Source organism: Vicia villosa, linkage group LG2 (assembly GCF_029867415.1).
Source record: "Vicia villosa cultivar HV-30 ecotype Madison, WI linkage group LG2, Vvil1.0, whole genome shotgun sequence".
In the NCBI taxonomy this organism is placed as follows: Eukaryota; Viridiplantae; Streptophyta; class Magnoliopsida; order Fabales; family Fabaceae; genus Vicia; species Vicia villosa.
In genome coordinates, this window is record NC_081181.1 from 17475355 (window position 1) to 17547443 (window position 72089).

Sequence of the window (72089 nt, forward strand, 5' to 3'; positions counted from 1 at the left end):
CCAAACGCGTGTGGGGATGCGTTTTGGCAGCTGATTGCATTTTTCTTCTTCCACACGCGTCTGGGAACGCGTTTTGCCAGTTTATTCACTTTTCTTCAATTTTTCACTTTTCCGCCTCGATTTCTCCCATTTCATTTACCTGAGCCTACAAACACTATAACACACAACCAAAGCATAAAATGACGAATAACGAAATAAAACACTAAATAAAATAACTTAAAGATCACTAAAAACAACGGTAAAAATACGTGTGAAAACCACTGATCAAACTCCCCCAAACTTAAACCGTTGCTTGACCTCAAGCGACAATTACAAGAGTCGATGACCTTCAAAGCACACCGGTGTTCATACGTGAGATATCCGTTTGTATTGATCAAGAAACAGTTGGTCCGGCATTCACATGACGCGACGAGTTTCTGCTACCACTTTAAACCTTAAGCTCCCCTTTTGGATACCTCTCCAACTATGCTTTGCACTTAAGTCTCTTTCCGATTTTTCTCCTCTTTCATTCGGACAATTACATTAAGGCACTGTATTTCTTATAATAATCATCACATGCATGAAACAAATCAAGGCTTTTTATTTTTTTTTTCCTGACACCAAACGAGCAGCATTTGCTACCTTTTTATTACCGATGAAATTTTCAAACTTTGCAGTTATATATTGTCCTTTTGGACGACGTTTGGGGATCAACCTCCTTTGGGCTGAATAACCGGGTGAGGGTTACCCAACTTAGCGAGCCGGTTGCCTTTTACCGCCTTTTCATCATCTGGTGCCAACTTATATATTTTTTCTCAACTAGTCATCATGCACGTGAATCTGACTTATGCCCGACTGTATCAATAAACTACTCGAGGAGTACTTCTCAAGATACAAGTACTATGGTGCAAATCTACACGTTGGACTCGTATTTCTTTTAGGGAACCAAGGGTGTTTAAACAAACCTCTTCTTGTCACATTATTCCGAACTTCCTGTCCTCAAACAATCCTCCCTTCATCTCTATATACTCTTCCCGGTGACTTTTTAAGATCAAAACTCTTCAAAAATAAAAATTTCGGTCAAAATTTGGTACAAATATGATTCTGTAAGTCTTACACATATTATAGCAGCAATATAAATTAAAATGCAAAGAGTAAAACCTCCCCCAAACTTGAACGAAACATTGACCTCAATGTTTTAGAACAAGCCCGAGAGGGGTGACTCACAGAGGGTCATGCACTCCATAGCCTCCACTTGAAATGCCCCTCTTATTTCCCGAAAATAAAACAAACAAACAAACAGAGAAATTAATTATTAAAACTGTGGGTTGCCTCCCACGAAGCGCTTCGTTTAACGTCGCATGGCTCGACGGTCCATTACCATTTATTATGGAGGGTATTTTCTATTCCACACCTGGTTGCTTTTCACCTCCGCAACAAAGAACTCATGAAGATGAAAGGCATGGACAACTTTTCTCTTCAATTCACTTCCCACATTCTTCTTGACTTTCTTAGCCTTCTTCGGACTTTTGATAGCTTTATGAGTTGTTTCAACCCGAGATGCTATGCTTGAAACTTTTTCTTGGAGATGTTTAGGCTTCTTGTCTTTTTCATCACTTTCTGTCATACCACTAGAAGTTTGATCATTTATAACCGCCCTATTTTTCCTAACTCCTAACATCTTCAAGGTTACTTCTTCATCAAAAGATCTCAGCGTTAGTGTCCCTTTTTCAATGTCGAGGTTGCAGCGGCCTGTCGACAAAAATGGCCTCCCAAGAAGGATAGGAGTTTCTTCGTCTTCCGGAATGTCCATGATGTGGAAGTCAACAGGGAATACAAACTTATCAACTTCCACTAGTACATCTTCAGCTACCCCATATGATTTCTTAATGGTGTGATCAGCAAACCTTAACTGTGTCTTACTCTCACTAATCTTTTCCAATTCAAGCTTTTTGAAAATGGACAGAGGCATTAAACTCACACTAGAACCAGAATCGAGGAGTACCTTTTTAAATGTTATATTATTGATAGTGCATGGTATCGCCACCGCTCCAGGGTCTTTCCTCTTTATTGGGATCTTTCTTGCTAACGAGACTATTCCACACTTCTCAGTTGCAAGTTTTGATTCTCCTTCCACTGATCTCTTCTTTGTCATTACCTCCTTCAGAAATTTCTTATACAATGGCATGTGCTCAAGTGCTTCGAAGAAGGGTAAATTCACCTCTAGCCTTTTGAACAATGCAGTAAACTTCTTAAAGTCTTTCTCTTTTGAATTCTTCTTTATCACTCTGGAAGGGAAAGGTAGTTTGATCACCGGTTCAACATCTTTCTTATTTTTCTCTTCAACTGGTTTAACCGGTTGTATCACAACTTCTGGTTCTTTAAGATTCTCTCTTATTTCCAAATCCACCTCTATTACCATAGGGTCATCTATTTCCTCTTTCTCTTTTTCAGATTCAGCCACTCTTTTGCTCCTTGTTGTAACTGCATTAATCTTCTCTTGGTTTTTCGGATTTTTCACAGTTGAACTCGGAAAGTTACCTTGTGCCTGTAGAGTGAGGTGTTGTGCTATTTGACCCACCTGAACTTCTAGATATTTGATTGAAGCTGTGGTGTTCCTATGGTTGTTTCTTGTCTCTTCTTGAAACTGAGAGCATTGTCCAGCCAATCTCTCGATAGCTACTTCCCACTCCGCTTTCTGAGGGCCTTGTTGTTGTTGTTGATCTTTCCAAGCGAAGTTGGGATGATTCTTCCACCCAGGATTATAGGTGTTAGAATAAGGATTATTTTGCCTCAAGAATTTGATTTCTTCAATTTGCTTGGGAGTCGCAACACAACAAACAGTTTGATGAGGACCATTGCAAATTTCACAGATTACCGGTTGAGCTTGTTGCACTTGAGCCACCTGTTGTTACCTATATTCATAGCCTTCAATCTTTTCTCAACTTCAGCCGCTATCGCATCTTCAACTCGGATTTTTGAGGTTTCCAGCTTGAGATCAATGATTCCTTCTGGTTTGCTGGCACACCTATCATACAGCTCCAAATGCTCATTTGCAGCTATTGATTCAATGATTTTTGTGATGCCGGAGGCTGTTGTGAAATTTGTTGAGCCTCCAGCTGCTGTATCAATCAACTGCTTTATTTTCATTCTGAGTCCATTAACAAAAACTTGCATTTGTTCAGTCTTGTCCATATTATGAGTGGGACATGCTACGAGAATTCTTTTGAATCTTTTGTAAGCATCTCCTAAGGGCTCACCCTCCTTCTGCTTGAAGTTCAAAATGTCATACCTCTTTCTTATAAAGACCGAGGCGGGGAAATACTCATTCAAGAAAGCCTTCTCCATCTCTTCCCATGATGTGATACTGCCTGCTGGGAGAGAATAGAACCACTCTTCTGCTTCTTCGGCTAAGGTGAACGGGAACATTCTCAGCTTCTTCGCTTCTTCTGTATGCCCTTCAATTTTTAGAGTAGTGCTCATGGTCTGAAATCTCTGTAGGTGCTTGTTTGCATCTTCATCAACCTTTCCGGTGAAAGGTTTTCTTTCCAGCTGATTTATTGTGCTCGGATGCAATTGAAAATTTGCCGCATTTACCGGTTGGTTGACAATTGTGAGTCTTCCTCCCGGGTTGTTTGCAACACCGTAGTCACCAAGGAGCCTCTCAGGAGGAGGGGGATTTTCACCCATGGTTTCTTCTTCACTTTCTGACTCTGAATCGGAATGAACTGACACAATTTCCTCTTCAGGTTCCAGATTAGCCAACCGAGCTTGTCTACGCCTTGCGTGCAAAGTTCTTTAAATTTCTGCGTCAAAAAGAAATTCAGCTGAGGCCTTACCTCGCATACACAGATTAGATAAATATGAGAATTAGGAAAAATAAATAGTGCAGAAAATAAAATTTTAGTCGCAGAGCAACAAAATTCTAATTGAAATAAATCTAGAACTCTATAATCTTCGGCAGTCCCCGGCAACGGCGCCAAAAACTTGATATGAAAATAGCAAGTGTACTATTTTTGCCTATGTAGTAGTAATGGGAAAATCCCAAGTATCGAATCTCAAGGACTGCTTGACGATACAGAGTTTCACAGCGATTTCAATTAAACAAAAAGTAATAAGGGTTTTTGTTGGTTTTGCAAATAATGTAAATACGCAGAATGTTAAAATGATGAACAGAGATGAGTAGGTTGCTAGGGGTCGGTGAATGATTCTTCCTGTAACAACTATCCTTCTCAATGCAATAACATAGTTTCACAATTGATTACCGGTTCTCAAGAATATCTAATCCTAAGGCCTTAGTGAAAAGATCTTTGACGTCACAACCTAATTACTATGTCCATAGATAATTATAATTATGATCAAGCATTCCAATACCAAGAATTTCCGATTAAGATAAAATATCCCTAGTCCTAGGTGATAATTATTATCCTATGTTCTTACTCATGTCAATGAACAATTGCTGTCCAGCTAAATTTATTCATACAAATTCATTATCCATTTTTCCGACGGTTAAGGCATAAAGAACAGATGTAAAACAAACCAATAGTATGAAAACCAAATTGTTATTGCATCAAAGAAATAAAGTTATCACATTCAGAATCAAGATCACCCCCCTACCAATGGGGGGTTTAGCTACTCATAAAAATAACAAAAACCACAGTGTAAATTGTAGACATTACAGATAAATGAAGGAAATCCAATATTCAATGGCAAAAGCTCATAGAATTCTTCAATCCTTGCATAAAATCTGAGTTCTCCAGCCTTCTACAGTGTATTTTCGCTCCCAAATTCGTCGAACCCTTGTCCCAACGTGTTTCCGTCCTTTTATTCCAGCGTTTTTGGGCTTTTCAGACCAAAAGGCCCATGGCAGTAAGTGCACACGCGTGTGGGGACGCGTTTGGGACAGTGGGACGCGTCCCGGGACGCGTTTGGGCTGACGGGACGCGTGTGGGGACGCGTTTGGGCAGACAGGCATTTTTCCTTTGTATTTCTTTCTCCTGGGACGCGTCCCGGAACGCGTCTGGGCCAGTGGGACGCGTGTGGGGACACGTGTGGCATGCATGAACATCCTGGGACGCGTGTGGGAACGCGTTTGGGCAAACGGGACGCGTCCCGGGACGCGTTTGGGCAGCAGATGGCACTTTTCATTCCAAACGCGTGTGGGGACGCGTTTTGGCAGCTGATTGCATTTTTCTTCTTCCACACGCGTCTGGGAACGCGTTTTGCCAGTTTATTCACTTTTCTTCAATTTTTCACTTTTCCGCCTCGATTTCTCCCATTTCATTTACCTGAGCCTACAAACACTATAACACACAACCAAAGCATAAAATGACGAATAACAAAATAAAACACTAAATAAAATAACTTAAAGATCACTAAAAACAACGGTAAAAATACGTGTGAAAACCACTGATCAGGATGGTATGGTTCTATTTCGTTAGCTTCCAACTGAGCGATGAGTCTTTCGTAAGGGAAATCATCATCGATTGGTACTTGTTCGGGTTTCAGATTTTCGAGTCGAGAGAGATGATCTGCTACGACATTTTCGGTTCCCTGTTTATCTTTAATTTCTAAATCGAATTCTTGTAATAAAAGGATCCATCTTAACAATATAGGCTTGGCGTCTGTCTTAGTTAGAAGGTACCTAATAGCAGCGTGATCAGTGTATATGATGATTTTGGCTCCTACAAGGTAGGAACGGAATTTATCTAACGCGAATACGACAACTAATAGTTCCTTTTCTGTCGTGGCGTAGTTCATTTGAGCTTCGTCTAGGGTTCTACTCGCATAGTATATGACATGGAGTTTCTTATCTTTTCGTTGGCCTAGAACAGCTCCTACAGCATAATCGCTTGCGTCACACATTATTTCGAAAGGTTCACTCCAGTCGGGAGGTTGCATAATCGGCGCAGATATTAATGCTTGTTTAAGTGTTCGAAATGCTTCAGCGCATTTGTCGTCAAAGATGAATTCGGCATCTTTCATCAGTAATTCAGTTAAGGGCTTGGTTATTTTGGAGAAATCTTTAATAAAACGTCGGTAAAAACCGGCGTGTCCTAGAAAGCTTCTTATTTCTCTAACTGTTTTGGGAGGTTGAAGGTTTTCAATGATTTCAATTTTCGCTTTATCCACTTCGATTCCTCTATCGGATACGATGTGTCCAAGTACGATTCCTTGTCGAACCATGAAATGGCATTTTTCCCAATTGAGTACAAGGTTAACGCTTACACATCGTTTGAGCACTAATTCAAGGTTCTCTAAGCATGTTTCAAAACTTCCTCCACAGAAAGAGAAGTCGTCCATAAATACTTCCATTTTCCCATACAGGAAATCGGCAAATATTGCCATCATGCATCTCTGGAAGGTTGCGGGTGCATTGCAAAGTCCGAAAGGCATTCGTCTATAAGCGAACGTACCATAAGGACATGTAAATGTGGTCTTTTCTTGGTCGTCAGGGTGAATAGGAATTTGGAAGAATCCAGAGTATCCATCTAGATAACAGAAATGTGAGTGTTTGGCCAAGCGTTCGAGCATTTGATCTATGAATGGCAAAGGGAAATGATCCTTGCGAGTGGCTTTGTTTAGCTTCCTATAGTCAATGCACATTCTCCATCCAGTTTGGGTACGTTGTGCTATAGATTCGCCTTTTGCGTTAGTGATTACGGTAACTCCTCCTTTCTTAGGTACGACATGAACAGGACTAACCCATTTACTATCAGATATTGGATATATGATTTCGGCTTCTAATAGTTTTTGAATTTCCTTTTTAACAACATCGCTCATGATGGGGTTGATTCTTCTTTGATGCTCCCTAGAGGTTTTGCAATCTTCTTCGAGCATAATTCGATGCATACAGAGGGAAGGACTTATTCCTTTCAAATCTGATATGTTATATCCTAGAGCGGTTGGGTATTTTCTTAGGATAATGAGTAGTTTTTCGGTTTCGGTTCGTCCTAAATCGACATTAACTATGACAGGTCGGTTAAGTTCTTCGTCTAGGAATTCGTACCTTAGGTCAGTAGGTAGTGTTTTAAGTTCTATAGCAGGTTTCTTAGGTCCAGGTATAGGATCAGGAGTTAATGCTAGGCATTCACTTAGGTGGTTATTTTGATATTCCCCACGCCAGTTTTCATCTTCAAAAATAGGCGGTATAAGAATTCATAGGATCTCGGTTTCCTTATGTGGTTCGGATTTTATTTCATCCACACATTCATCGATGATGTCAGCAGAGCAGCATGTGTCAACTATAGAAGGTGCTTTCAGGAATTGAGAAAGAATGAATTCAATCTTCTCTTCTCCGACTTCGAAGGTAACCTTTCCTCATTTAACGTCTATAATTGCACCAGCGGTTGCTAAGAATGGTCTTCGTAATATGATTGGGATGTTAGAATCTTCTTGGATATCCATTATGATGAAGTAAGTTGGGATGTAGAATTGGCCTACACGCACAGGGATATTTTCTAACATTCCTACAGGGTATTTAACTGAACGGTCAGCTAGTTGAAGAGACATTCTCGTTGTTTTAAGCTCACCCAGATTTAGTTTCTTACAGGTTGAAAGAGGCATCAAACTAACACTGGCTCCTAAGTCGCACAAGGCTTTTTCAATAATAGTCTTTCCTATTACACAGGGTATGGAAAAACTACCAGGATCTTTTAATTTGGGAGGCATGTTGTTTTGAATGATAGCACTACATTCAGCGGTAAGCGTTACAGTTTCGTTATCCTCGAGTTTCTTTTTGTTTGATAGAATTTCTTTTAAGAATTTAGCATACGAAGGCATTTGAGTTATAGCTTCTATGAAAGGTATGGTTATGTTTAATTGTTTTAGAAGTTCTACAAATTTTTTAAATTGCGCTTCGGTTTTAGATTTAGCTAATCTCTGAGGGTAAGGAATTGGTGGCTTATAAGGTGGTGGTGAAACGTAAGGTTTTTCTTTTTCAGGTTCCACTTCGGTGTTGTTCTCATTTGTTTTAGCAGTTTGATCATCAGTCGATGTCTTTTTGGTTTCCTTTGGCTCTTGTTGTGACATGGGTGCGTTTTGAGTTCTAGGATCGATAGGTCCATCGTAGTTCGTTCCACTTTGCAGTGTAATCGCGTTTGCATGTCCCTTAGGATTAGATTGTGGTTAAGCAGGAAACGTGCCAGCAGGGGTAGCAGTAGGTGCTTGTTGTTGAGCTACTTGTGAGATTTGTGTTTCTAACATTTTGTTATGTGTAGCTAAAGCATCTACTTTGTTTGATAATTGTTTTAGTTGCTCACTATTATGGATGTTTTGATTTAGGAAGTCTTTGTTGGTTTATTGTTGGGAAGCTATAAAGTTTTCCATCATGATTTCTATATTCGACTTCCTAGGGGCGTTTTGAGCAGCTACAGGCGCTTTTTGATAGCCAGGTGGGACAGTAGGTGCTTGTCCAGGCGCTAACGCATTGTTGTTCTTATATGAAAAGTTCGGGTGGTTCTTCCATCCAGGGTTGTACGTGTTAGAATAAGGGTTTCCTTGAGCGTAGTTTACTTGATCAGATGGGATACCAGTCAAGAGTTGACATTCGGCAACGACGTGTCCAGTCAACCCACAAATTTCGCAGTTAGGTGCTACAGCAGCCGCGGTGGCTGAAGGAGTGATGGTTAAGTTTTCGATCTTTTGAGTTAAAGCGTCTACTCTAGCGTTAACGCGGTCTATACCACTTACTTCGTACATTCCTCCTTTGGTTTTGGTTTTCTCTAGAGCAGCTCGCTCTCCTCCCCATTGATAATGGTTTTGTGCCATGTTCTCTATGAGGTTGTATGCTTCATCATGGGGTTTGTCCATTAATGCTCCGCCAGCAGCGGCATCTATAGTCATTTTAGTGTTATAAAGTAGACCACCATAGAAAGTATGGATGATCAGCCATGGTTCGAGTCCATGATGAGGGCATAGTCTAAGCATGTCCTTGTATCGTTCCCAAGCTTCGAAGAGTGATTCGTTATCTTTTTGGGTAAATCCGTTGATTTGACCTCTTAGCATAGCAGATTTGCTAGGCGGAAAATATCTAGCTAAGAATACTCTCTTCAGTTCGTCCCATGTAGTTATGGAATTAGAGGGCAGGGATTGAAGCCACGCTCTAGCTCTATCTCTCAAGGAGAAGGGAAAAAGGCGTAATCGAATAGCTTCGGAACTAACGTTGTTAGCTTTCACAGTGTCGGCATATTGCACGAACACGGATAAATGGAGGTTAGGATCGTCTGTAGGGCTTCCAGAGAATTGGTTCTGTTGAACAGCTTGTACCAGCAAAGGTTTCAGTTCGAAATTGTTTGCTTCAATTGCAGGTGGTGCGATACTTGAGTGCGGTTCAGCGCGTGAAGGAGCGGCATAGTCTCTAAGAGGACGAATAGCAGCCATCTCTAACTTCGGGGTAATTTGATTAATTTGATCAGTAAAGACCAATTCCTGATTAATCGGAATTGGTGCTACTTCGGGAAGATTGCGAGCTCGACGTTTGACGTTAATAAAATGTTCGATCTCGTTAATTTGTTGTATTAAATCTCCTACTTGTGAACGAGTATTTGGCATACAATCGTTCAAAAAGAAAGGAAAGAATTGCCCTAGTCTCTACGGTGTAACAATGAGTTACGATATCGACTTAAATAGTCCCCGGCAACGGCGCCAAAAACTTGATCGCGACTTTACGTATCTATAAATCTGATGACTGCAAGTGCACAGTCGTGTCGTGTAGTTTTAAAAGATATCAAATCCACAGGGACTATGAATCGATCTACCGTTATCTAAGGTTACTATGCAAAGCTAAGGCTACTATAATTTTTTTGTTTGTTTCTAAGGGAAATTGATTGTGAATTCTAAGAAATATAATAATAGACGGATATCAGTATGTATTTCGTTTAACTTAGGTGATCCGAAGGTCCATTGGCTAATGCATTAATTCGATTAAAAATATTTATTAATTCTATTGATTAAAAGTCCTCCTCTCAAACTCTCGCTCTGTTGATTTAGACTACTCTCCTAACTCGTAATGTACGCTCTCGCCATCCCATTAGATTTAGAAAAGCTCTTTGAAAACAACATAGTTAATAAAATGCTTGTTTTATGAAGTCGTTATCTACTTAAATCTCCTAATCTCAAACTCTCGCTCTGTTGACTCGGATCATGCTAATATCCCTAACGTACGCTTTCGCCACCCCGTGTCGGGTTTAAAAACACTTTTTGAAAATAAATAAGTTCTAATTAGTTTTAATACGCTTTCGCCATCCTTAAAACTAATGTCCCATGTCTACTATCCAGTTAAAGATCTCAAACTTTCGCTCTGTTGATTTCAACTTTTGACCGTCTTAAGACCTCAAACTTTCGCTCTATTGATTTTAAGACTCACTAATTAAATTAGACATACAAACCAAAAACAAGTGATATTTAATAAAACATAATTAAGCCAATTTATTTCGGATCCCACGGTTAACTTACTTTACATACCGATATCTTAATTAATTAGCCAGACATATTAATACGGTTAAACATGCATAAATTAATTTGGTTCATAATAAAAGGCATGTTAAATGGCATACAATATATCATGCAATAATAATAATAATAATAAAAGCGGTAAATAATAAACCTGAATTAAATAAATCTGAAATAAATTGAATCTTGAAGTACTCAAACTTCCACCACAGGTTGGCTGGATCGTTCTTCGGAAATTATTTGGCAGGAATTAAAACAAGGAAGGTAAAAATAAATCTAACGTAAGGCTAGATCTATAAAAGGTTCACTACAATTTCCGGTGTAGAAATTGTTGTGAGAAAATGAAAGCAGTTAAATGAAAGGCAGGAAAATAAATGCTTGAAGAATAAATTCGGCAGCACTTCGTTAGCAGAAATTCGGACCCTTTACACTGAAGTATCAGCCTCCTTTTATAGGGGAGGCTTTGCAGTTACGATACGTGAAAAGAGGGAGTTCTTGACTTGGAATTGGAGACGTGCGTCTCCATTTTTTGGGGAAGACTTGTTGAACGACTTGAGACGTGCGTCTCAAGTGGAGAGGATCTAGGGGCAGTTGGAGACGGGCGTCTCCTCTTGGTGACGTGGCAGAGAGACGTTGGAGACGTGCGTCTCCACGTGCTGGAACGAGTTGGGCCACGCGCAAATGGTTCCTTCGTGGGCAGGACTTGCACTTTGCAGAATTGGGTCTTCTTTGCACCCCTTTCTTACTTCAGCACCCTTTTTTTTCATCTTTTAGGCATAAATAGCAATGAATTTAGCTCCATTTCTTTCCTTTTCACGAATAGTCTCAATATGAGCGTAAAACCTGAAACATCGCAAATACCCGCATAATATCACAATAAAACAATATAATTAAAGAAAAATGCTAATAATACTTATGGATTTTAAGCTAAATATACGATATAAAATCGTGTTATCATCAAGTCAAATTTCAAGGAAATATGAATGATGGATAAGTTTAATCAAAATGGATTCATGAAAATCAAGAAAATTTGGAAAATTGGTCATTTTGAAGCAACTTAGAATTTTTCTAAGTACCAAAATATCATGTTCATGGAGGTGACTTTTCAAGGTTGCAACTTCCTCCTCAAGTATCTATTTTGAGAAAACAAGGGCTACAATTCAAGATTTCATATGATACTACATCATGGTGAAGAGCTTGGATTCAAAATCATTCCTCAATTTCTTATAGTAACGGGGCAAGATGAGATGCCACATTGTGAAAATTGTCAAAACACTTAGAATTTTTCTAAGTGTCAAATATCATGTTCATCTAGCCTACTTTACAAGCTTGTAACTCCTTCCTCAAGCAACCATTTATCATGCCCAAGGGATGTACTTAAATATGGCATTTCATACTTCAATATTATGGAAATAGTGAATTAAAAAGCTCATAAGAATTTGAAGTTATGAATTGATCAAGTTGATGTCTCAAATTTTTGAAATATTCAAATACTTAGAAATATTTCTAAGTGTCAAACAGTTGCCAAATCCAATTTTGTTGGCCAATTTTCTCCATGATCCAAGATGATTCAATCCAAGTGATCAACATCAAAGTTGTAGAGGAATATGTCCTCTTTCCAAAGAATCCAAGAGCATGAACTTATGTTGCTTGAGCTAGGAGTTTCAAAGAGATGAAGTTGGCATGTTAGAGCTATTTTGAAGGTCCATTTTTCATGTCCAAACATAAACGATGTGATCTTTCTTGTAGGCATATGTTGCTTCTAAATCTCAGCAAAATAAGTGTTTTACACAAACCCTTGATGCATTACACAAGTGTTTGAAGCATTGTCCAAATAGCATTCCATTCATGGATCATTTTGATGAAAAGCTTCATTTCCATTTTAATAAAGATCACTTTTATCCAACAACTATTGCATTGAGCTACCAAATTGTTTCTTCTGATCACACTCCATCTCAAAGCTAAGAAGCAACATCCTAAACTCAGAAAAAGCCTCCTTACTGTCTCATGAATCACTCCATCTTTCATGGGAACCATAATTCTTTTGAAACACTTTTTGTAACTTGGAAGGCAAACCAGCATTGAGATACAATCAAAACCAATTTGATTCATTTATGAGTCTCATTTCCAACCTCTATAAAAGGCCTTCAAAGCTCAGAACTCAAACACACCAAGAAATCTCACAAAAACTCCATTTTTACACCTTAAAATCCTTAACTTTGAAACTTGCAAATCCATCAAGTTTCCTTCATTTTTTCCATTGAAACATCGTCAATATAACATATAGAAACTATTGTATGCATTAGTTTGTAACTGAAACACCTTCATCACAATTTCCCAACTCTCATTTTTTCACTTTGCAAGTGGACTTGGTTGGAATACTTCAAGCAATTTCAAAACAAAGTAAGAATACCAATAGTTTCATGGAGGTTCAAGGAAGCTCGGTGTATCATCACTTCACTTCTGTAAGTGCAAAAAAGGGGCATTGAACCTTGCTCCAATAGGTAAATTTTCGTGACTTCGAACTCTGTCATATGAGCATCATTTTAAACATCTTTTGACATGATTGTGTTTGTTTTTATATGAGGATTGAAATCCCTATGCATTTGGGTTTCGATTATGCTTGGTTACAATTTAATTTAAATTTGAATTTTTAGGGTGTAGGCTTTAATATAAAAAATTAAGATTAATGAATGAGAATTACAAAAATGTTTAAATTTATATAACTTAAAAATTGGGTTTTCTTGATTTTAAATAACCAAAATTGTCAAAAATAATTTCCAATTCATTCTCACCACACAAAGATATCCCCAAAAATACTTTGATGATTTATTTATAAGTTAAATGACTTTTACCCCTATCATTATAGCGAGTTTTGATTTACGCCCCCTTAATAAAAAAAATTGAAATTCTCCCCTCGTAATACGCGGATTCCATAGAAATTTAGTAACAGGTGGGTAGCGAAGGGCGCTACCACTAGACCAATTAGTTTATTGTTTTTATTGTTAGAACTGAAATTATATATTATATATATATTCTAACTTTGTTTTATTATCTCTTTGATATATTTTGATATATATTATGTTAACAATATGTTAAATGTATATAGTATGTTAACAGTAAGTATTATATTATATATAGTATGTTAATAGTAAATATATGGTATGTTACGGTAAGTATTATATTTATTAAAACATTAAAACGAATTATATATATATATATATATATATATATATATATATATATATATATATATATATATATATATATATATATATATATATATATATATATATATATATATATATATATATATATATATATATATATATTAGTACAAAAAATATATATCTCTTATAATGAGTGTGTGTTTAAATGAATGTATGTTATTCAAAATATTTTGAGAAATAATTTTAAATTTATAAAATATTTTTAAATTACAAAGAACATTATTTATAATTTATGTGTTTAAATGAATATATGTTATTCAAAATAAATTTTAATGTTATTAAAAATTAATTTAAATTATAGTTTATATGTTTAAACATGAATATATGCTATCCAAAAAATATATACAATTTCAGTTTTAATATATAATATACCAATTCATTTCAATGAAAATATCACATTGAGGACGTGGATTACCCACATGTTACAAAATTTTGAGAAAAAAAACAACTTACTAAATTTTACAAAACTTAAAATAATAATAAATAAAATGCCAAATCATAATTAAAATAAATAAAAAAATTTAAAAAATGGAATGCCACCAGAATTAAAATAAATAAAAATTATTAAAAAAAAGCTACATGGGACGCCACCTATACAGATTCTAATGTACAATCAGCACTATAGTGACAAAGGGGGGTCTGCAAATAGAATCTGTGTATTATGAGGGGGGAATCTCAAATTTTTTCTTAAGGGGGCGTAAATCAGAACTCGCTATAATGGCAGGGGGTAAAAGTCATTTAACATTTTATTTATGAGAATTTCTTTATCCACCTTCCTATCTTCTTAGTGACCCTCAGCGAAATTCCGTAATTGCCCCTTTACTTCGGAAATGCATTTCCAAAGTTGAAAAAAAGACTGATTTCGGAAATGCATTTCCGAAATCACCTTTTTTTTACGTAAAAAAAAAATTCGGAAATGCATTTCCGAAATAATGCGCGTTCTGCTGTTTAAACAAAACAGCCTCCCCCCCCCCCCCCAAAGAAAATTCAAAGACGATCAAAGGCTACTCCAAAGGCTCTTAAACTACTTCTAAAGCACCTCCAATAACATCTCAAATCTGTAAGTTTTCTAAACTTTCAATGTAGGATTGAAATTGATATTTGGGGTGTTATAGTGTAGTTCATTTAAGTTATTACATGTCACTGGTGTTGTTTAGATAGGAAAATTGAGGTTTTTATGCACTTAGGGCAAGATTTTGGGTTTTCTGCAAAAATGGTGTCGCAGGTGTTTTCGGAAGTGCATTTCCGAAAACACCTCCCTGACTAGTTTCAGAAATGCACTTCCAAAGTTGACCCAAATGTTTTTTTTCTTAATTTTGTTGATTGTTTAGCCTTCTAACCTGTTTGCTTATGGATTTCAATTATTTCAGGAAAATGGAAGGCAACCCAGCTAGAATTAGACAGGGGGAGAGACACAGACAGCGTCGGCTAGACGCGAGCGGGCGGCGCAGCTTGCATCGACGCGGGGACGGGGTGGAGTACGAGCACCCGTCCAGACAGATGAGCCTGGTTCCTCGTCTGCATCGAGGAGTCGGCTGGCTCGGATATCTTCTTCCCGTCAGGAGGAGGTACGGGTGGAGGAGGAGGTGAGATACCAGGAGGCGGAGGAGGAGATACCTGATGCTGATCCTCCACACGGAGAGGAGGACTACCCGGAGTGCCTAGGGACATGTCCGTGCTGATTTTCTACCACGAGCACGTCGCTCGACGTGTTTGGGAGGGAAAGGTATTTTTTATAATTTATCCGACTTTATTATTTAACCGTTTTTTATTTAGCTTTTTATTCTATATTTTCTTAACGGTCTAATTAACAATGTTTTCTGTTTTTGTTGTAACAAGAAAGGCCGACTTTAAAAATGGTGAACCTCGCGCGGAAGATTTTTGGTCTCTTTAAACCAGAGGCGCAATGGTTTAATGATGCGGTGACTGCTTCTGGGCTAGGTGGGTTGTGCATGACCGGGTATACCACCATTAGCCACGGCATGCAGGGGGTTTTGTGGAGCGGTGGCATAGGGAGACGTCTTCTTTCCACTTACTGGTTGGGGAGATGACTATCACCTTGCACGATGTGCATTGTCTTCTCCACTTACCGATTAGGGGGATGCTGCTGAACCATTCCCGAATCCAGAGGGTCGATGCGATCGAGTGGATGGCGATCTATCTGGGTATGGACCCTTATATGGTTGATTATGAGTGTCGGACGACAAATGGGCCTCATATCTGGTTCTCCACATTGAGCGATCAGTATGAGCACCACTTGGTGGCGGCGGCCAATTCCGAGGATGCGGGTAACGACCTATTTATGGAGTATCACCGTGCCTGCGCTCTCCGGTGCTGGTTCATGTTTTTGGTAGGCACTGCACTCTTTGTGGACAAGAGTGCAAGATATGTCGACGTGACCTACCTCCGCTACTTCATGGACGTGACTACCATTCACCAGTGGAACTAGGGGTCAGCTATTCTGGTATACCTATACCAGAAGCTGAATGAAGCCTCCAACTGGAGAACCAGGAAGATGACCGGATCCGCCACACTCCTGAAGGTACGTTTCATTTTAATTGTTTCACATTTATTTATGGTTCGTATTTATTTTTAATACATTATCGTGTTTCTGTTTCAGAGCTGGATCATCTCCTACTTTCCCCGCATCCACGGCTTCGCCATTGATCCTGCGTACGAGGACGCCATGTCCAGGACCGCCCGATACGTTCTCCAAAGGGTGAACAATGCAGTGGGATCATATCGCAGGTACCTCGACCGCACAGCTCACGATGACATTCGTTGAAGGCCATTCAGTGACTACACTGTTGTTGTCCCCTTTGACTGCATCGCGTTATACTCTGGTTGGTTGGCATGCGAGACCAACACCATGGTGAGGTATCTCCCTGAGCGGTGCATGCGGCAGTTTGGACATGTGCAGATGATACCGAAGTCACCGTTTGAGGCTGCTCCCGACACAATTACCCGAGTGGAGCTCACTGCCATATTTGAGGACTGGGAGCATCATTTGGTCCCGGAGGAGTATCGTCGCATGCAGGCCACCCAGGAGTGACATTGTGTAGAGGGGTACGTCACATGGTTCTGTCGGGTGTCACATCTTCTAATGACAGTCGACGCTCTCGGCGCTCCTAGGCCAGCATACGAGGAGATACTGGAGAACCAGCAGGCCGAGGATGACCATGCCATTGATCTCCTACCGATATGTCAGCGGATAGAGATGCTTGGATGGGACGCGTTGGAGCGAGATATCATTGATCAGGGCGGTCCAGAGGCAGACGCCGTGGTGGAGAGGATGGTCGGTGATGCGGGCGGTGCAACGGCACATAGGAGGCAGAGGAGGTCCCAGAGAGTTAGGATTAGGCATACACAGTAGGGGTTCCGGATTATTTTTCTTGGATTTTATTGTATTTGGGTTGTATTTCGCACACTATTACTATTTTATTCGGCTTGAATATATTATTCGGCTTGTATTTATTATATTAGTATTTTATATTAATATGTCGTTTATTTTATTCGGCGTTTTCGTTTAATTAAAAATACGGGACTGTTAAGAAAAACATTAAAAAAAAACACAATTTCTGCATAATTCGGAAGTGCACTTCCGAAAACCCCCAAAAATGTGAAAAAGGTGTTTTCGGAAGTGCATCTCTGAAAACACCCTCCATTTGGCGTTTTCGAAAGTGCATTTCCGAAGTCTGGAAAAATCTAAAAAAAAAAAAAAGTACTTCGGAGATACATCTCCGAAGCAGGGGCAATTTGGAAATTTTACTAGGGGTCACCCCATATAGAGGTCAATAAAAAAATTCCCTTATTTATTTGCTTTAGTACCTTTATTTTATTATTTTGTTACTTAAAAGAAACCTTAAAAATACCTTTGATTTTGATCATTCCCCTTTGATATTCTTTACCAATTTTCTTGATAATACCTTTTTGCCATACCCTTGATGCCTTTTATCTTCATGGGTGATAAAAAGTTTGATAGGTCGGAATGCTAAGTTTTCAAGTCAAATTTTCATATTTATTAAAGCATATTTTATTTTATATTTTGACACCATCAAAGGATAGCCTATATTTAAAAAAAAAAAAAAAAAAACTTATTAAACAAACAACTTACTCAAGGGAGATGAATATAACAGATTCAAATACATGGCATTATATGATACAAGGCAAAGAAGCAGGCCAGCTATGGAAGATCGACAAACAGGTCAAACCTTAGCTTATCCTGAAGCTATTCTATTAACCAAACCAATTAATCCTCAATATAGAGGAGAGGTAAAGTGAAACAACTTTTTTTAATTTAGCTTTTATACTTTTGGCAAATGAAATTGGTTATGTAATGATTTTGCTATGATCAGGTGGATGATAAATATTAGTACTCATGTGAGAACAATGTTCATGGATTGATTAGTTTGGACTCGGATGAGCCCATAGGTTTTTGGATGATAACACCAAATAATGAGTTTCGCAATGGTGGACCCATTAAGCAAGATCTTACTTCTTATGTTGGGCCCATCACTCTTTTCCTATGTCCCAACTTCTATTTTATTTATTTTTTGTTAGTAAATGAAATAATAATAACCATTAGAAATTCACACACACAATCGTAAGTAATAGGGTTCAACCCCTAATGATGACATCCAACAAGATAATATCAATTTCTATTAACTGAGTTATGATTTGCGGAGAACTTTTATTCTTTCTCTTTATATTATATTTATTTTGTTGAAATATAAAATTTGATTTGCATATTTCGTTTGTGTATAGATGTTTGTGAGTACACATTATGCTGGAAAGGAAGTGGCAATGACATTTGAAGAAGGTGAAACTTATAAAAAAGTTTTTGGTCCTGTTTTTGTTTATCTTAACACTAATTCAAGTGAAAATGACAATTCAAACCTTTGGTCAGATGCTGTTCAACAGGTACTATAGTTAATCCAACCACATTGTTTAATTGCTTATGTTAATGACAAATAATATTTAATTAGTTTCTTTAAACATTTGATTAGTTATCCAAAGAAGTTCAAAGTTGACCTTATGATTTTCCTCAATCAAAAGATTATTTCCCACCTAATCAAAGGGGAACAGTGCTTGGAAGGTTACTAGTTCAAGATAGGTACATTTTTTTTATTTATTTATTTATTTGATTTCATAAAAGAAAGAAATATAAAAATTGATTTAATGTTTCTTCATTTCATTGCTTGAATAGATACTTCAAAGGAGGGAGATTTCAATATACAAATGCTTATGTTGGTCTAGCTTTGCCTGGAGATGCAGGATCATGGCAGAGAGAAAGCAAGGTATCAATTTATATAACATTTTTCGAATTTATGTAAGAGTCTTTTATGTGAAAATTTGAATTTAATTTTCGAATTCTACACTAAATATCTTTGATTAAATCACTAGAATGAAATAACTAGTATAAAACTATTGAACATCGTGTTTTCCTGATTTTTGATTCTGATGCATCTAAAATAATTTTACGCAATTCATAGGGTTATCAATTCTGGACTCGAGTTAATCCGAAGGAATACTTCAAAATAAGTAATATTGCGCCAGGTGACTATAATTTGTATGGTTGGGTCCCTGGATTCATTGGTGATTACAAATTTAATTCTACAATTACCATCACCCCAGGTAAAATATTTTTTTTATTCTTGCCGATTAATTTAGCACAAAAACCAGTTATAACTTGGATAATTTAACAATTACCTGTTTGAACTTATAGGAGGAGTCATAAACTTAAATTCACTTGTATATAATCCTCCAAGAAATGGACCAACGATTTGGGAAATCGGAATCCCAGATCGTTTGGCTTCAGAATTTCATGTACCAGACCCTTATCCTACGCTTGTGAACAAATCATACACCAAACAAAACAAAGACAAGTTAGTCCAAAGCTCATTATTTATTTAAAACTATGCTTTGTAATATGAAATACTTTTATACTTAAGTTATTCAAAAGATAAAATTTTACAGGTTCAGGCAATATGGATTGTGGGAACGCTACAATGATTTATATCCAACTGATGATCTTGTTTACACTGTTGGTGTTGACAAGAATAGAGATTGGTTTTATGCTCAAGTTACAAGGTAGTAATAATAAAAATAAAGTTTTTGTGTAGAATTATATTGTTACTAAATTTTAAAGAATTTTGACTCATAATTGTATTGTAAACAGAAAAACAGAAAACAAAACATATTAACCAACAACATGGCAGATTATATTTGAACATCAAAATGACATTATCAGTGGAAACTACACACTTCAACTGGCTTTGGCTAGTGCTGCTGATGCTGATCTACAGGTACATCTTTGCACAACAATATCTTATGATGAGATTAAAGTAACTATATAACAATTGAAGATAACAATTTGATTGGATTAAATGTTCAGGTTCGGTTCAACGACGCTGGCGTAGATCCACCTCACTTTGCGACAGGGCGCATTGGAGGAGACAGTGCCATAGCAAGACATGGAATTCATGGATTGTATTGGTTGTTTAGCATTGATGTTCCAAGTAATCTTCTTGTGAAAGGAAAAAATTTCATCTATTTGAAGCAGTCAAGAGCCTATAATCCTTTCCAAGGAGTTATGTATGATTATATTCGTTTAGAACGACCACCAATAACTTGATTACGCTCTTATAATGCATTTCCTTATCTTTCAATAAATAACATGAACATTTTCTTTCATTTACAATTGGGTTCCTATGAGCATGCAATGATTTTCCGCACTATCTGATATATCATATGGCATTGGCTATGATAAGCTCATCAAGACTTGTATTAGTCATGAGTAATGAGTTTAGGGAATGTTTCCTAATCTAGTGTGTCCTTATGTGGATATTTCTTTATTCTACACTTCAATTTCATACCCAAAACTGCTTTAAAATGCAACAAAAGCTAACCACCAGGACAAGAAAATGCAAGATCCTCTGAATACAATAGTGAACTAAGTCCACAAGAACACAGATGCAATACCTCCTTGATTACTGAAAGACTTTCTTCTGCAACATGCAACTTTGCATCTTTTTCCCATGTAAGTTTCCTGGCTTTGCTTATTTCTTCCTACACCTTGGTTTGCCAGACTGAACCATAAGAAACATTATTTTTTATCAATCATGCGATAATAAGATTCACAAATAATTCGGCTACTTTTTAGCAAGCTAAGATATTGTTAACTCAACACATAAAAACAAAATATGTATAATGCTATTAGTTCAATGCAATGATTGTACAATATTATTTCTGCATCCTGGGTCTACAAAAGCATTCTCAATACTAGAGCACACATTGCAGAGATACAAGAACAGTGGGATAGAAGTCTGCTGGCTAAGAAGTTTCACATGAGTAAGATGTATAAAGGATTATTGCAACAGGAGCCTAATGTTGACTGGCATACTCTACTGGTGGGCAACATAGTTAGGCCTCGAGCTCTGTTCTACCTTTGGCTTACATGTCATCAAAAGTTTGCTACAAAAACTAGGCTGAAGAAGATTGGTGTGGACATTGATACTAAATGTTGCTTTTGCCAGGAAGAGGAAACATTGGAGCACCTCCTTTTCTGTTGTGACCCAATGACAGTTATTTGGCAGGAGATTTTACTTTGGCTTGGGGTTACCCGCACACCTTTACAATGGCATAGGGAATTAGCTTGGATCATTCGATATTGTAGTGGGAAAGGGGAAAAGTGTGGACTTATGAAGCTGGCTGCAGCAGAAACAATATACTATTGTTGGAAGTATAGAAATGACACATGCTTTGGGCATTCATATGATAGGAACATAGTTGTAGATAATATAAAAGATACCATCATACATAGAGGATGGAGAATTAGAAAATATAGAAACATAGTGGCTCAACTATTGATGTAAGTACTAGTGTAAGGTTGGATCCTTTATGATCACCTTGGTTTGTAACTGTTTTTTGAATTAATCCAATATTTTATTGATTCAAAAAAATGATTGTACAGTATTCCTACTCAGTCATTCTAACAAGTACTTTGGCCATACAGCCAATGCGGGATAACAATAAACGTATACACTCATTTTGTAACGCCGATTTTCAGAAATTAATCATCTACCTTTTCCTTCTCAGTCTGTTCCTTCAGCCGATCAACTCCAACTACTTCTGGTATTATGCATCAAATAGCATTTGCTAAAGAAGAGAAAAAAACAGAGAGAATGATAACAGGTTATATTTGTAACTATTCTAAATAAGTTGACCGTTCCAAATTACTTTGATTCCAGTGTCAAGTGTCAAAGTCAGGATCATCAAATGAAATGTTCGAATGGCTTCCCAAGGAAGGAACTGCCAATGGAAAGCTTATATCTCAAACCATTTTCCCATTTAAGCGCCCCGAACTGACACTCTGTCTCAAGTGATGATTCACCAGAAATTTCTGTTGGCATGGAACTTTGGCAATCAATGTGGAATGTCTTTATATAGGATTACTTGTCACATAGGAAGATCAGAGGGCATCACATGTCCCAATCTTCCTTTTATTATTCAGAGTTCAGTCCTAAATTAATTTCCCCAAGCACCACCTCAGCAGTTTTGGCTTCTGTGTGAGACTTATCGCCTGCCACAAACTTGTGAAGAGTTCCATTCAGTTCCATATAGCTCAAACCGGACGGCTTCTGTATAGCAACATTGTCTATTGCTTTTCTCAAACCAGCAGCTTCATCATGCTGATCCATGTCAGCTAGCATGTTAGATAGCATCACATAGCTGGCACCGTGATCGCGCTCCAACTCAAGAAGCTCATAGCTGGCAAGTCTAGCAAATGCAACATCTCCGTGTACTTTACAAGCACTTAACAGTGCTCTCCAAATGACAGCATTGGCCTTAAATGGCATCTTTAGAACTAAACGATGTGCTTCGTCCAGACGGCCGGCCCTTCCAAGAAGGTCAACTATACAGCCATAATGCTCCATTTCAGGATTAACACCATACACAGTTAACATGGATTCAAACAGTTTTTTTCCAACATCAACCAAACCACAATGTCCACAAGCACTTAAAACTGCTATAAAAGTGATTTTGTCCGGTTTTAATCCTAATAACCCCATTTCTTCAAATAAAGTTAAAGCATGTTCACCGAGACCATGATGAGCAAGACCAGAGATAATAGAATTATACAGAATAGTTGTTTTCACATCATCACTTATTTTACGGAACACATCCAAAGCAGCGTCAATGCTACCGCATTTGGCATACATATCAACAACAGCAGAAATAAACCCGCCATTCAGACCACATGTCCAATTCTCACCAGCATATTGATGGTGAATCCTTCTTCCCAACTCAAGAGAACCTAGCCTCGCACACGCGGAAAGAGCAGCAACCACAGCAACCTCGTCCGGTTTCAACCCAAAACCTTCCATCTTCACAAACAATTCCAATGCTTCTCGAAAACATCCAGCATGAGAGTAACCACTAATCATAGCAGTCCAAGAAACCACGTCTCTTTCACCCATTCGGTCAAACAATCTTCTAGCAACCTCAACTTCTCTCCGCAAAGCATAAGCACTCACCAAAGAAGTCCAAGCCGGAACAACACCCATCCCAATTTTCATTCCACTCACAGTCACAACCCTCTCAGCCATAACCAAACACCCACATTTCGCATACATATCAACAAGCTTATTCACCAACAAAACACTACCACCAAAACACCCCAATTCTCTATAAACCAAACCATGCACTTCCCTCCCAATCCTATAATTCTCCAACAAAGAACAACACGACAACAAACCAACAAAAGTATACTCATCCGGCTTAACACAAGCCCCCCTCATCTCCTCAAAAACCCGAAAACAACATTTTACAAAACCAGCACGCACAAACCCATTAATCATCGTATTAAACGAAACACAGTTTCTCACAGGAATTTCTCCAAACACCTTGTAAGCATCATCAACACCCCCAAAAGCACAATAGAAATTCAACATACCATTGTTAACATAAACATCTGAACCATACCCATTTCTCACAACATGGCAATGAACCTGAAGACCCATTTTAGGACTATTATCAGTTACCAACAAATTAGCACATGATTTAAAGAGATAAGGGAAGGTAAACGAATCAGGTGATATAGAACAGGAGAGCATTGATTTGAAGAGGGAAAAAGGGTGTTTTGGTGGAGAGTGAAGGGTGAGGGAGTATGCTTTGATGATGGCGTTCCATAGGAAGAGATCGGGGTTGGTGATTTGGGAGAAGAGGGTGTGGGAATGGTGTAGGGATTGTGAGGAGGTGGATGTGGCGTAAAAGGTGAAGAGAGTGGTGGAGAGGAAGAGATTGTTGTGGTGGCCAGTTACTATCATGTGAGCATGGATTTGGAGAGCTTGTTGCAGGGATTTGCATGATGATAGCAATGATTTTATGCATTGGTTGGTTTGAGTTCGTAATGATAGTGTGTGTTTTGCTGCCATTGTAGCATAACTGTTTGTAATGGTTATTATGATAGTTAAGTTTTCTTCAAAACACATAACACTGAACATTTCCGCAACATCTCATCTCACTTAAATTTCTGTTCATTATACTTAGACCAAAAAAAGTGTTGAATTAATTTTCTTACTAAAATAGCTTTTATTTAAACTATGGTCCGTGCGTTGCACGGATTTAATTAGAATTTTTATATTAATAATTTATATATATAAATTATATCATATGTTTACACTTATTTTAAAGTTATATTAAATATAAACAAAATTTTAAAAATATGAGAATTACTAATAATTTATATATGATAAAATTTCAATTATGTTATTTAAATTTGAAAGATTTGTCATATTTATATGAATAATACAATATTATATTAAATTATTTATAGATAATATTTGTGATTAATCATTAAATTCATAATACATATAAGAGTAGATCAATCTAAATTTCAATTATTCTTTTAGTGTTTAGTCTATAATTTACAAAACCTAAGAATTTTTTTATTCAATGTCAAGTCCAAAAAACGGTTTATACCATATATTCTCTAGATTTTTTTTTCAAATCATATTATATTTTAATATATTGATTTTTCTTCGGTGTTACTATGTTAATCAAATAACCTCATTAATATTTTCCTGGGGTATGGGAAACGATTATTTATTATGGGTTAATCATCTTAATAAATTAATTATTTTCACTTCAATAATTAAATTAAAGAAAAAATGATTTTGAAAATTAAAATGAAACTTTAAAGTTATTTTTTTCAATTTCATAGGCATTAATGATTCTAAATTTTTTTAAATTAAGTTATTAATATTTTAACGAAGCTATTTTAATTTTTTATTAAATAGTGATATTTTGATTATTAAATTTACTTTTATCATAAAAAAATTGCAGATTAGTTGATTAGTTTGTTAGAATATTTAAGAATATGTTAAATTTTAAAGAATTTTAGAATATATTAGAATGTTAGTTTGAGTCTTAATTATATGAGTTTATTAGAATATTTAAGAATATGTTAAATTTTAAAGACTAATAAAAAAATCGATGTAACTGGAAACAATATAGGAATCATATTAAGTTTTATCAATTAGTTTGTATCTTAGGATTTTAATGAACGAATAATTTGTAAGACAACAATTTCATAGCTGTCATTTATAATTCAATAATAATTGTAATAAAATATAATTAAAAAAATAGTTTCAAAATGTTCAATATTACATTAATTGTTGAGTTAGGGTGTGTTTGGTTCGGGGTACATGGAGGGGAGGGGAGGGGAGGGAATATTTTTAATTAAATGTGTCTGGTTCAAATTTTATGAGGGGAGCAAAACCCCTCCAAAACACACTTTTTGCGTTCCTCCAAATCGGAGGAATTTGGAGGGGAGGGGAGGGAATATCAACTTTAATATTTTTAAAATTATTATAATTACCATAGTATCCTCAGTTTAATTTTAATATTTTAAAATTATTCATTTTCTTTTGTATTATTGCTCTCTTCTGTGTGATTTTTCTCGATTGCTTCTATCAACTTATTATAATCATTTTCCACCTTCAAATTATTTTGAAATTTTTGTCCTTAATATAAATCATAATCATTTCACTTTTTTGATTTTTTTTTATAACTCTTTTATGTTTATTTATGTTTTTTTCTAATTTTGTTATGTATCCTATCATATTTTCTTTTATATCAAATTTTAAAATTTTCATTTTAATTAATTAATTTATTTTATTAAAAAATTTAAACCATTTATATTTAATACTAAATTATTTTATGTGTTAAATAATTCATTACGATTTCAAAGTTGTTATCAACATATAGTTTAATTTGTTTTTGAACATTTTATTCGAATTAAGTGAACTCAAATTTTTAACGTTATGTAGTAAATTATAACTTTTTAGTCGCTCAATATTAGAAATTTTACTAACAAAAAAATATGTATAGATTTTTCACATTTGAATATCATATTGTATCACTTATATAAGATAATAAGGATAAAAATGTAAATTATTAATAAAACCCCTCCCCTCCTGAACCAAACATATTTTTAATTAAAATCCCTCACTTCCCCTCCCCTCCCCTCGTTTGAACCAAACACTTATCTGATTAAAAAAATCCCCTCACCTCCCTTCCCCTTCTCTCCCCTCCATTAAAATCCCTCATCTCCCCTCCCACTCATTTGAACCAAACACACCCTTAAAAATTGGAACGATAGGTAAATATTATAAGTTCATATTAAGAAATATAATTATTTACTCAAATTAGTAAGCAATATAATTTCAGAATTTCTAATAGTCATCAATTATAAATTTAAGATTTAGATTGATAGATAATTAGTAAATAATGAAAAATTGAGATTCAATTTTATTTTTTTAATATGATAGCAACGACAAAGTTAATATTTTAATTGGTAGATAATGTCACTAATATTAAAAAGCAGAGTTTAGATTTTTTTTTTTTGAGTAAGAATTTGGAAATAAAAAAAACTTCGTAACAATTAAAATAAAAATTAAATATTATTGTTATGTACTAATAAAAAAATAATGTAATTGATATGATTAGATCTGGACGAATGCAATTGCAAGAGTCGTATGTGCATATTTATTACAAAAACAATAAATAACTTATTTTAAAATAATTATGAGTATATATATATATATATATAGGGAATGTATCAAGTAGGAGGGTTTTTAAATAAGAGATAAGAGCATTCAATGCTAACCATTAGATTAATCAAGAGAGAGAAATAATAATTATATTAATATTTTAATTAATAATTTAATTTCTCTCTCTTGATTAATCCAATAGTTAGGATTGAATGCTCTTATCTCTTATTTAAAAATTCCTCCTACTTGATACATCTCATATATATATATATATATATATATATATATATATATATATATATATATATATATATATATATATATATATATATATATATATATATGATTAAAATAATAATTGTAATTTATAATAAAGTAAGAAATAATAATTTATATTCGAAAGAATGCATAAGTACTACTATTATAAGAATTTGAAGAAAGAGGAAGAAAATTAAACCCAAAAAAATAAAAAATAAATATCAAAATGAAAGCATATGTATTGCAATTTCTAAAATTGTGATGCTCCAAATTACTGAAAGATACTAATGGTTCATTATTCGTTCTAAGATTGTTGTATGTAGGAGTTAGGCTTATTAGACTCATTCAAATTGCAAAACCTGCAAAATAAAATTACAAATTATATTATAAAATATGAATATGATCAAAACAATATTTATGAAATGAATAGGAATATGATCAAAACAATAAAATTAAAATTTATACAAAAAATATGAACGTGAAATTGATTTGAATTGAATAGATATAAAAAAAACATGAAACCTTACCGAATTAGATAAAAATAGAAAAATCAATTCTCTTTTTGAATCGGTGTTGAATAATTCACTCATTCATCTCATGCTTTGTCAAGTTCTAAAACATTTATGTGATGAAGAAAAAGAGAGGAATTTATCTATTTAAGGAGGAAAGTGAGACAATTTGACCATTTAAGAATAATAAAAGGATATTATGTTATGTTTCCGATACTAACCATTGTTAGCCATTTTAGATAAGATAATTGTTTGAAAAATGATCGTGTGATGAAAAGACCAAATAGATATTTATAAAGAATGACAAAAGTATTAATATAAATATGAATTAATATATATCTATATGGGAGTTACAAAATACTTATGAATATATTAATTTATATTTATATTATATTAATTTATATGAATTGATTAATGAGTGGGTGAAGAATTTGAAAAGAAATATAGAGATAGGAATGAGTTATAAGGTTGAGTAAATGAAATAATTAATGGAATTATATGGGAGTTACAAAATTAATAGAATTGAATATTTATATTTGCAGTTACGTAAAAATTGGGTCACTATGAAAATCATAAATAAGGGTTGCCATCATGATTTAGGATTGTATATTAGAATATTTATATTTTATATTTTTCATGTTTTAATTCGAATATCAAAAATTAAAAATTCAAATTATAAAGTAGATTCCTACTAACATTGTCCAAAATACCAAGTGATACCTTATGATATTTTAATTAAAATTATCATAATTATAAAGTAGATTTAAATATGAAATTGATAAATCAATAAGTGAATATTTTTTTTATCATAATTAGGTGTTAAAATACATTTTATATTTGTGATATATGATTTGTATTTATTATTTTAAAAAACTAAGTAATTCAAAATTTAAATGAAAATATTAATAATATAATTATTATTCTTATTTGACTTTTTTTAATTTTAATTTTTAAATTTTTTTGTGATATTGTAATTATTAATGGAGTTTTTTATTATATTATTATTGTAGTATATTATTTATAATTTTAGAAATTATGAAAATAAATTTTATTTTTAATTATTATTTAATTAAAGTTAAAAGAATGAAGAGTTTTATAACTAAAATACCCTTTATAAATAAAATACCCTTTATATTTGTAATAGAAATGTAAATGATTTTTAATAAATTAATTTATAATTGGAATTGGAATAGAAATATGAAGAATAATAATATTTTTATTTTTATTATTACTTATTATTAGGATTTTATTATTATTATTATTATTATTATTATTATTATTATTATTATTATTGTTATAAAGATGCCACACAAGATTATTATTATTAAGTTTTATTTAGGATTGCTCTAAAGATGCCACTTAGGAATTAAGCTTTCTATATAATGCCATATAAGATTTAGGGTTAGGTTTGTGTCCAAAGTTGTCATTATGACAACCTTGAATTTATATTAAGTAGATTTTAAAATCATAAAAATAATTTTCTTTATAATTATATTTCGATGAACAAAAGAATCGTCATTTGGTTGAAACTGCACGAACTTTTTTATTTCACCACAATGTCCCTTCTTGTTTTTGGGTGGTGCTCTTCTCACTGATTGTCACCTCCGCAATATAGTATATGTCCCTTCCTCTCACTGATTGATTGACAAATTTTCTGTCAAATCTCTCAAATCCTAGTTTCATAGTTTTGATAAGAAACTTTCTATCAATTGATGCTTTCATTTCGATCTCATTCCTGCTCAAAGGAGTTCTTGTGGAATTTTTATGGGGTAAAAAAATCATATTGATAAATCCTTTTTATTAAAAAATATTTTAGAGCCAACAATATTGTGGAGGATGAAGATAGTTGCAATGCAAATGAGAAGTTGTGCTCTTAAATGAGAAGTTGTAATGGTTATGAAGGATTCAATCTCTTCCATCAATGTCTTGAAATATTTTCATAGAAATATTTCTTTGGCATTTCAAACCCAAATGGAGACATCTTTCTTGGAATTAGACAAGGAAATAGGTTCAAATTCTATCATCCTATCATATTAAATAATAAAAGCCAAATGAAATTAAATTCAACTTCTATCTCAAATATTTAGATCGACTAAAATTACTTCTATAGTCCTATCAATAGTTTATCACAAATTAAAGAAAACAAGTGAAGAATCAACGAGTCAAATAATAATATTTATAATATACAAGTGGTATCATTTTGTGTTTGAGTTAGATTTGATTGGCTTTGTCACAATCCTTAGGGAAAAAAACCTTAGCATAAGCAAATAGAGTAATAATTATCCAGACTATCTCAATTACCTCAACAATCCTGAATCTTCTCAAGACACTACCAAATTTGAAACATTGAGAACTATTTTATTTGTTGCTTGTCATGAGTTAAGGATTTGGAGAAACCAAAAAATTTATTAAAAGATGCATCAAGATCAACCATTGAATTTATTCTATAAATCAACTTTTTCTACCTAATTATGTTGTCTTATAATTACATAGTACCAACAAGAAGTTGAACATAATCAAGTTATCGGGGGCCGTTCTAACCGAATATAATCATACATAACTCCTTGAAAAGGATTAATCGCTCTCGACTGCATCAAATAGATGACATTTTGTCCTTTCACAAGAACATTACTCGGAACATCAATGCTAAACAACCAATACAATCCATGAATTCCGTGTCTCGCTATCGCATTGTCTCCTCCAATGCGCCCTGTCGCAAAATGAGGCGGATCTACGCTAGCGTCGTTGAATCGAACCTGAAAATTTAATCCAATCAAAACAACTTCACACATATAGAATCATTTTAATCCGAAATCAACACAAATCAAAATTATGTACCTGTAGATTTGCATCAGCAGCACTGGCTAAGGCTAGTTGTAATGTATAGTTTCCGATGATAATGTCATTTTGATGTTCAAATATAATTTGCCATGTTGTTGGTTCATATGTTTTGTTTTCTGTTATTCTGTTTACAATAAAATTAAAACTCAAAATTCTTTAAAATTTAGTAACAATATAGTTATAAACAAAATCATAATTATTATTGTTAATTTATTACTTTGTAACATGAGCATAAAACCAATCATCATTCTTGTCAATACCAACAGTGTAAACAAGATCACCATTCGAATATATATCACTGTAACGTTCCCACAATCCATATTGTCGAAACCTGTAAAATGTTAAGATATTTGAATTGAATTAGATATAAAATTTAAGTTTTAGATATATTTTTAGTCTCGGCAAAATTCACGATTTTTGAACTAACTTGTTTTTACGCTGTTCGGAGTATAACTTGTTCAAGAGAGTAGGGTAAGGGTCTGGAACATGAAATTCTGAAGCCAATCGATCTGGGAACCCGATTTCCCAAATGGTTGGTCCGTTTCTTGGAGGATTGTATACAAGTGTATTCAAGTTTACGACTCCTCCTCCTACAAATTCAAACAAGTAGTTGCTTAATTATCGAAATAAAAACTAATTTTTGTGCTAAATTAATCTAAGAGAGTAAAAAAAAATTACCTGAGGTGATGGCGATTGTAGAATTGAACTTGTAATCACCAATGAATCCAGAGACCCAACCATACAAACTATAGTTGCCTGGCACAATATTATTTATTTTGAAGTATCCCTTCGTGTTAGCTCGCGTCCAGAACTGATAACCCTGTGAATTGCATAAAATTATTTTAGATGCATCAGAATCCAAAATCAAGAAAACCCGAGTTTTATTAGTTTTAGTCGAAGATATTTAATGTGAAATTCGAAAATTAAATCAAAATTTCACATAAAATACTCTTACATAAATTTGAAAAAAAATCTTTTACAAATATATATACCTTGCTTTCTCTCTGCCATGATCCTGCATCTCCAGGCAAAGCTAGACCAACATAAGCATTTGTATATTGAAATCTCCCTCCTTTGAAGTATCTATTCAAGCAATGAAATGAAGGAACATTAAATCAAAATTTTATATTTCTTTCTATTAAGAAATCAAATAAATAAATAAATAAATTGTACCTATCTTGAACTAGTAATCTTCCAAGCACTGTTCCTCTTTGATTGGAGGGAAAATAATCTTGTGATTGAGGAAAATCATAAGGCCAACTTTGAACTTGTGTGGATAACTAATTAAATATTTAAAGAAATTAATTAAAAAATATATATCATAATTAACATAAGGAATTATATTAAATATGTGGTTGGATTAATTATAGTACCTGTTGCACAGCATCTGACCAAAGGGTTGAATTGTCATTTGCACTTGAATCAGTGTTGAGATAAACAAAAACAGGACCAAACACCTTTTTATAAGTTTCACCTTCTTCAAATGCCATTGTCACTTCCTTTCCAGCATAGTGTGTGCTCACAAACATCTATATAAAAATAAAATATGAAAGTTAAATTTGTCTGCAAATCATAGTTCAGGTGACACAACCGTGAGAGTTTCTAATGATTAATATTGCTCTGTCAATTGACAAAAAAAATATAGAAGTTGGGACATACCGAGAGAGTAATGGGCCCAACATGAGAAGTAAGATCTTGTTTAATGGGACCACCATTACGAAACTCGTTACTTGGTGTTATCATCCAAAAGCCCATGGGCTTATCAGAATCAAAACTAGCCCATCCGTGAACATTGTTATCTGTGTTCTCACATGAGTATTGATATTTATCGTCCACCTGATCACAACAAAATCATTATACATTTATTCACGTGCATTGCATCAATAAAAAAAGCCAAATTAAAAAAAACAAAAATTTCGCTTACTTCTCCTCTAAATTGTGGATCAATTGGTTTAGTTAATAGAACAGCTTCTGGATAAGCTAACGTTTGACCTGTTAGTCGATCTTTCATCGATGGCATGCTTCTTTGCCTTGTATGAGATAATGCCATATACTTAAACCTGCATCATTCATTTTCCATTAGTAAATTTTATATAAACTCAATTTTATAAGTTTAGTGAAATTTATATTAATTTTAATCGATAGAAAATTTTATAAAAAATATATCTTAAAAAACAATTTCACTTACATGTCTTTATTGAGTTTGTAAACATATCTAATTTGATCAACTTCAACTGCTGGCATTCCTTCGGGTCGATCAAATATCACATATGAATAAAACCCCGAATCACCGCTTCTGAAAACGTATCTGCATATATAAATTTGTTTCACGCACCATTAATTAACTTACATATATATTTTCTAACAAAATTTGTTCTAAAATTGTAACATGAAATTAAATAATCTAACCTTTTGTCTATGTTTATAGGAACATCTGTGTCAATCATAGAAGGTGTCCATACTCTTAAAAATGAAATCTCCACCTTATTCTCATCAGCTGAAATAATTGAAAAGTTTGTTCCATGGATTCTGCAGAATGGTTACAATTAACAATTAATCTTTTTTTTTTCTATTGGCTAATTGACAATTATTATATTGAATATAAACTTAGGAGCCAAAATCATACTTTTGATCAATAAATTTATATATATATTTGGTACAAATTAAATGTAAAAATATTATACCTCGAAGAATTACCCATTTTTCCGGGTCTATTCCAATAAACGTCAAAGTATCTACAACATAAAATTAAATAACACGTTAAATTCGGATAGTTAAATAATCATTTATATATTATAATTAAATAAATATCGTTTTTAAAGGTATGCAAGATGATTTTTATCATAAGTTTAAAATTTTTTGACGGATAATATAATACGATAATGTGTGTATATATATATATATATATATATATATATATATATATATATATATATATATATATATATATATATATATATATATATATATATATATATATATATATATATATATATATATATATATATATATATATTAATTTTGAAATGAAGTAGGAAAATACCCTCTATCTTCTTCTTCATTTTCCGTTTCAAGAATATTGTCAACTCCATTATATGATATTTGAATGATGTACCCCTCAGGTCGTGACAAAGTCACAGAAACAATACCATTATCAACAACCAACTGAAAAACAAAATTCAAACTCAAAGAAAGATTCTTAAAAGCTAAAATACCAAACACTAAATTCATACCAAAAATAGAAAAAAAAATCTAATTAATCAATTATTTTACTCTAATATTTAATTTTTGAATAATTAAACTATTGCAAAACAAAAGACTGTTGTCTCACCTGTTGTTGGTCATCTGTATTTAACTTAACTATAGATGTTGTTGATTCAAGGCCATTGATATTCTTTGAAGCTCCTCTGAATAATGAAAATAAAAATGCAATAATGATTATTTAATTTGCTATAAAAGGTACATGACGGTGAGTCTTGAAAAAAAGTAGGGTGAGTAAAAAAGTTAATTTGTGGTTGGAATGAGAAATGACTTATTCAACACCATGTGTCAACATATAAAGTAAGTATACCTATGCAAGTTTTATACATCATGCTTTTCTAAAATGAGAAATCAAATTTGAAATTTTAATATTCTTTATATGCAATTATTCCTCAATCAGAAGAAAATTAAAAACTAATATTTTTATTTTATATTGATTTACATAAACTTGGAGAGGATATAAAAAATTAATTAAAAATTATCAACTTATAATATATACACTTGCATAACATTATTCAGATGAGTGGTGCAATCTAATTGATATTTGTTTGATGAATTAGATAAATATAAAAGGAGTAACATTAACTTGTGTCATTGGACACATGTTAAATAACCCACAATTTTGTTTTGAAAAAAACAAAATTATTAATTATAAATTTCTATTAAATTTAATATATAATTTTCAAAAACTTTTTATTATATTTATCTCTTATAAAATATTGACTTAAGGTTAAATTTTTAATTATTTTTTCAAGAAATTTTAGAAGCAGTATTTTTATATAATTTTCAAAATGTTTACATAAATATATCTGATTTTCTTACTTTTTTATAGCATTTTATATGCATAAATAGAAAATATGACACTTTTATAAAATCAACATTATTAGTAATTTGTAGTGTGTTTTCAAAATCTAGTATAATGTTTTGATAGGAGCGCACATGGGAATAATTAATACAAATACAAGTCAATTCCAAATTTATATAGGAAATCACAAATATGTAAATGACATATATTTAGATACATGGATGATTAGAGTAAATCATCAGTTAAAATAAATTTTTTTTATATCCATTTCGTTTAGAGCTGTCTCGTAAAAATCATAAAAAAATAAAAATAAGAGTAAATATATTAAAGAGCGCAGACTTAAAATTTTGTTCCTTCACGCAAAAAAAAAAAAAAGTGAAAGTAGAAATTTCTATTAATATTTGTGCTTGAATAAAATAGAACAGACGGACAGAAATATTAGAAGTGTGAACAAATCAGACATGTCGACAATTTTGCCTACCCTTAACTTTGAAGTAAAAAAGCACTTAAACTTAGTGCACAAAAAGATCTAAATTTGAGTGGGTATGATCATAGATGATACAAGTGCATAAGGTTAAAACCATTTTGCAAGTAAACATGATTCAAGAGAAAGAGGAAGACATGTGAAACTAGTAGTGTCAGAAAATGATGGATGCAAGAATAAATTCCTTTCACCACAACAATGGCTAACTTGCAAAATGTCTTTTCATTTCCCATAAAGTAAACCTCCACACAATTCAACAAAACAACAATAACTTCAAAAATCAACCAAACAGAAACACCTACATAAAAAAGATAATAGTAAATTATTAAAGACATGAAATTCTTAAGTTCTCATGTGAGAAAAAAAACACAAAGGACAACCAAACCGTGACTCTTTTTGTTTTTACTTAAAAACCCTTTTTTCACTTTTCATGAAAAGAATAAAAACAAACATAGAATGTTAATCTTTTTAATGTATCATGCTTCTTTTTCCTTTCTTTTCCTTAATATTTTCTCTGACACACAAAAAGATAAACACAAATACAAGAACAAGAAGAAGAAGAACCTTAACAATGTCTTCTCAGAACAAGCACATAGCAAGAAACATAGTTGCAACAACACTCCAAGCTGCTTCTTCTTCTTACTCAACACATTCATCATCTTCATCATTTCTTAATCTACAAAATAAATAAATAATTGAACCAGAAATTAATTAAACAATGATAAAATGAAATGTGATAAAAAAAATTATGAAAAACATGGAAGAACCTTATGAAACCATGGGAGATGAAAAAGACCAGGAGACTATTTTTTGATTCTATTCTGTCTCTGTCTTTGTTAATATATTGTGTTGTGTTTGGAACCTTAAATGTGGACCTTATTATATTGTAAAAACTTTCCTAGTACATAATGGTGAGTTAATGACCTTTATATATATAACAGAAACTCAATGGCCAAGTCTAATTAACTTCACTTTCATGTTACAAAACTTTTTCAACTTTTTTTATTTATTTATTTGATCTAAATGTGTTTGGCAAACCCCTGCCCATCAATTTCTACCATTTCAAGTTAAGGAAAATCTTTCCTTTAAGGTAGAACATGGTCCACTTTTGAAGGGTATATCATTTTAGATTAAATAATAATAATAATAATAATAATAATAATAATAATAATAATAATAATAATAATAATAATAATAATAATAATAATAATAATAATAATAATAATAATAATAATAATAATAATAATAATAATAGGGAAATGTTAACTATTCAGGGAAACTTCTTAATAGTTCAAAAAATATATGTTTTTTAGAAATACTTATATTTTATACATTAAAAATTGAATTAATTGACAATTTTTTTTGGAATAAAAAGATATGCCAAAAAAACTATGTTTTTAAAAAATACTTGTATTTATTAAATTTGAAATAAAAATAATTAATTTATTTAAAAAATTTATTAGAAATCTTTAATGAATGTGTCGTGGAACATTGTTAGCATGACCTATAGTAATAATTAATTTTATAATATAGATTAGCCTAATTTTGTGCTAAACAAACATAATCAAATAATTAAATATGAGAAAAGAAAAAAGCATCGACAATAATTTTATACTTATCAATCAATAACGATCATATATCTCAATAAGTCAGACTAAAATTTTTAAATTAATTGTTTATTTTCATTTAAGGATAATATAAAACTTTTTTACAATATCCATCTCCATTAAACTCATAAAATATTAAAAATATCTTAAGAAAGAGTTGTGGTTAGTATAAATTGTGTTTACTGAAATGGAATTCAAATAATATATAGTTATAATATATAGTTATGAAAATGTTCTAAAAAGTTATTATAAAGTTACTTTTAATAATTTTAAGAAAAATTTCTTAAATTATATTTTTATTCTTAAAATAAAATTTTTTTTATAAAGAACTTTTTATAAATATTGTTTGGTCCTAGTTCTCTTTTAAATTAGAAGATAAGTCAACGTCAGGTCAAATACCTTAGTGATCTAAAGCTAATGTTTAAATAAGACATTTTATATAACAAAAATATATAATTTCACTATAAAAAATACTTGAAAGAAATATATTGGAATAAAATATTTTTGAAAAGGGAAAATATCTTTATATATAAATTAATCATTCATTTTTTTTCAAAATAAAAAAATCATAAGAAATATTATTTTTTAAACATAATTAACAATTAAATATATTAATTGATTAAATTCTTTTATTTTTTTAATATATATAAATCATGAGAAATAAACTACTTTGTTAAAACACAATTAACTATAGAGTATAATAATTGATTATATATTTTTTCAATGTTGTATTCTCATTTCTCAATGATTCTCTTTTCTGATGTATAATGCCAGGATTGGAATATTCTCCATCTATACTTCTCTCAATCTTCCTCAATCTTATCTCTTAACCATTTAATTTCTAAGATAAGATTTTTAAAAAGGGAAAATATCTTATATATATAAATTAATTAATTAAATATTATATTTTTCTAAATATATAAATCATAATAAATAGTATATTTTTTTAGCATAATTAACAAATATTAATTGATTAAAAAATTGATTTTTTTCAATATATAAAGCACACTAAAAATTCTATTTTTTATTTAAAAAAATTAACAATACTAACTCATTTAAAGTTTGATTATTTTTTCAATATATATAAATCATAAGAAATAAAATATTTTTATAAAAAAAATTAAGCATAAAGTTTAATAATTGATTAAAAAATTTAATTAATAAAACATATCCAAAGATTTATTTTTTTCTTCAAAATATTAACCATACTTATTTATTAAAAATTGGATTAATTGATTAAATTTTCTATTTTTTAATATATGAATTATATGAAATAATCATTTTTTAAATATAATCAATAACTAAATGTACTAATATATTAAAAATTAGATTTTTCAATATATAAAAGATACTCTTAGATATATTTTTACAAATTACAATATTGATTGATTTAAGATTTGATTCTTTTTCAAAATATATTAGTCATGAGAAGTAATCTATTTTTTATACAAAATTAACAATTAATTTTATTAATTGATTAAAAATTTTGATTTTTTTTCAATATATAAAACATATGAAAATTGCTTTCACTAATGTGAAAAAAAAATTCAACAAGAAAAATTATTGTCTTCAATACTCTCTGTTTCTTTGATATTTCTTTTAATCAGTTAGTGTTCTTAATTGTCTTTCAGGGAGGTTGTGCGTCTTCACGGTGTTCCTACGTCAATTACTTCAAACCAGAACACCAAATTTTTCAATTATTTTTGGATTACTCTTTGAAAATTGTTTGAAACCGTGTTGGACAAGAGTTCTACAACTCATCCTCAAACATGTGGAAAAATTGAGATAATCAAACAAAACTTTGAGGAATATGATTCGGAGTGTTTGTAGGGACAATCCAAACCAAAACATTGGGATTTAGTTTTGCCTCTGGTTGAAATTGCTTACAACAGCGATGTGCACTCAGCTACAGGGAAATAATCATTTTCTCTAGTTTATACTTTTGTTCCTAAACATGTGATTAACTTGGTTAAGTTGCCTAAGGCGTTTGGAGTTAGTGCAGCTGCTGAAAAGTGAAAATATGGTTGAGGATGGTAGTGCTTAAAGAAGCTGTCAGTGCTAAGTTAGTGGCTATTAGGTGAGATGGTGTTTTTGTGTAATGATGGATTCCTAGTTGGTACTTACAGCAAACTACAACCACGCAAGTATGGTCCATTCAAAGTGACCCGAAAGATCAATGATAATGCTTATGTGGTAGCTCTCCCGGATTCCATAAATATATCTAATACTTTCAATGTTGCTGACATTCATGAATATCAAGAAGATGAGGTTTTTATCAAGAATACAAATACAGGTGGAAGTGGAGGAGACTGATGTAGGAAGGTTGGCTGGGCGTAGAAAGATTCGCCATGATTTGTGCAAGTTTGACGTTCGATGTCAGAATGACTATTATTATGCTTTTCAGGTCCAAAAACAATATTTTGATATTTTACGTAATTTTCTATTTTATTTCTGTTTTGGATTAAAAGCTCATAAGGATTTTTTTTTATATTTAAAATCTTTTGGAAGTGACCGTCAAGTTTATATTTTATCATAATAATATTCAATACTTTTTTCTATTTGGTGAATTTCAAAGTTTGATATAACAGGTTTGTCGCTTGTATATCTATGCTTTCATTCTAGACTTAATGCTTGTTAATTTATAGTGCTTTCGACGGTGTCTATATAAAATATCGCAAAATAGAAGGACTTTAAGATTCTAGCCACTAAATTATTTATAAAAAAGTTTATTTTCCAAAAAAAATAAATTATAAAAGAGTTTATACATAGGCAGGATTCGTTGACATCAGGTATAAGTCTAAAATACTTACACCAAATCTCAATCGTTAAAAGAATTGATCAAACAGTCATATTAAATGAAATTAAAAAATTTAAAAAAATATATGGTCTATTCTTTCTCCTAAAAAATAGGCTATTTATAAGACCGTTTGATCGAATGCTATTAACGGTTGAGATTTAGGGCTCTCCAATTTCTCTCGCGTTCTACGACATCAATGGGTCGAGATTCTGTCAGGGCTCTCCAAATTTCCTACGTCTAGAACCTACAAGGTCTTATAACTTCAACAGACCGAGATCCCACCCGAGCTCTCCGACTTCCCTATGTCTAGAACCTGCCAGGTTCTATGAATTCAATAGATTGAGATCCCACTAGGGCTCTTCAAATTCTCTACATCTAGAACCTACCAGGTTATATGACTTCAACATATCGAGATCCCACTAGGGATCACCGACTTCTCTATGTATAGAACCTACCGGGTTCTACGATGTCAACGATCCGAGATCCTGTCGGGACTCTCCGACTTCCCTACGTCAAGAACCTATCAAGTTCTCTGACTTCAACAGGTCGAGATGCCACAAGGACTCTCCGACTTCCCTATGTCTAGAACCTACCATGTTCTATGACTTCAACAGACCGAGATTCTACTTGGGCTCTCCGACTTCTCTATGTCTAGAACCTATCGAATTTTACGATGTCAACAGGTCAAGATTCCAATCGGGCTCTCTGAGTTCCCTATGTCTAGAACCTACTGGGTTCTATGACTTCAACAGGTCGAGATCCCACTGTGGCTCTCCGACTTTCATATGTCTAGAATGTACCGAGTTCTATGATTTTAACGAGTCGAGATCCCACCTAGGCTCTCTAATTTCTTTACGTCACAAATCCACCAGAGTTCTTCGGCTTCTCCATTAAAGTCTTAGTTTTTTCTGACTTCATTAAAGACGTAAATCTTTCCAATATGCGCCAGGGTGAACCCCTTAAGAATTGATCCATCATCAAGTCCACAAATTACGGAGAGCCTACTCGACCAAAATGCGTGAAGCTAAAATAAATTTATGTCAGCTTTGTGTGATCTGGGATAAGCTCAAAACACTTTAACCTTACAGGTCTCGTGCTTTAGGAGCATATGTACATCCCAGAATTTTTTTCTTAGACCGGGATGGGTTGAATAGCCGGGATGATCTTCCCATCTCGGACTCTGGCCGTTACAGGATCCAAAGGGTCTTTTCACCCGTTAGATATTATTTCGTTATGCTGATGAGCGTTACAATCTTTATTCATAAAAATGGCGGCCGGATTCTTTATCTGACTTATGACCATTAAGCGTGATTAAATTGTGTCTCTCTGATTCTAGATGTAATAACTATAAATATTAATCCTTGACAAACGGAAAAGGGGGCGGAAGCTGCACAAAAATGGCAGCCTATAAATAACATAGAAAAGAAGAGACATGCGAAAACTTTGAACCACCAACAATGATGGCCATTCATCCAGTGGTGAATCTTGCCTAAAATCTTAGGGGGAGCCGTATGTACCCATTAGGAAAAAAAATTATTCAAATATAAAATTAAATGAAATTTTATAATTCATAAATATCTTATTATAAGAAAAGCTTTACGATTATGGTCGATTGTCTTTCTAAGACTTATTGTAGTGTCTGATCTAGCAAGCAATGGTGATAGCTCATATAATGTATTAGAGATGTCAATTTGTCTTTGCTAATACATATTCTCGTAGGGACGGAGAAATGGAATATATCTCCCGCCCTACCTATATTATATATCTTTAAAATATTATTGATATTAACTACACTAATGAATTATATATAAAATATGTACTACCATGATATAACTTTCACTTCAGTCCACTGCTGAAGCATCTTTATAATTTATACTATTAAAAAGAAGAGGTCAAGGATACTACTCAGTGTTTTAAAAATCGGATCGAGTCGATCGAACCAAAAATTGAAGGAGTTATCTATCTAATTCAATTATTGAATTAAATAAATTATTGAATTAATAGAAACCGGTCAAAATAAATCAAAACCGATAAAAACCTGAGAACCGACAAGGTAATTGTTTACCTTTTTTCTCACACAAAACAATCATGTTTTGATAATTCTTTTATAAAAAAATAAATTAAAATATAATTAGACTTTCTTCATAACTTAATTGGAACACCTTTTTTCCATGAATTTATTTTATTAGACAATGCATTATTTTGTTATTCAAGTTTATTTTATTTAGATTTGTAATTTGTACTATTTTGTTCTGTGTTATGATTATGTTTAGAATTTGAATTTAAAGAATAAACGTGTTAAATTATGATATTTTGAAATTTTCTAGTTATCGTGATTTTTTTAGAGACCGAGTCATTTGGTTCGACTGATTTAATAACTATACATTTTTGTTATAGAGATCAGTTTATTCAATCGAATTATTCGGTGTAGTCATACGATTTAATCAATGACCTAGTAATTCGACCAATAAACCAGTAACTCAATACCTTCACTAGTTTAATGACCGATCCAGTTTTTAAAACACAGATTTTATCAATATTAAAGTTATTTTTTTAGGTATAAAAGAATTCATTAAAAATATTAATAAAGTAAATATCTTGTTACTAGCCACAGCATGCTAAAAAGTTTAAAAGAATAGAAAGTGTTGCAACTACATAAGTATATAAGATAAAAAATCATTATTTTGAGGGGTGTGTGGCATCTGTGGCTCCCAATAAGATCTGCCATTGTATTCATCCCTCCCAACAATACATCATATACCTAATTTCTTACACTTTTGTGATATCTACTTACCAGCTTTAATCAAATTTTTTTTTCAAGAACATGTGTCTTTGGACTTATGGCCAATTCAAAACATAAATTATTTATTCAAATAAATAAAGTGCTAATTTACCATATACATTTCCCCTCTTAACAAAATTCACAGAGTTAGGCCGTCGTAGAAAAAATATGAGAAAAATGTAATATTGACTACTAAAATCAAACTAAACACATATTGTAACAAAAAATCAAACTAATCAAAAATGTTGACCAGAAATTTTCCCTTAATAAATAAAATATATTTGGTTAATGAAGCTGTTTATGCCGTTATACCTAAAAGTTGACAAAAAAAAAAACTTCTAGTCTAATTATATTCATATTCCATCTATTAAAATAAAATGGTGGTGTTTGGTGTGTACCTAATCCATACAAGAAAAATCTAAAATGCTTTTGAGAAAAGAGGTAACAAGAGTTTCCAAATTTTCAGAAACCAAATTCAAAGATAAAAAAAAAGAAAAGTCTTGGTGAAGCAGAGAAAAAATAATTATTGGAATACAAAGTTGGCAACCAAAACTAACCTTATGTAGAGAGTTTATAGTACTAGTGGCCTCAAAGTATGAGAAAGGCACCAACCACTCCTTACTTGACACGGTTTACCTACAAAACTTGCACCCGTGATACCTTTTCTTAAGGTCACTAATCCTTCTAAACCATATATTACATGATCATAAAGGATATTGTATAGGATGAGGACCACCTATATTAAAAAAGAAGCAACAAATAGATAGCATGGACATATGGATGACAATGTGGAACAAGATATTCACATAAGTGACTCCAAATGTATAAAAAGAAATGAATTATGATATTCAAATTTAAGAAATCGATTTATAAAAATACTTTGATTTAAAATGATTTATAATGGAAGATAGAAATAAGCATGGACAATGGCGGAGCCAGGAATTTTAGACAGTTTGGACAAAAACTTTAAACCATTGATTATTCATCTGTTTTAGTTTTCGCACCTTATTTTTATTAATTTTGTCCTTGGTTTTGTCTAAAAATCAGCTATTAAATTGGGGAAAGTACAAAGAAAATAGGGGTTGAGCCCGGCCGCGTGTATGGGCTCGCAGGGTCTTAGAACCGCCCCTGAGCATGGATGAAGCAGAGGAATATTACAAAAGAGTAGAGACGGATAAATAAACAGAAAATTAAATGTAAATTACAAAAATAAAAAGATCACATCAGAGATTTATTTTGATTTGTCCTAAATCATTTGACCTACTATAGTCCCCAATAGTTTCTTTCGTGATTTCAACTAAATTAATCTTGAGCTTTTACACATGCTCAATGGAAACAACTTCACAAAACAACTTGACCTTTTACGTAGGATCAACCCAACAATCTTACACAAACAATCTTGAGATTTGGCACAAGATCAACCCAAAGAACCTTACCCAAACAATTTAGAGTTTTTACACAAGTTCAGTTTGACAATCTTAAACCAAATTTTTTACAAGTTAAACTAGCAACATTCAAATATATTATAAACATGTTACAAGAGAACTACGCTCTTGAATAAAAAAATTATAGCACAATACCAACACAACTCTCAAATAAAGTTTTTCACTCTCGCCACTAAGGCAACTCTTATGAAAAGAACTTTATAAAAGAATGGGTAGTAGAAATAAATGAGAGAAGTTTTATTCAAAATGTATTTTGAAATGAGAAGAACCCTCTTTTATATAGGAAAAAATATGGATAAAAAGGCAACATTTCGTTGACTTTTGATCTTTTAATCGATTAAAACCATGTGTTAATCGATTAACTTAGCCCAAAAAAGGAACTTTTAAATTTCGACATAAATTAATCAATTAAAGCCTTCTTAGTCAATTAGGATGTGTTTCACTTTATTTTAATCAATTGGAGCAAATGTTTAATCAATCAACCAATGTATTTTTCCTTCCTAATTGATCGAACAAACTTATTAGTCACTTAAGCTCTTCCCGAGATTGGTTTTAAGAAGCTTTATCAAAAAGATGAAAGGTTTAAAATACTTGTGTGCCCGTGCATTGGCTTAGTACCTCAAGACCTACTCCTGCTTCATTTACAATTAACTTATCAAAAACAAGATAAAACTCTAAACGCAAGATCAGACGAGCTTTCACGAATTCATACGTTAGATTCTCACATTCATAACTTCAAGACCATATGGTGAATTGTACTGATTAAAAGGTACATGTGTGTGTGTTCCTCCTGCAAGGGAAGAGGGACTCTGAGGCCTTTGTAGGTATATTATATTGTATGGTGGTTAGTTCTTACCCACAACAATAAGAAGCCTTGTATGATGGTGTTTTACGGTGGTTTTAGAAGTCCTACTCACGTGAGGTGAGAGGCTCTGTGGATGGACGATAAGCTTAGGTATAAGCTTTTGAGAGATATGATCAGTATAAGTTATAATCTGACTAAGCGATATGCTTTAGGGTGTAATGATTTCCCAATCCTCCCTTGAAGGTGGTGTATTTATGGAGGTCTTTTAAGCCTAGGGATCTCTTGGGAAGGGTCATTGCCCATTCATTCAATGGTGGACCATTGAGTATCTATTTCCAAATAGGTCGTGAGTCATATAATTACCCTGACTTCTCTTTGAAGGGTATGAAAACACTTAGAAGGGGGGGGTTGAATAAGGGGTTTTCTTTCACAAATAAAAATTCACACGATATTTTTATCCTGGTTCGTTTGAACTCAAACTACTTCAGTCCACCGGTCAAGGTGATTTCGCCTCTCTCAACGAGGACTTAATCCACTATAATCAAACTGATTACAACTGCACAATCAACTGGTGTGACTAACAGTACAGTGCACAAGCCAACTGCCAGTGACTAACACCTCTAAGACTAACTAGTCCTAGCCCTATTGAGAAATCTGACCAAACAGGTCTCTCAAGGAACAATAACAAATAAGAACTTCTAACAATAGTGTTTCAGATTGCTTCTAATAAGCTTTATCACAACTGTGATTTTTCATTAAGTTTAAGTACAATGTATATGAATCTCAGTAAAATACTATGAACAAAATATTCTTTTTCTGCGTAAGAGTTCACGTCCGTATCACTGCTTTCTTTTTCAAATGATCTTCTATTTATAGCCTTTGGAAGATGTTGTTTGTTGCTTCCTCGTAAGTTGTTTTGCAATAAATGTTGCGGGTAATCTTGGTTAATTGTGTTTTGCATGCTTCTTAATATTTTTTCCTCATAAATACTTTAGGCGTCTTTTAATCATTATGTCTCTAACGGAATTTTATCTTGTATCAGAACTTTGTATTTTGTTTTTCCTTTTCTTCACAACTTCTGTCTTGACTTTGTGAATATAACTTCTATCAGAATTTGTCTATAGCGGTTGGTGCATTCAGAAGTCTTCATGCATTAGAACTTCTTGAACTTCAACGTGACTTTTCTCTCTTTGTTTATTCAGCTTTATATAAAGTCCATGTTCTGATGGTACTTAAGTTTATAACTTCTTCTGAAATAAGAAACATATAATTAGAGTACCACATTTATTTATACAAAATTTATTTAATTGTTATCATCAAAACTCTAAGATATGATTAGAACCAAACTATTTTATAACAATCTCCCCCTTTTTGATGATGACAAAACATTTAAGTTATGATCAGAAATTTTGTATATAAGAAAGACAATCTCCCCATGAAATAAATACTTAGAGAAAATTTAAGAGATAACTTTCCTGAGTATATTTTTCTCTCCAGCGTACTTTTTCAAAAGATTAACTTGTTTTTCTTTTCAGAGTGCTTCTTTCAGAATATGATTTTCCTGCATACTTTCAGAAAGTGAACTTTTTGTACACTTGTTAGAAATGTTTGAGACTTATTCCCATAACTGTTATATTTAATCAGGTCAAAATTTCACTTTCTCTCTCCCTTTTTGTCATAAATCAAAAAGCATAAATAAAATAAAACATTCAGATAAAATAAAAAGATATTCATTGATGAAAACAAATGCAACACAACAGCAAGAAATCATAAATAAATAAAAAACACAAAAAAAAAGTTCCAGGAGGTCTTAAACAAGAACTAAGGTTTACGAGAGACAAGAGAAAGCAGAAGATTCTTGATCTCAGTTGTGGAGTCTTCTTGTTTAACCATCCAGGACTTGATCTCCTTGTTTGTTTCATCCTGCTTGTTCAGACGTTCCTTAACAGTTGCATTCTCCTTCTTCAATTCATTTAGCGTTTCAAGCACAAGAGAAGATGGAGAAGAAGTTGAAGTAGTATCAGAAGTTGCGACCATAGAAGAAGTATATACAAACTTAGAAAACAAGGTGTCAACATCTACCATCAAGGTGGGTACCTTTCTAGCAAAGGTAGCATTGGGCACACAGGCAGAAGGTTGTTTCAGTAAAATAATAGACAAAGGATTTTCTTCACCAGCATCTTCCGTATCCATAGGTTCAGGAGATGGATACTAAGGATCGTTGTCGATTTGCAGAAGAGGCTTCTTTGCCCAGAGATCCATAACAACAGTCATGACGGTATTCAGACACTCAAAAATTTCTCATGAACATGAGAGCGGCACATTTCTTCGAGTTTGAGGGATTCAAAATTGAATCTCCTTCTGAATGCATCCCAAAGAGCTTCTGAAGCAGTTGGGTTCATATTACTTGCACAATCAGCCTTCAGCTTTTCAATCCAAACCTGCATCTCTGTTTCAAAACTCTGAAATAACATTTGAACATCTGATAGGGTAGGGTTTGTAGTAGTTGGTGGAACATCAGATACAGTCCTCAGAAAGTTATTTACTTTAGGATAGAGGACTAGTTAAGGTTCTGATGTGGTGATAGGTGAGTTGTGTGGTGAAGGTGAGTTGTGTGGTGAAGGTGGGGGTGAGATAGCGTGAACTTCTAGTGAGGATGGGATGATTATAGGTTCTTAGGAGTGAGGTGGAGGTTGTTCTGATGACTTAGGAATTGTAAAAATATTGTGAGCTGGAATATCAGGAATTTTCGTAGCCAAAGGGCTTGTATAGCCAGGAATATCCCATGATCCTGTATACCACGCATAAGGTTTTGGAATTTGGTTTGATGAGGGTTGATGTTCTGTTTGTGATGGAGGTGGATGTTATGTTTGTGAGGGAGGTGGAAGTTCTGAAGTATTTGAATTTGTTGGTTGGGGAGCAGAAACATGAATTGCTTGTTGGCTTTCTGGTTGAGTTATGGTTGTGTATTATATTGGTTGAAACGTTTTAGGTTATTCTGATGGGGGAAGTTCAAATTTATCTATGTGAGATAACACTTGTACAATTTTTTAGTTTTGTTATTGATATTCTGGAGGTATTGTGGGGTCAATTTCAAGATCTAGAACGTCTAAATTTTGCTGGTTAGTGTCATACCCCAAAATTTGCCTCCCATATTCCATCTACAATGATTCAAAATTCAAGATCCAGTCCCAAAGATTACTCATTCAAAAGTCCAGATGATCCGCAGTCAACTGGTTTGACCTAAAAGTCAACCATAATCAGAGCATAGTCAAAGCCTCCCAATTTTGGTCAACATCAAGTATGTGAAGCATAACCATCATTTGATCAAAGATTGATCATGATTCCATTAATAGAAACTCAGAGATGAACAAACACAAAAAGGTTCAAATTAGGGTTTCTCAGGAGAAAGTCAACCCAACTTTGACTGGGCATAACTTTCACATGGAACATCAAAAAATTCCCCACTCAAAGCCTATTTTGACGGAAATTGGATTCTCTACAATTTTGTCTCTCACAAGCCAGGGCTAGAAATGCTTCATTTGAGAGGTACAGTACAAAAGATTACAGGTCATTTTCAGGCATCCTTCAAAAGCAGTTTTTTGTTAAAGAAGATATGATCAAGATAAAAGCTCCAAATGAAAAATATGTTCCAAAGTGGCTTGTAGAGGACACTTTGAGGTTTCCAAAAAGTATTAGAACTCCCTCATAGCTTAAAAATCGAGTGAGATATGCTTGATCAATGTTGGGTAATTTTGGAGGACCAAATGTGAAAAAGGAAGGTTCAAATTGAGAAATTTTTACAAATGGGCCTACATTTTATGATTCAAACTTGATCCACAAGCTATCCAAACAACATGCCATGAATTTCACCTTTTATTTAACTTATATATAATTTTATTTCATTTTTAAATGATTTAAAATAGTTTAAATTAAAGGGAAAATCAAAATTTTTATTAAAGAGGTGCACATGGATTGATTTTAATCAGCATTTATGGAAAAAATACAATGTAATTTCGTGATTAAGAGATTGGAAAGAGATCAACGCAAAACAAGGCCAAAATAGAAAGTTTCTATTTGAAAATAAAATCGATTTTCTCAAGTTTGGTAAGATTGGATTCAAGAAGCATTTGGGCTGTGTGTTTGACCTAATTTCGTCCCTCTATAAGTACTGAACACAAGGCATAGGGATAGGGGTTGGGAAATTCTGCTGAGAAGTGCACGCATAGGAACAAAAATTTGCCAATAATTTGAAGATCGGTTTCTGAGAATTAAGAGGATTCAACGAGTTTGGAGTGGTGCAAAAGATTCCTCAAGACATTCTGAAGGTGTTTGGACCCCCACGCTTCATCAACACTCCCAGAACGACCTCCAATAGGCTAAAGTAAGTGCTTCTGAATTCTGGATCGATTAGTATGATACGCGCATATCCATGACATGTTGATTGTATGTTTGACTTTGTTTCATTACTGTGAATGTTTCTGGACTGGTTAATTGAGTTTTGAGGCATTGTAGCGTGATCCGCCATTGGTGACCGAGCGAAGGTTTTAGGGTTTAAATTGGGGGTTCTTTGTAGAGGCAAAATTAGGGCAAGATAATAGCGTGGTCTGATTCGTTTGGTGAAAACAAATAGATCTAGGGGGTCGCGCCATATTTATGGATGTGTATGTGCTATTCGCTATTTCTGGTAGTTTGATTTGCCACGGAAAAGTCGCAGCTAGATCGTAGCAAATTGTTTGCAGGTTTTTGTGTCTTCTTGAGGAAGACGAAGATGTGGCAGCATGTTATTGGGTTATTTAAAAAAAGCGCGCGTGTTTTCCATTATCCATTCATGTTTTACATATATTATAATGAGCGCGCGTAGTAAACGATTGAATGATTTGGCTGGATTGGTTAAGGGGCGCATCTGGGAGTGGAGGGTCGCAGGTTCGAGCCCTCCCTCCAACATTCTTTTTTATGAAAAGCTTATTCTTGATCTAATGCACGCGTGTCTCAACAAAGCACCATGGTCTCTCAGATCTGGACCCTTAGATCTCCTCCCAGCTTAGATCTAACGTCCAGCAATTGGTCCTCATACCATGAGTCTTCTATCTAACCACACTAAATCCTAACCTTAATAAATTAAATAATTTTAATTATTTATTTGTTTAAATTAAATTACTTTTAAATATATTTATTAATATAATAATAATTATTTTTTAAAAATAAATTATTATATGATATTTATATTAAAATGCCAATTTGTTGTTCGTGCCGATTAAATCGATTAATCGCTATGGGCAATAATAATTTTAATTAAAATGTTTATTTAATTAAAATATAATTAATTTCTATTTTAGTTAAATGGTTTCAACCATCCTCATTGGTTGCGATGATTAACTATTCAATTTCATCATTTCAAATTCCTTATTCTTTTTAATCGAATTAATCGGTTGCGAGGGGTAAGGATGCAAACTAATTATTAAATTATTAAAAAATACTATAATTCGTTATTAGTAATAATCAAATTAATTGATTAAAATTGGTAACGATACAATTTCTAATCTGCTAACTATGGCGATCGAATCTATTGATCGTTGCGGTTAATGGTGCCATATCAAATCAGGGTTGTACGCCCAAAACTTCAAAACACTTTTCAAACATCTTTCAAACTTCAATTTCAAAATACGGATTTTTATCCTCATTCAAAACTACGGTAGGCAACTCAAAAGCCTTCAAATCCTATCAAGTCAAATTCTAATGCTAAGGGCGTACAACCCTTCCCCGAACTACGTAGACTCTGATCCTCCATAAGGAGGTACGTAGGCACTTGGCAACAAGGCGAGTCCCCCTCTTCCAAACTCTAATCATGTTCAAATAATTAGCCTTTAACTCTATTTACTGTCTGTCATCTTTCTTTATGTTTTGCCATAACCCTTATCTTTGCAATGTTAACCTTTAGGAAAGGGTTGAGGGTGCCTAACACCTTCCCTCGACCTGAATATAGTATCTTACCCTGATCTCTTAACTGTGCGAGGTTTCCTATTCGCCTTGGTAGAATAGGTGGCGACTCTAAATTTAAATTTTAGGGCAGGTTGCTACAGCTGACGACTCTGCTGGGGATAACTATAATGGTGAATACTATTCTCCTATAGATTTTGGCAGGGTTTAGGTTTGACAACTTTTTAGGGTTTGGCTAATTCGCCTTTTTTAGGGTTTGCAATTATTTTTTTTGTTTTTTGTCTAAAAATATTTAATTGTTTATAATATGTTTATATTTAATTGTTTATGTTAATATATTTATATTTAATTGCCTAATTGTTATATTTTTATATACACTGCTGGCATTATGTAATGTTAAAACCCTAAGTGTGGGAGTTAACTTTGAGATCAATAGGGGAGTATGAATCGCCTACGAGTCTCATTGATAACTCCACTCGGAGTGGGTTGAGTATTCGGAAATGTCCAAAACGAGGCTTGACTTTGTTGAGGGCTGGACTGGATACTTGGCTGATCTCTCCGAGAACCTACCCCAAAAATTCGAACCTCATGGATAAAATGAGTCGTTCCAAAATCCGAAGAGACAAAAAGTCTCGGAGGCTACGAACGACCCCATGAGACCTTCTAGAACCCCCCTATAAAAAGGTTGGCTCCCAAGAGCCGCTACGTCGGACCTATGAACTTATGTGATTATGTGCTATATGTATATATGTGGATCATTTTTTTTATTATTTCTTTTTCCATTCATCATACATCAGGGGCATTCTTGCATCATATTTTATTCAAAAAAAAGGGAAAGAAAAAAAGATATCATACATATCATGCATGGCATACACATCATTTTCATGACATTAAGAGAAGATTTCTCTTCTATCTCCAGAGCAAGGAACCAGTGGGAAGGATAACCTAACATCCCGACTGTCTTATCAAACAAGATTTCAGCAAAAGAAATCGATGGAGCAGCTAGAACAGAATCAAACCGCCCTTCGTGAGGACGTGGATCAACTAAAGGTTAGTATGGAAGAGGTTAAAGGAGGTATGGCTCAGATGCTAGAATTCATGAAGGCCCTCATGGACAACAAAGAAAAGGCAAAAGAGGTTCAGTCTAGGGATACCCTGGTTCAGGATGAGATCCCCAATGACGAAAACCCGCTGCTAGGATTTGTTCCAGGCTTTGGCCCTGCTAAGGAAAGACCTCAAGCCTGCTCTGTTAGGGGAGCTATCCAATTCCAAGAGAAAGGAGAAACCTCCCAAGAAGGATTTGTCCCCACTCTACAAACGAAAGGGACAACCCGCACAGTTCGCATTCCTGCTGACAATGTCCCTAAGGACGAAGATTACCTGGATCTGCAATACGGAGTGCAAGAGGTGGACAATACAGACCAAGCACCTCAGACGCAACAGTCTAATCCCGACTCTAGGGAAGACTCCAAGGATAGTGAACAAATCAAGGCGCTGGAAGAGAGACTAAAAGTGGTAGAAGGATACGATGCCTTCGATGTGGATGCCTTCGAAATGAGTTTGGTCTCAGACTTGACTATCCCTCGCAAATTCAAGATTCCCGATTTTGAGAAATACAAAGGACTCACATGTCCGAGGAATCACTTGCGCATGTATGTGCGGAAAATGGCTGCCTAGGCCCACGATCAAAAGCTAATGATACATTTCTTTCAAGAAAGCTTAAGCGGAGCGTCTATTGACTGGTACATGCAATTAGAGAAGTCTTCTGTCCGAAGCTCGAATGATCTGGCTAACACATTCTTGAAGCAGTACAAGTACAACTTGGACATGGCACCCAATCGGATGCAATTACAAAACATGTCACAGAAGAAGGATGAATCATTCAAGGAGTATGCCCAAAGGTGGAGGGAAATGGCTTCTCGAGTCCAACCTCCCCTAATGGAAAAAGAACTGGTGGACATATTTATGAGCACCTTGCAAGGACCATACTACGACAAGATGGTCGGAAGCATATCTTCAGGGTTCTCGGACTTGGTAGTCATTGGTGAGAGGATTGAAGATGGAATCAAAAATGGGAAGATACAAGGGGCACCCTCAGGTTCCTATCACACAAAGAAGTCATATGACGGAAAAAAGGAACCCAACACCGTTGGAGCAATCCTGGTTAATCAGACACCAACACTACAACAGAAGGATCAGCAAAAACAACAGGGTGGCCAACGCCCCTGGAGGTCCAAGCCAAAACGATCATTCACCCCATTGCACATGCCGCTGTCTCAAGCTCTGCAACATCTGCTCAGTTAGAACTTGATAACTCTGCTGCCTCCATACTCAGCTCCGGCTAACCTCGCTCCCGGGTACAAGCATCATGCTAGGTGCGCTTATCATTCAGATAGTCCTGGCCATGATACAGAGGATTGTGGGCCATTGAAGCACAAGATACAAGATTTGATTGAAGAAGGGCTCATTGAGTTCGAAGATCCTAGCAAGTCTAAAGCCATAGGTGGCTAGAAGGAGGATTTCTCAAATCATTAGTTTTGTTTTCATTCGCAATTTCTTTCCGTTTGTTTAAACATTAGTCTTATGACATATGCTATGTACTTTACAACAATCATTAATGCATTGCCTACGTTTGTCTTGATTCATTCCTAGTGTTCTCACTATATTTACAACTGTGTTTTTACTCGGTTTTCTTCTTTGTGATATTCAACTCTCGATTAAAGTCGTACACTTTTTGAGGGAGAATGACGAAAACGATACCACAATTTCATACACTACGCTTTCGAACAGACCGTGTTGACGATGTACAGGCATTGTTTCAATTCCTAAATAACGGAGATATAAGGATGTTAATCCCTTGTCAACCCCTTTGAGCCTAAAGAAGTAGGAGTTTTCCTTCATATAAAATAAAACCCTTCATACATAACCTGGGGTAGGGTAGCTGCTCAGTTAACTTAATTATCCCAAGTTGTTCCTTTGAACATAATCACCGATGGTTCCCCGTCATCATTAAGCCCGACAGTCAATATCCGCAAAAAAAAAAAAAAGAAAGCAATGCAAGGGCCTTCTAAGTCAAAACCTATTAAGGAGACTTAGGCAAAATTGGGGCATCCCGCTGACTGTAGTTTTAAAACGAACAGTCCAGGCAAAAGTTAGGGATAACAAAGTCGAAAAAAGGTTACTATGTACCTTCGACAAAGGGAAAATATTACAAGAAAAGGAAGATGGCTGCCTTTGCAAATAAATCTTTGGTTTTTAAACCATCATGAACATCGGTATTCCCAAAGTCTTTTGGAGCTTAAACGCATAGTCAACTGAGCATAGGACTGGAGAACATCACGAAGATGGGGATGGGTACAAATAAACTTTGAGCCTCTATCTTTTGTTCTTAAAACCTTGAACCAGGCCACGTTACAACTCTTAAAAGTCCTAACTGAAGCATGGTTAGTTCGAAAGCATGTTGTTACCAAAGGTATCCCGACTCCTTAAGGTCTACTATAACTTTTGAGTTGATATCACTTTCTTACAAAAAAAAAAACTTCGTTTTACTCAAAAAAAATGTTTCTAAACTTTCAAGACAGACATATGCATTCGCATCTTATGAATTTCATTACAAAGTACACTTGTCTATGTGGATTCAGATGTTTAAACATCAGGGAGAAGTTGCATGGGGCATGGCTAATGGCTAAAAATCCTACTGACTGACGAAGTAGCTTTGAAAGCTTGTCAAAAGGAGAAACATCCCTTACGCATGACTGGGATAGCTAAGGTGTACGCGGGGCATAACCCGTCATTATCCCATTTACATGGGGCAATCTAATCAAGATCCATAGAATCTCTCAAAGACGTTGGATAGCCCATGGGGCGAGCCCACTACCTGGGGGCACGTTGCAAAGGTCACTCAGTAGCAGATGGTGTCAATACCACTCTCACATCCTTTCCAGGAACCTTTATAGGATATTTCTCAATCTGTCCATATAGTCTTCTTTAAGACATGTTCAAATACATCTTACCCTTTCTAGGAACCTTTTCCAGATAGTCTTTTTAAGACCCATCTTCTTATCCTTTCTATTTTCAAACCCTTTTAGATAGTCTTCTCTAAGACATTTTCCTTTCTAAGAGCCTTTTCTAGGTAGTCTTCTGTAAGACATCTCTTAACTTTTTCAGTTACTCTTTTTAAGACATATTCAAACTTCTCTTATGCTTCCAAGAACCTTGTCAAACTTTGTTTAAAGTACAGAGTCTTCTCTAAGACAGTTCACCATCCTTTCTAGGGTAGTCTTCTTCAAGATATATTTTCCTAAGTTTTGTTTAAAACGCCGCAAAAATAGTCTCTATCCTCTCTAGGAATCTTTGTGACCCTCTTCACAAACATGTCCCTTTGAGCTTTGTTTAAAGCACAGTCTTGTTTAAGACAGTTTCCCATTCTTTCCAAGGACCTCTTCAGGTAATCTTATAGAAGACATCATCTCATTCTGAGTACTCAGCAAATCACTGTCCGTCGGGCGCAACCGAAACGCATGACTCATTCTGAAAAGCATCTGCTTCACATTCAAATCAACACTTAGCGTCAAGGAGACCTCGAAACCGGTTTAACCAAAGGCAATCATTTCTGATAAAGACTCTTGAATGGGGAAACCACATCCAGAGGGTTTTCCTAAAACAGGGGCATATCTTTCAAGAATTCAAACATTGGGGCAAGGCATATCAGGCAAGACATGGTGAAATTCGAGTTCTCTCTAAAGGTCCTTCCTTCAGATTAAGGGGCACGTCTCTCAAAATTTCTGATAATCGGGAAGTCACACTAGTATCATACAAGGAGCGTTGTTGCATAATTGATATTCCTACGCCTGTGCTATTTACATCCCGTAGTGTGGGATAAGCATACATGCATAATTCTCATTTATTTTGAGAATCTCATTACATGACACATGCATCATGACATTGCATAAAACTAACGTTGCCTTTTCAGGTCACTTCATAATCAAAAGGATGTTATCATCCAATTACAGCACAAATGCGATCGTATCCACGATTCGATCTTAACACTCACAGATACAATTCCAAATACCTCATTCCAAGTCTTTCTTCAAAGACAATCCAGAAGCAATCAAAGAATTTCTTACCTCTCCAGGTAGTCTTGTCCAAGACAATTATCCTGATCTTTCCAAGCAGTCTTGTTTAAGACATATCCTAACCTTTCTAGGTAGTTTTGTTTAAAATATTTCATAGCCTTTATAGGAACCTTTCTAGGCAGTTTTGTTTAAAACATTCCACGACCTTTATAGGAAACTTTCTAGGTAGTTTTGTTTAAAATGCTTCGTGTCCTTTTTAGGAACCTTTCGAGGTAGTTTTGTTTAAAACATATCATGCCCTTTTTAGGAACCTTTCGAGGTAGTTTTGTTTAAAACATATCATGCCCTTTTTAGGAATCTTTCTAGGTAGTTTTGTTTAAAACGTTTTATGTCCTTTATAGGAATCTTTCTAGATAGTTTTGTTTAAAACATATCGTTCCCTTTATAGGAATCTTTCTAGATAGTTTTGTTTAGAACGTATCGTGTCCTTTCTAGGAACCTTTCTAGGTAGTTTTGTTTAAAATGCTTCGTATCATTTATAGGAACCTTTCTAGGTAGTTTTGTCTAAAACGTCTCACGACCTTTATAGGAACCTTTCTAGGTAGTTTTGTTTAAAATATTTCATAGCCTTTATAGGAACCTTTCTAGGTAGTTTTGTTTAAAACGTCTCACGACCTTTATAGGAACCTTTCGAGGTAGTTTTGTTTAAAACGTATCATATCCTTTATAGGTAGTTTTGTTTAAAACATATCATGCCCTTTATAGGAATCTTTCTAGATAGTTTTGTTTAAAACATATCGTCCCCTTTATAGGAACCTTTATAGGTAGTTTTGTTTAAAATGTATCATTCCCTTTATAAGAACCTCTATAGGTAGTTTTGTTTAAAAACGCTTTCATATCCTTTATAGGAACCTTTCTAGGCAGTTTTGTTTAAAACGTTTTCAAATCCTCTCTAAAAACCTCTTCAGGTAGTCTTCTTTAAGACATTCTTTTTCCAAAAAAAAAACCTCTTCAGGTAGTCTTCTTCAAGACATTCTTTTTCTGAAGACCTTTCTAGGTAGTCTTTTTCGAGACAAGCATCGTCATTTCCAAAAAAACCTTTTCAGGTAGTCTTCTTCAAGACATTTCTTTTTTTAAGTACCTTTTGAGGTAGTCTTCTTCGAGTCATTCCTGTTCTAAGTACCTTTTCAGGTAATCTTTTTCAAAAACAATTTGGCACCCTTTTCAGTCTTCTTTAAGACATTCTACGAACCTTTCTGGGTGGTCTTCTCTAAGACGTTCATTTTCCTCTCCAAGAACCTCTTTAGGTAGTCTTTGTAAAACATTTTCAGCCTCTTCAGGTAGTCTTCTTCAAGACAAATTTTCATATCCATTTCAGAAACCTCTTCAGGTAGTCTTATGTAAGACATTACTTCTTCTCTCTTCAAATACAATCAAATGATCAAGGTCAGAAAAGCATATGCTTTAGACAAGTATCCTGCCAGACAAATGGGTGGCATCCATAATCCCATCTCCCACAGAGCTCTTTCCCTACGCAAGCAAATTTCAGGGCATTTCAGTGTCCAATCATCTTCTACCTCTTCAGGTTTAAGAAGATTGAACAAGGGCAGCTGTCATACCCCAAAATTTGCCTCCCATATTCCATCTACAATGATTCAAAATTCAAGATCCAGTCCCAAAGATTACTCATTCAAAAGTCCAGATGATCCGCAGTCAACTGGTTTGACCTAAAAGTCAACCATAATCAGAGCATAGTCAAAGCCTCCCAATTTTGGTCAACATCAAGTATGTGAAGCATAACCATCATTTGATCAAAGATTGATCATGATTCCATTAATAGAAACTCAGAGATGAACAAATACAAAAAGGTTCAAATTAGGGTTTCTTAGGAGAAAGTCAACCCAACTTTGACTGGGCATAACTTTCACATGGAACATCAAAAAATTCCCCACTCAAAGCCTATTTTGAAGGAAATTGGATTCTCTACAATTTTGTCTCTCACAAGCCAGGGCTAGAAATACTTCATTTGAGAGGTACAGTACAAAAGATTACAGGTCATTTTCAGGCATCCTTCAAAAGCAGTTTTTTGTTAAAGAAGATATGATCAAGATAAAAGCTCCAAATGAAAAATATGTTCCAAAGTGGCTTGTAGAGGACACTTTGAGGTTTCCAAAAAGTATTAGAACTCCCTCATAGCTTAAAAATCGAGTGAGATATGCTTGATCAATGTTGGGTAATTTTGGAGGACCAAATGTGAAAAAGGAAGGTTCAAATTGAGAAATTTTTACAAATGGGTCTACATTTTATGATTCAAACTTGATCCACAAGCTATCCAAACAACATGCCATGAATTTCACCTTTTATTTAATTTATATATAATTTTATTTCATTTTTAAATGATTTAAAATAGTTTAAATTAAAGGGAAAATCAAAATTTTTATTAAAGAGGTGCATATGGATTGATTTTAATCAGCATTTATGGAAAAAATACAATGTAATTTCGTGATTAAGAGATTGGAAAGAGATCAACACAAAACAAGGCCAAAATAGAAAGTTTCTATTTGAAAATAAAATCGAATTTCTCAAGTTTGGTAAGATTGGATTCAAGAAGCATTTGGGCTGTGTGTTTGACCTAATTTCGTCCCTCTATAAGTACTGAACACAAGGCATAGGGATAGGGGTTGGGAAATTCTGCTGAGAAGTGCACGCATAGGAACAAAAATTTGCCAAGAATTTGAAGATCAGTTTATGAGAATTAAGAGGATTCAACGAGTTTGGAGTGGTGCAAAAGATTCCTCAAGACATTCTGAAGGTGTTTGGACCCCCACGCTTCATCAACACTCCCAGAACGACCTCCAATAGGCTAAAGTAAGTGCTTCTGAATTCTGGATCGATTAGTATGATACGCGCATATCCATGACATGTTGATTGTATGTTTGACTTTGTTTCATTACTGTGAATGTTTCTGGACTGGTTAATTGAGTTTTGAGGCATTGTAGCGTGATCCGCCATTGGTGACCGAGAGAAGGTTTTAGGGTTTAAATTGGGGGTTCTTTGTAGAGGCAAAATTAGGGCAAGATAATAGCGTGGTCTGATTCGTGTGGTGAAAACAAATAGATCTAGGGGGTCGCGCCATATTTATGGATGTGTATGTGCTATTCGCTATTTCTGGTAGTTTGATTTGCCACGGAAAAGTCGCAGCTAGATCGTAGCAAATTGTTTGCAGGTTTTTGTGTCTTCTCGAGGAAGACGAAGATGTGGCAGCATGTTATTGGGTTATTTAAAAAAAGCGCGCGTGTTTTCCATTATCCATTCATGTTTTACATATATTATAATGAGCGCGCGTAGTAAACGATTGAATGATTTGGCTGGATTGGTTAAGGGGCGCATCTGGGAGTGGAGGGTCGCAGGTTCGAGCCCTCCCTCCAACATTCTTTTTTATGAAAAGCTTATTCTTGATCTAATGCACGCGTGTCTGAACAAAGCACCATGGTCCCTCAGATCTGGACCCTTAGATCTCCTCCCAGCTTAGATCTAACGTCCAGCAATTGGTCCTCATACCATGAGTCTTCTATCTAACCACACTAAATCCTAACCTTAATAAATTAAATAATTTTAATTATTTATTTGTTTAAATTAAAATACTTTTAAATATATTTATTAATATAATAATAATTATTTTTTAAAAATAAATTATTATATGATATTTATATTAAAATGCCAATTTGTTGTTCGTGCCGATTAAATCGATTAATCGCTATGGGCAATAATAATTTTAATTAAAATGTTTATTTAATTAAAATATAATTAATTTATATTTTAGTTAAATGGTTTCAACCATCCTCATTGGTTGCGATGATTAACTATTCAATTTCATCATTTCAAATTCCTTATTCTTTTTAATCGAATTAATCGGTTGCGAGGGGTAAGGATGCAAACTAATTATTAAATTATTAAAAAATACTATAATTCGTTATTAGTAATAATCAAATTAATTGATTAAAATTGGTAACGATACAATTTCTAATCTGCTAACTATGGCGATCGAATCTATTGATCGTTGCGGTTAATGGTGCCATATCAAATCAGGGTTGTACGCCCAAAACTTCAAAACACTTTTCAAACATCTTTCAAACTTCAATTTCAAAATACGGATTTTTATCCTCATTCAAAACTACGGTAGGCAACTCAAAAGCCTTCAAATCCTATCAAGTCAAATTCTAATGCTAAGGGCGTACAACCCTTCCCCGAACTACGTAGACTCTGATCCTCCATATGGAGGTACGTAGGCACTTGGCAACAAGGCGAGTCCCCCTCTTCCAAACTCTAATCATGTTCAAATAATTAGCCTTTAACTCTATTTACTGTCTGTCATCTTTCTTTATGTTTTGCCATAACCCTTATCTTTGCAATGTTAACCTTTAGGAAAGGGTTGAGGGTGCCTAACACCTTCCTTCGACCTGAATATAGTATCTTACCCTGATCTCTTAACTGTGCGAGGTTTCCTATTCGCCTTGGTAGAATAGGTGGCGACTCTAAATTTAAATTTTAGGGCAGGTTGCTACAGTTAGAAGTTTGAACTGGGGTTGGTTCAGATGTATGATGTGAAGGTGGTTCGAATGTTTGAGATAAAAGAGGTTCAGTTGATTGAGATGGGGTTGTTTAGATGTTTGAGATAAGGGTTGTTCAAATGTTTTTACATTATTAGAATTAATAACAGAGATAGAAGTAGGAGGATTACCTGAAGAATGCTTTTTCTTTGTCTTCTGAACTTTGTGAGTTTTGGTAGAAGTTCCTTCTCCTGCAGCTTTTCTCTTCTTGGATTTCTTCTTTTGGTGGACTGCTGGAAGTGGATTGTTTCTGCCTTGGAACCAAGCTGGATCAATTGGTGTTCCATCCCGCTTGCACAACTCAATGAAGTACAGTATGGTTTGAGGAGTTTCTCCAGCGCTGAACAAGGGAAAATCATTGATTTTAACTCTCCTTGTTGTGATGAATTCTACAGTGTAGGGAGTGGGTTTGCAGAGAAGTTCATCAATGATGCTCATCTTTTTCAGGTTTTTCCCATTCACAGCTTTACTACATATTGGATCCAACTCTTTCAGCAAGTTTGCTTCTTCCAGATGTGCTATCAGACCATTCTCCGTCAGAATAAATAAAGATCGGTGGCGACTCTATTGATTCCGATCATTTTTTCGCGAGTGTGCGACACCAAGGTCTGCCACATCTCTTCTCCCAAGCCGCCCCACAACCAAACCAATTCCAATTTCCTACCAAATGGGCCTCGTCTTTTACCCAACCCAAAACTACTTTAATCCATAACCTTGAGGACAAGGTTATTCTTGGGGCAGACAATAGTGATAGCAGGCCCAAACGAATTACAAAAAAGCCTATTTGGATGAAAGATTATGTCCTAAAATAATTTAGTTTAATTATTATTGTGTTTTGTAATTCCTTCAAGTAGACTGAGCCCATTAGCTGATCCTACCAAATATTAGTATATATTTAAGCCATTCTGGTTTATGGAGGAGGACAAAAAATTATTCAATATTTATTATTTTATTGTTCTTCTTAGTTTTGCGCTTGTCCTTTTTAGAACCTTAGAACTATAAATTATAGTTGCTGAGAACATTTTAGGCAAAATACCCTTTTTGGTCCCTTATGTTAGCCTCGGGGTTCATTTTGGTCCCTTAACTTCAAAAAGTGTCACATTGGTCCCTTAACTCTTCAAAAGGTGTCATTTTAGTCCTTTTTGTCACATTAGCGACGGAAAAACTCAAAAATTGGTCGCTATTTCCGTCGCTAATATGACAAAAAGGACTTAAATGACACCTTTTGAAGAGTTAAGGGACCAATATGACACTTTTTGAAGTTAAGGGACCAAAATGAATCCGAGGTTAACATAAGGGACCAAAAAGAGTATTTTGCCAACATTTTATCAAATGCTTTAATAAAATGTTTTGTTTTATTTTAATATCAACACAAGTATGTACATTATCAAATCTCTTTATTTTTCCTAAAGTTGGTAATAAAATTATGTGATGTGCAAAATTGAAACTAAAAATTCTTTAACAAAATGCCAGCATGTGCATTAGATTTGGTTACCTAAGAAAATTTAGTGTTTGATAGATTTAATAACTCTTAAGTTTTAAACATATGATCCACTGACAGGGCCGTCCCAAACAATTTGAAGGCCCTGTTCAAATATTATAATTAGGCCCTTAATAAAAATAAAAATTTTGCAATATATTTATTTTCTAGCTCAACTTTATCATATGCTTAAACTTATCCTACACATTAAATTAAACTTATCCTACACATTAAAGTTTTAACCCTTAAAACTTGTCGAGATTTTCTTGTAATTTTTTATAGAATGCTCTATTTACAATTACACATATTTTTAATTTAAATTAGATTTAATTGTGCTTTTCAATTTGATTCTTATTTAATTGATTTGTTCAACATATCCTCTAATAATTTAAACTAATAACTAAATCGAACTAAATCATTAAAAAAAATTAAAACACTTTAACCCTACAAAAGAATAATTGGTTGAAAATATTTTAATCATATATGCTGAAGTAATAGTTAAAAATTTATAAATAAAACAATAAAATAAAAAGAATTTATGTTACCTATTGTCTTACTATTTTATTTATATTAAAATAAACCGTAGGATGTATTTTTTTCAAAAGAGATTAGATCAATTTATGCCATTAAAGTACCCATATGTCATTAATCCATTTCATATTATTAAATTGAAAAGGGAAAGAAATAGCTTTAGACGGTTATTACTTATTAATTAGTATATATTTATTTTCTATTTTTAGCATATGATTCCAAATAGCTAAAGAATTATATAAGGGTAGTCAGTATTTTTAAGTGTCATCAATTTCATAATAAAACTGTTATAAATACTGAAATTATATCATGACATACCTTTAATAAAAAATACTATAAATTATGAGGCCCTATACATTAAGAGGCCCTGTGCAATTGGTCTGTTTGCACAGCTCTTCCACCGGCCCTGTCCACTGAGGGATTTCATGTAGTCGTCACCTTATAAATCATTTTAACATCAACAATACACTCAAGCATACACTACACCATAGGTACTGTTCATAAATACGGTGAATAATATCATGAATAGTGCGTGAATAATATTGCGATGCGAACAATGCCCTGTGAATAGTGTATGAAAAGTGTAAATTAAAGTTGGTTAATGACATGTAAAAAGTTGGTTAATGAAGTGATGGAGTTGGTTAATAAACACGTAAATATTAAAAATAAATTTTAATAGTAAAATAAAGTTGGTTAATGAAATGTAACAAGTTGATTAATTAACTTATGAAGTTGGTTAATGAACATCCAAATATTACAAATAATTTAGACGTAAAGCAAAGCTGGTTATTGAAATGTAAAAGATTGATTAATCAAATAATGAAGTTGGTTAATAAAGACCCAGATGTTAAAAATAATTTTTAGTAGTAGAACATAGTTGGTTAATGAAATGTAAAATATTAGTTTATGAAGTTATGAAATTGGTTAATCGCACAATTTTATATCAATACCTATTAATCTAAAAAATAAAAAACTTTATTATTTTTATATTTTATTAAAAAATATTATTTTATTATTATACGGTGTAGTGTAAAAAAAGTTATAAAAATATCATTTTTGTTTTAAGATTATAAAATTTTTAAAGTTAACTTTTTCAAATAAAACTTTATGTATATCTCATTATTATTATTATTATTATTATTATTATTATTATGTATTATAGGAAAAATGGTGAAGTGCCTATGAGAATGAAATGAAATTATTAAAAAAAGTAGAATCTTAAAGAAAAATAAGAGAGTTAGACGTGTGGGTATTTTTTTTTAACAAAAGAAGAAGAATATCATTAAAACAAAAAAGGAAGAACAAGATACACAAGGGGAGACCAAGCCAAAACCCCTTAATGACAAATCCTAAACCTAGGGGTATCCTCCTTGTCTAGCAATAATTCTCTAAAGATATCCGTATGCACATAATTAAACCAAATGACATCTTTACAATTTAAACAAATACTAGCCAAGGCATCCGCACAAAAATTGGCTTCTCTAAAAATGTGAGTATTCATGAAATCAATCTTTAAAGTATAATCCAAACACTTAAGCCAACGAGACCGGACCTTCCAAGGCACCGAAGAATGATCTTTAAAAGCTTTGACAACCATGCTACAATCGGACTCAATACAAAGTTTACTAATGTTTCTTCTACTAGCCTCTTCCAAAGCCATGATAGAACCCAAAAACTCAGCCATCTCTGGAGGAACATCACCATGAAAGGCAGAAAAGCTAAGAATATGGTTGGACTCGTGATCCCGAAAAATTCCCCCACAAGCTGAAGTAATAGGATTACCAACTGCTACACCATCAATGTTACACTTCATCCAACCAAACAAAGGAGGATTCCAAAGAACTTCTATAGTACTTAAGGATTTCTTTGGTTTGATAGTTATATCGAAACGTTTAAGGAAACAGAAGTTGTTCATAGAAGCATTAGAGGATTTAGATGAAGCATTTCCCACCAGTTTGGCATGAGCAGAAATCAAGGCAACACAGGTCTTCCAATGAGTGTTCTTGTCCTCAAATCTCTATTTATTCCCAGCAATCCAAATATGATAAAAAAAATACAAACAATGCAGGCCCGAATAACCGCATCAGCTTGCTTGGACCAATTATATTTTAGAACTTTCCTGCAGTCTTCCATGTTGGCAATAGTAAAATGCAGCTGCAAGATGTCACTGAACCACTTCCTAATATGTGTAGCAAAGCTACATTCAAAAAACAGATGAAAGTCATTATCATTAGAGGCTAAACACAGGCTGCAAGCAGAAGGAAATGAAAAACCTCTCAGCACTAGGTTTTCATCAGTAGGTAGCTTATGATGTAAGAATCTCCAAACAATCATGGAGTGAGTAGGAGAAGCATCCGTGTCACAAGGAAAAGATTCCCAACTTGGCTGAGGACTAGGCTTCATAAATAAGTTATAAGCATCTTTTAAAGTTAAAACACCATTAGAAGTATTCTTCCAAACCAAGGTATCATGGGACAGATCACTGATGGAGAAGCCAACAATCATACTATGAAGGGAGGGTAAGGCTGTTTGAATGTTCCTACTGATTAACCAGGAATTATCATGCCACCAATCTTTAACCTTGGAAGTCAAGGAATTGTGGAATTTGCTAGGAACCTGGAACTTGTAGGAAAAAGGATCTCCCAGCCAGAAGTTAACAGTGTTACCATTTCCAATACTCCAAATGCAGTTCTCCAAAACAATAGAGTAATGATCCTTAATCCCATTCCAAATAAATGATTTAATGGAATACTTTATAGGCCTTCCATTTCTCATAACCCTGGAATAGAGCAGAGTGTACCAGCTTTGGCTCTTGTTTGCAAATTTCTAACAGAGCTGAAGATTAGTTGCGTCATTATAGGCCTTGATTGAAATAATTCCCAGACCTCCTTCCTTAAGCTTTTTACAACAGAATTTCCAAGCTACTGTAACAATTTTCTTTTTATCAATGCTTCCACTCCATATGAAGTTTCTTGTCCAGCTTTCAACCTTCTTGATGATACTTCCAGGCCAATTATAAATTGAGATACAATGCACCAACATACTGTGGATGACTGACTTTACAAGTTGAACTCTGCCTGCTATTGTAAGGGTTTTAGCTTTCCAAGCTGCAAGCTTCAGTCTGATGTTATCTGCAATGGGCATAAAATAAATAGCTTTAGGGTTACCAGCAAATATTGGAACACCAAGGTATACAAAAGGTAGAACAACAATGGTGAATCCAATAATGTCAGCTAAACAGTAATGCCTATTATGTGTCATTCCCCCTGCATAAATCAGGGATTTAGAATAATTGCAAAACTGTCCTAAGTAGATTCCATAGTCTTGCAAGAGATCAGAAATAGCCTTAAGAGATTTAGCACCCCCCTGCAGAAAATCATGATATCATCAGCAAATAGGGTGTGAGAAGGAACATAACAGGACCTGTTAGCTTTAATAAGGTTGATCTTGTCATTGTTAACTAAGTTAGTGATGCTTTTGCTCAAGACATCTTCTGCAATGCAGAAAAGAAGAGGAGACAATGGATCTCCTTATCTCAGGCCATTGGAGCACTTGAAGTAACCAATTTGGCTACCATTAAACCCTATAGACATGGTGGCAGAGTTAAGAATAAGCTAAATTAAATTGCAGAATTTATCCTTAAAACCAAAAGCCTTAAGAGTTTGAATAAGGAAATTCCAATTAAGAGTATCAAAGGCTTTGGCTATATCAATCTTGAGAGCAACATTATCACTAAAACCTTTATTGTTAAGGTTATTGATAGCTTTAGAAGTTAAGCAGATACCATCCTTGATGTTTCTCCCAAGGACAAATCCTTTCTGCTCCACAGAAATCAGGTTAGGAAGGATAGGGGATAATCTATCACCTATAATCTTAGAGATAATTTTGAATTTGAAGTTAGCCATAGCTATTGGTCTAAACTGACCTAAGCTATTAGCCTCCTTAACTTTAGGCACAGGGACCAAAGTGTTAGCATTATAATTAGGCATGATCATCCATGGTTGAAGAATTGAATGACAACATTAGTAACATCATGTTTGATAAAATTCTAGTACTTATGGTAAAAAAACTCCCCCAAAACCATCAGGGCCAGGAGCAGAGTCAGCCTTAAGGTTAAAGATAGCCTTTTGAACTTCCTCATCACTAGGAATCATAGTTAGCATGTCATTAGTAAGGTCATTCACAAGGGAAGGAATGCTGGATCTAATCAAATGATTTTCCTGGGGAACAAAGTCATTATTGAAAAGGTGTTTGAAATGATTTATGATATGACTTTCAAGAACAGTTTTATTAGTGACCACCTGGTTGTTAATGACTAAGGAATTTATAAGACTAGTTCTCCTTCTAATTTTAGTATAGGTATGAAAGAATTTGGTGTTTTTGTCATCATGAACCTGCCACTTAAATCTGGATTTTTCCTTCCAGAATTCCTCTTCAATGTTGAGAGCAAACTCAAGTTTATCTTGAGCTTCCTTTTCCATATCTTGTAACATATCAGAGTACCTAAAAATGCCTATGTCATCCTAAATTTTCCTAAGGTCATTCTCAGCAATGTTGACTTTGTGATTAATATCACCAAAAGTTTTTTTATTCCAATCTTTAAGTTTTGACTTAAGCAGCTTAAGCTTCCTATCCAAAACAAACATAGGGCAGCCCCAGATTTTGGTTTTCCACACTTCCTTAATGACTCTAAGGTTATCATCATTTTTAGTCCACATATTGAGAAACTTGAATTGGGATTTGTAGGTGACCTTATCTAAGCTAATGGAGTATAACAGAGGATAGTGATCAGATTTCACTTTGGGGAGAGTGTGACACTTAACATAGCTACAAACATCCAAGAGATCCAGGTAGCAAATGACTCTATCAAGTCTCTTTTCAGTTCTAAGTCTACCCTTTCTCCCATTGCACCAAGTGAAAGAATTGCCCAAAATAGGAATATGAATAGAATTATTAACATCAGACCAATTAAAGAAATCCGTAATAGGAGCTTTAGAAGGAGTATGATTACCTTTGTATTCAGCACTGCTAATAATAGCATTAAAATCTCCTATGAAAGACCAAGGAGTACTGGGCAAAACATTACCAATATTATTCCAAAGACTTTTCCTAATTAAGTAACTAGTAGAAGCATATATGACTGAAAACCAAAAATAGTACCATGATGATTGATGGTAAAGGAAACATATTGATCTTTTATGTCAATGATAACAAGGTCAATATGAGTTTTACAAAAGCACCAAAGGTTAGGCAAAAGAATACCTCTATTATTAAAAGCAAATAATTTAAGATCAAACCTGTTTAACCAAGCTTTAGGGAAATTGTCAAAATTCATCCAAGGCTCTACTATGAACACAAAGTCTGGAGAATTCTTAATGATCAGATTCTTTAGGGCAGCTCTAGAAGAGTTATTAGCAATACCTCTGATGTTCCATAAGATACAATTCATTGTAATCTAGGTGGTTGACTAGACACCAGTCTAGTGTTTCCTTGGGCCAAACTTTTCTTGCCTTTTCTTCTCTTTGAAGTAACTAGTTTGAAATCCTTCTCAGGCAAGAGATCCACTCCCTGATCATCATCCTTGTCCTTATCAGCCAAGTTGTCCCAAGAGTCCTGCAGAAAGTCAGTGATTTGCTTCCTATGAGCTTCATCAATTTGGGTTTCAGGGACCTCTTCAACCATAAGGGTATCATCAATGTATTCACTCTCTGAATTTCCTTCCTCCTCAGTGGATGGTTTTGTAACATAATTAACAACTGCAGTGGAATCCACTAAAGCATTTAGGGCTTGCTTGTTGGAAGTTACTCCTGCCACGAGGTTGTTATCCTGCTTTGTCTGGTCCTTGGTAGCCTCTTCCTCAGAGTTAGTGTCAACTTCTACTACCTCCACAACTTTCTTACCTTTAAGAGTTATGTCAACTTTGTTTTGCTTCCTTTCCCCTGCATTGTCTTTGCTATTTACTTTCCTTTTACAAGTATTCACTGTGTGACCAATACTCGAGAAGAAAGAATAGAAATCCGGAACTTTTTCATACTCTATGTCCACAAAGAACGCGAATCCTACTCTTTCAACCAGTATTTTATCAATGAATTTTTTTTGAAGATCCAAATCAACCAAGACACGCATAAAATGTCCAAAAGGCCTATCAAAAGAGGACATGTTAGAAGCTGAATTGATACATATTGGAGTGTTAATGCTACTCGCAATTGCAAAAAGGATTTTGGGTCTCCAATACTCCTGCAAAAGCCCATGAATTCTGATCCATACTCGAGCAGAAGTCTGCTTGAGAGTTGCAGGAACAAAATCCTATGTCTAAGGAAACAACTTTAGCACTCCTTGAGGTATGGACCAGGCACTGACCAAACACACTCTTTGGACATCTTCCAAAGAGGAAAAAGAAAATTCAAATAAACCTTTTCCCAGAGACGTGACACCTCACTTTCCTATAGCCGGCCAAAGTTCCAAAATTTTTATCTTCAGATTTGACACGGTTAAGGGTGAGGATGTAGATGCTTTTAGATTGTCTGCATTTTATGGTAAAACATTCTTGTTGTATGTATGTGGAAGTGTGCAGGATTGTTCGTTTGAGCTAGTACAGGTTTTCGTTGGATGTCGTGCTCGATGTCATGACATCTGTGTCTGACAGCAGTAACCGTTACTTTTTAAGTTGTGATGTTTCCTTATTTATCTGAGGCTACTATTTAGGGAACTATATATTGTGTGTTGTATGATTTGTGCTAAATTATCTCGGTTTACAGCTTATGAGAACACTCAGTTGATGTGGAAATTAGGTTAACTTGGCTAACCCTAATTTATGTGTGGAAGGCCCATGGCCCAAGTCTTGCTGCCTGCTGACTATAAGACGACTGCAAATCCTACTTTTAGAGGCAGAGTTTTTGAGCGTGAAGATCATTATACTCTCTGTGTTTCCACCGTGTGTGTTGTTATTGTTACTTGTGATCCAAACAATTATCACGTAGATGATTGCTTTGGAGTAGTGAATCTTTGAGGTGTTTGTTATTTGTCACTCTAAGCTTTTAAGCACGAGTGTGTGTCTCTTGATTGAAGATTTTAAGCAGATCAAGGTGTGTTTTTGAAGTGTGTCTTCTCTCTCAATTTGTTTAATGTTTATTTGTAATCACTGTTGTGATTGAGGGGGAGTGAGTGGAGATACTCAGGTATAGGAATAGATTGGAATTACATTGGGTAGATTTTAAGTGAGGAGTTGTAAACGGGGAAGTTTAACTTCGAATTAATTCTGCTTATATTGGATTCCCTCCCTGGCTTGGTAGCCCCTGTGGACCTCCGTTTTTCGGGCCATACCTCTGAGCGGGAGAGATACGTGAACTGACTCTTTTTTATCGCTTATGCTTTCGCATTTTTTTGAAAATTCACAGAGTCGCCACCGACCTTTTATTTTATCCAATTAAGGAAAGGTTTATAAAAGAAACAGAAAAAAGACCTTTAAGAAATTCTGGGTAAGGGGGTAGGTTATACAAAGGGAAGGTGTTAGCACCCTTTGTATCCATGGTTATCCATGGGCTCTTAAGTTTGCTTAGCTCACTTGTTTTTCGATCACTTTTCAATTGCTTTAGAATGCTCATATGTGGTTTCAAATACCTTTGTAAATTGAATTTTGTAATGATCCTTGTGCGGATGTATACAAAATGCTTGTTTATCTTTCGAAAGATGTTTTGAAAAGAACGTTAACTTTGTAATGATCCGTGTTTGGATGTATACAAAATATTGTCTTTTTGGAAAGTTTTGTTTTGAAAAACAACAGTGTATGAGAATTTTGTTTGTTTTGATTTGAGCAAGCAAACTAGGAGGTCTACCCTGAGTTGTAAGGTCTTTATCCTTATTTCCTTTAAAAATCTATCCTTTCACCGGATACAAACAAAAGGTTCGATTTTGTACTCGAAACAGTAGAATTTTGACTTTGATTTTGAAAAGAATGAGAAGGGATTACCTTAAGAGGTGCAAGTGTGATTGTGATTGGATTCAGATATTTTATCTTTGAAGTTAGTGATCTGACGGTTCAATTTTATCTTTAACATACACGCAGTTTATATTTGCTGGAAATTAAAATGCGGAAATGTAAAATGCGGAAAGTAAATCTACGCTATTACATCGATTGTGCAGGAAATGTAAACTAGCCTATTTACATGATTTTGACAACCTATACATTTATCTAGGAATTTAAATTGCAAGAAAAATAAAAGGCATGTTTTTGGATTTTTTATGATTTATTTTAATTATAATTAATGCATGATTAATTAAATTAAAATGAAGAAAAAAGATGAAAATAGATTTAAACCTAGAAATTAAGTTTAAAATATGTACAAAATATTTGTCAATTAATTTTAAAACAAAACTAATTTTTTTGGAATTTTTGAAATTGATTTGAAATTGATTAAGCTAATTAATACATAATTATGCAAATAATTACATAAATAATTAAAACTTAAAGAGAAAATTATTCAAAATATGTACAAAATTAGTTTATAATATATAAACAATATTTAATATAAAGAATAATTTTTTTTATGATTTTTTTGATTGGTTGAAAATAATTAAAAAGCAAATATACAGACATATACTAATTAATTATACAAAATATTGGAATTATGAAGAAAAATAAAATATTTTTATTTCAGAAAATAATATATTATTTTAGAAGTCTAAAAATATTTTTTGTATATTTTTTGGATTTTTAAAACTATTTTTAATTAATTTTGCAAAGAAATTAAAATAGAAATAGAAAATATAAAAGGATACGATCAGGTGTGGAAATTAAGTGATGTCCATGGTGTGGATCACTTGTATGGTGCGTTGGATTGAGGATTAGTGGAGATCAAGGGCTCAGGTTGCAAGACACATGATGCACGTGGTTAGAGGAGTAGCATGAGATTGTGCTGACTTTGAGAGTCCAGCGTGGGGCCCACTGAAGTTGACTGGCGAATAGAAAGATGAGGACAGGCCACGCGAGCAGTCAAAGGGTCCTCATCACTATTCATCATCTTCTTCAATTTACCTATGGAATTTGCTGCGGATTTACCTGCAACATTACCTGCGGATTTTGCTTTCAATTCTTTAACCTTTTGGATGACCTACAAAACGAAAATAAAAAAGAACAAGGGCCACCCAGATCACCTAAATGGACCCTTCTGAACATGATGGTGTCGTTAGTTTTTTCATTTGGAGCCTCTATCATAGAAAACGAAAGGTTTACATCTTTGAAGCTCAAAAATGGTAGAGCTTCAAAACCACGTTTGAACTTGCATGTGATCACTCAAATCTACCCTATGTCATGCCATGAGCCCATTCAAATGATTAGTTTGTATTATAGTTAAGCATGCCTATGAAAACGAAAGCTACATGGTTATGAACATGAAGATGATCGTGAGCATGTTTAAGGTTGTTTCAATCACATGTTATGAGTCAATCCTTACCTATGATGTTATACAAGAGTAATAGGATGATTATTTTGTATTGATAGTGGCTGGAAATATGAAAACGAAAATTACATATATTTGATATTTTTTTGAGAATTTTATGTAGATGATGGCTATGCTCTTGCTATAATTTCGTGTGTGTGTTGTTGTTGATGTATTCCACTTCATTTATAGGCCAAGAGCTGCTTGGAAGTGAAGCTAAGAGCATTGATTGCTTGGTTGAAAGTTTGATTTTTAAATATTAAAAATCCTTGAATATTTGACCAAGTCTTGCTCTCCTTTAATTCTCTTGCCTTGTGCTTCAATTCTCTGCAGAAAATCAGAGATTCCTTGGGTGACTCATGCTTAGATTGTAAGCTACCCATTATCCATTCATTTTTCCTTTTAATTTAATCTTAAAATAAGATAAAATTAAGCAAAAAATGAATAAAAATGGTATGGGCTTAGTCTTGGTCGTGGGAGGCCCATAATATCATGGCAAAGATGTTTGAACCATGAAAACTTGGCCCCATTTGGAAAAAATACATTTTTGAGCAATGTTGGTTTTATGCATTTTCCCAAAATTTAGCCAACTTCAACAAGGTGTAAATCCCTCAATTTTTGTCATATGAAGGAGATCTTGCACTTTTTGGAAACCTCAAAGAGTCCTCTAACCAATGTCTTTGGTCTCATGTCAAAATGATTTTTG

General features: G+C 33.9%; 4 protein-coding genes, 1 non-coding gene and 1 pseudogene across 9 annotated transcripts; 3 read left to right on the forward strand and 3 right to left on the reverse strand.

Moving 5' to 3' along the window:
* Positions 1-8878: 8878 nt before the first annotated feature.
* LOC131654376 (small nucleolar RNA R71) lies at positions 8879-8985 on the forward strand. The gene has a single exon (XR_009299417.1). It is a non-coding gene; the product is annotated as a small nucleolar RNA R71 (small nucleolar RNA).
* An 8512-nt stretch (positions 8986-17497) lies between these two features.
* LOC131649424 (pentatricopeptide repeat-containing protein At5g56310-like) lies at positions 17498-24180 on the reverse strand. Of its 3 annotated transcripts, XM_058919186.1 has the most exons (3): positions 21745-24180; positions 20643-20749; positions 17498-19503 (listed from the first exon to the last, which is right to left on the reverse strand). In XM_058919186.1, exon 1 carries the CDS (start codon positions 24164-24166, stop codon positions 22166-22168), a length of 2001 nt encoding a protein of 666 aa, XP_058775169.1. In that variant the 5' UTR covers positions 24167-24180; the 3' UTR covers positions 17498-19503; positions 20643-20749; positions 21745-22165. The 3 variants fall into 3 exon arrangements, with proteins under 3 accessions (XP_058775169.1, XP_058775170.1, XP_058775168.1); XM_058919187.1 differs by lacking the exon at positions 17498-19503 and having other exon boundaries at positions 20606-20735; XM_058919185.1 differs by lacking the exon at positions 17498-19503 and having other exon boundaries at positions 20614-20749.
* Positions 17808-20295, forward strand: LOC131648648 (uncharacterized; annotated as a pseudogene).
* On the forward strand, positions 21017-21535 carry LOC131648649 (uncharacterized). Its single transcript, XM_058918386.1, has one exon. It carries the CDS (start codon positions 21017-21019, stop codon positions 21533-21535), a length of 519 nt encoding a protein of 172 aa, XP_058774369.1.
* A 5707-nt stretch (positions 24181-29887) lies between the features above and the next one.
* LOC131649423 (uncharacterized) lies at positions 29888-42755 on the reverse strand. Of its 3 annotated transcripts, none has more exons than XM_058919183.1 (17): positions 42618-42755; positions 35439-35550; positions 33656-33731; positions 33368-33489; positions 33009-33059; positions 32734-32853; positions 32513-32632; positions 32249-32384; positions 31984-32160; positions 31698-31853; positions 31498-31604; positions 31317-31407; positions 31003-31144; positions 30752-30914; positions 30542-30655; positions 30322-30448; positions 29888-30239 (listed from the first exon to the last, which is right to left on the reverse strand). In XM_058919183.1, exons 2-17 carry the CDS (start codon positions 35540-35542, stop codon positions 30000-30002), a joined length of 2046 nt encoding a protein of 681 aa, XP_058775166.1. In that variant the 5' UTR covers positions 35543-35550; positions 42618-42755; the 3' UTR covers positions 29888-29999. The 3 variants fall into 3 exon arrangements, with proteins under 3 accessions (XP_058775166.1, XP_058775167.1, XP_058775165.1); XM_058919184.1 differs by lacking the exon at positions 42618-42755 and adding an exon at positions 35642-35786 and having other exon boundaries at positions 30752-30911; XM_058919182.1 differs by lacking the exon at positions 42618-42755 and adding an exon at positions 35642-35786.
* Positions 42756-67391: 24636 nt separating this feature from the next.
* LOC131648650 (uncharacterized) lies at positions 67392-68105 on the reverse strand. The gene has a single exon (XM_058918387.1). The coding sequence runs from the start codon at positions 68103-68105 to the stop codon at positions 67392-67394; it is 714 nt and encodes a 237-aa protein (XP_058774370.1).
* Between the last annotated feature and the right edge of the window lie 3984 nt (positions 68106-72089).

Coding starts and splice junctions, on each gene's coding strand:
- LOC131649423 (XM_058919183.1), bottom strand. CDS start 35,542: ATGATGAAGATGATGAATGTGTTGAGTAAGAAGAAGAAGCAGCTTGGA. Junction 31,854..31,983: donor TTGGGCCCATTACTCTCTCG/GTATGTCCCAAC, acceptor ATTTTTATATAG/ATGTTTGTGAGCACACACTA. Junction 30,240..30,321: donor CTGCTGATGCAAATCTACAG/GTACATAATTTT, acceptor TTAAATTTTCAG/GTTCGATTCAACGACGCTAG.
- LOC131648649 (XM_058918386.1), top strand. CDS start 21,017: ATGTATAAAGGATTATTGCAACAGGAGCCTAATGTTGACTGGCATACT.
- LOC131648650 (XM_058918387.1), bottom strand. CDS start 68,105: ATGTCCTCTTTTGATAGGCCTTTTGGACATTTTATGCGTGTCTTGGTT.
- LOC131649424 (XM_058919186.1), bottom strand. CDS start 24,166: ATGTTCAGTGTTATGTGTTTTGAAGAAAACTTAACTATCATAATAACC.